At 45.6% G+C, this 72,089-nt stretch overlaps 1 protein-coding gene across 1 annotated transcript; it reads right to left on the reverse strand.

The window, feature by feature from the left end:
• Positions 1–3,566: 3,566 nt before the first annotated feature.
• Positions 3,567–47,498, reverse strand: LOC125727173 (NACHT, LRR and PYD domains-containing protein 3-like). Its single transcript, XM_049003883.1, has 11 exons — positions 47,493–47,498; positions 45,599–45,700; positions 32,026–32,139; positions 29,710–29,773; positions 29,317–29,545; positions 26,680–28,663; positions 19,046–19,219; positions 18,177–18,350; positions 10,271–10,444; positions 10,110–10,156; positions 3,567–4,432 (listed from the first exon to the last, which is right to left on the reverse strand). The coding sequence occupies exons 2-11, from the start codon at positions 45,658–45,660 to the stop codon at positions 3,915–3,917; spliced, it is 3,540 nt and encodes a 1,179-aa protein (XP_048859840.1). The 5' UTR covers positions 45,661–45,700; positions 47,493–47,498; the 3' UTR covers positions 3,567–3,914.
• Positions 47,499–72,089: the final 24,591 nt, after the last annotated feature.

The raw sequence follows: 72,089 nt of genomic DNA on the forward strand, positions 1-72,089 counted from the left end.
CGAATCAGGATTACATTTAATTACACTTTAGTCAGAGAGCAAACGTATAAAAAAACAATATTTTTCATGTTTATTCAGCTCACTGAACACAGTCATTTATTTTTTGTCAAACATACAGTCCTGTGCAAAGGTCTTAGTCAGTCCAAAGAAATGTTTAAAGCTGTTTATCTGGGTAGCAAGTGTACTTTGGCTTAGAACAAAATACACAATTTAACATTAGAACGTCTGCAAATTAAGAGTAACACAATAAAAACTAGTAATAATTTCTTCTGTTTCCTAAAAAGTTACTGATATCTGTCATGCCCGGCTCGTCCGCTCCTCCTGTGTGCCACGCCCCCTAATTACCCACGTGTGATTTCCTGATCCTGCCCAGTCGTGTCTTGTTTCCTGCTGCCTTGTTCCGTGTATTTAAGTCCTGGTCTCCCCGGTTTGCTTTGTCTGTCATTGATGTTAGTTGGCGTTCCATGTCTCCTGCTCCCCGTTCCCCGATTAAACCCCCGTTTTCCCGTATCCCGCTTGTCTGCTTGCTTCTTCCGCACGATCGCCGTTCTCTGCTCGCGATCGTTGCCCTCGACCCGTGACAGAATGACAGACCAAACAAAGAAAAGGAGACGCAGGGGAAGGCGAATCCCGGAAGCGCCGCCTCTTTATCTGGGCGCCTGCTCGCTCTCCAGCCCCGGGCTCCCTCAGGAGGAAGAGGAGCTCGTCCTAGGTCCCGACCTGGGACTGTACGGTCTGGGTCCCTGCTCCTTGGCCAGGCTCTGGGCTCCAAGTGAGGATGAAGAGGACGAGTCCTTCGTCTTCCCAGACCTGGAGCCCCTCCCCACGGAACTGCTGCCGCCCCTCGAGCGGTGTGATTACCGGCCCGAGCGGCTGGGTAACCGAGGTGTCAGAGCGATGAGGGACGTTATTCCCCGGGTACCCCGCGCTCTGATAAGGGCTACTTCTGCCCTACCCACGCCGGACGTCTCAGTTCCACCTCCCGCAGTAACCACCCCGGAGGCGCTACCCGCGCCTCACCCAGGGAAGCCGGTGAACTGCGCCTCCCAGTTCTTTGCCCTTCAGGGGTTGTTCTGGAGGATCTGGGGGGAACTGGTCCCTCCAGTAAGTCCGGAGGTAGGGGAGCTAACGGAGCGACTCCAGAGGAGCTTTGCAGCGTTTACTCCCGCTTCCGACCCCGAGCAGCTGGAGAGTATGACAGAGGACGTGCGGCAGCTCCTACTGCTCCAGAGGGCTGCAGACTCCGCTCCCGTGCAGCCGCCATTGCCGGCGGACCCCGCTCCCGTGCAGCCGCCATTGCCGGCGGACCCCGCGCCCGTGCAGCCGCCATTGCCGGCGGACCCCGCGCCCGTGCAGCCGCCATTGCCGGCGGACCCCGCTCCCGTGCAGCCGCCATTGCCGCCTTCGCCGCTGCCGCCGCCTGCGCAGCCGCCGCCTGCGCAGCCGCCTTCGCTGCCTGCTGCAGCTCCCGGGCAGGCGCCCCCACTGCAGCCGCCTGCAGCAGCTCCCGGGCAGGCGCCCCCACTGCAGCCGCCTGCAGCAGCTCCCGGGCAGGCGCCCCCACTGCAGCCGCCTGCAGCAGCTCCCGGGCAGGCGCCCCCACTGCAGCCGCCTGCTGCAGCTCCCGGGCAGGCGCCCCCACTGCAGCCAGCTCCCGTTCCTGACCGCGCTCCAGTTCCTGCAGAGGCGCCCCCTCTGCAGCCGCCTGCTGCAGCTCCCGGGCAGGCGCCCCCACTGCAGCCACCTGCTGCAGCTCCCGGGCAGGCGCCCCCACTGCAGCCACCTCCTGTTCCTGACCGCGCTCCAGTTCCTGACCGCGCTCCAGTTCCTGACCGCGCTCCAGTTCCTGACCGCGCTCCAGTTCCTGTAGAGGCGCCCCCTCTGCAGCCGCCTGCTGCAGCTCCCGGGCAGGCGCCCCCACTGCAGCCAGCTCCTGTTCCTGACCGCGCTCCTGTTCCTGACCGCGCTCCAGTTCCTGCAGAGGCACCCCCTCTGCAGCCACCTGCTGCAGCTCCCGGGCAGGCGCCCCCACTGCAGCCAGCTCCTGTTCCTGACCGCGCTCCTGTTCCTGACCGCGCTCCTGTTCCTGACCGCGCTCCTGTTCCTGACCGCGCTCCTGTCCCTGCAGAGGCGCCCCCACTGCAGCCACCTGCTGCAGCTCCCGGGCAGGCGCCCCCACTGCAGTCACCTGCAGCTCCTGTCAGCGCTCCAGTTCCTGACCGCGCTGCAGCAGCTCCCGAGGCGCCCCCTGTGACAGTTTCTCCCTCGCCCCGGCGAACTCGACCCCAACCTGGGGTCATGTCTGTGTCCCGTAAAGGGAGGGGACACAGACGCAGGGCTGGGGTCCCGCCCGCCCTGCCCCCTGGCTCGCCCTGCCTCGCCTGCGCTGGGGCTCGGTTGGCGCCTGCGGGTCCTGGCCCTCCGGGTCGGCTGTCGCCTGCGGGTCCCTCTCCGGTGCCTCGTCGCCCTGCCTCGCTCCCCTCTCCGGGTCCTGGTCGGTCGCCTGGGGGTTCGCCGACGGCGGCTCCTCGGTCGCCTGCGGGGCCCCTACCTCCGGCCCTCCCCCGGACATCGCCGCCTGCTGCGGCTCCCCCCTCCTCCGTGCCTTCGCCCTGGCCCCTTCCAGCTCCCTCGTCCCCTTCCCTGGTGCTCCCTCCTGCTCCCTCCCTGGCCCCTCCGCGGGTCCCTCGCCCTGTCTCCTCTGCCCCTCCGTGGTCCCCTCCGGCTCCGGCCTCCCGGCCGCCTGCGGCCCCTCTGGCTGCCGCCCGTCGCCCGCTGGGGCTCCCACGGGCTCCCCTTTGTTCCCCCGCCTTCTCTCCCTTCTCTCCTGCCCTGGTCCCTCCTTTGTTTGCTCCTCCTCCTGTCTTTCCTCCTTTCTCCGTTCCTCGTTCCTTTGTTCCTCCCGTCTCTGCTCCTCGTGTTCCTCCTTCTCCCTCTGGGTTCCCTCCGTTCACTCCCAGTCCTTTTGTTCCGCCCGTTCCTTCTGTGTCTCCCTTCCTGGTTTGCCTGTCTGCCTTCCCGACCCTCTGTCAGGTTTTGTCTTTTGTCTTGTCCCTCGCTCTGTTTTGTACCTCGGTCCTGTTCCCTGTCCTGCGTTAATTCTGTTCTTGTTTTCCAGGTCCAGTTCTGCCTCGTCCCGTCCGTCGCCCCCTTCCTAGGCGCGCCCGGTGTAGCGCGCCTTTGGGGGGGGGTTCTGTCATGCCCGGCTCGTCCGCTCCTCCTGTGTGCCACGCCCCCTAATTACCCACGTGTGATTTCCTGATCCTGCCCAGTCGTGTCTTGTTTCCTGCTGCCTTGTTCAGTGTATTTAAGTCCTGGTCTCCCCAGTTTGCTTTGTCTGTCATTGATGTTAGTTGGCGTTCCATGTCTCCTGCTCCCCGTTCCCCGATTAAACCCCCGTTTTCCCGTATCCCGCTTGTCTGCTTGCTTCTTCCGCACGATCGCCGTTCTCTGCTCGCGATCGTTGCCCTCGACCCGTGACAGATATCTAGTTGGATGGCTAGATGAACACCGCTTCAGTTCCCAAACTTCTCCTCAGGGGCACCTCAGCCGTTCCATGATTGTTAAATTTCACCAACAGCTCAATTAAATAATGAAATATATCACTTTAAAAAGTCAGTGAGAGATTGACTAGCTGTATGAGGTCTGCTAGTGGCCAAGTCAAAAAATACATGGCTGCACTGGACGGTCACTGCAAATACTAGGATGATTTTAGCAGAGGTTCTGAAATGGCGAAGCTGACACACTTTGACAGGCATCATATCATAGTTTTACACCAACAGGAGGATAATCTAAACATCATTTTCTTTGCCTGCCTAAGACTTTTGCACAGTTCTGTACATTTCAGAGTAAAAAGTATTATAAAGGTTAAAAAGCAGAGATTTTACGTTTTTGCCAGCAGAACCAGCAACATGTCACAGTGACACTGAGGAGTTTCTATAAACCCAAAACCCTGGATAGAGGGACTCAGTGAATGAGGAGGTGAATCTGTGCAGGGGGGTCAGTCCATCAGAGGAGACTCTGTAGAAGGACAGAGCACCAGCCCCCCAGTCCAGATACACTCCTACTCTGCGGGAGCCTGAGGGCTTTATGGGTATGAGAGTCTTTTTCTTATTGTGCCGGACGTAGTATCTGTCAGTATCACAGCACAGCATCCATGACTTGTCATTGGCTCCAAGCCCACAGTCCCTCCCTCCTTTCCTCCTGATCCCTTTATAAGTGACTCCTATCCAGGCTCCATCTCCATCCCACTCAGCCTCCCAGTAACAGCGACCAGTCAGACTCTCTCTGCACAGAACTTGGCTCCAGCTGTCAAATCTCTCTGGATGATCAGGATATGGCTGCTCTGCCCCCCCTGTCACCTTCCTGTTCCCCCCTGACAGAGACAGGAATCTGTTTGCTGTGTTGGGATCCAGCATCAGCTGGCAGGAGTCTGTAGGCAGGAGGAAGAATTATTAATCCCATCAGGCTGCCTGTACTTTATGTTTCTGTACGATATAAAAACAGCACAGCTTCCCCTAACGAAGCGGGAACTGAAGTTTATGAAACATAAAGTGGGCGCGCGGCGGCGGCGGGAAGAGCCGCCAAAATGGGGCGCGAGCTAAACTAACAGCTTAATTAATTTAATTAAAAAATGACAAAGCAGCGACATTCATCAGACATATTCATCACAAGCATATTTACCACAAAACGGCACCAGAGATCAATGCTAAAGTCAGTGTCTTTCCTTCAAACCGCTAATTCCGGCGCGTCCGGCTCGAAAATGGCCATCAATAACAGAATATTTAAGTAATATTATTACACGTTTAAAGTGATATTTAATAAACATTTGGATCTGGATTCTGATATAAACGATAATTCCGGCACAGATCGTGCGCGCATCATAAAAAACAGGAAGGTTTTCATTAATTCAGAAAAATATTGCTCTGAAAAACGGGATTATTATCTCATTAATTCGGAAAAACAGAATTAATTTTTCCCAGATGAATGCAATACGCTTCCATAGAGAACCGCTTACCGCGCGCGTGACTGTAGTTGCTGCGCCGCTGCCGCGAGGCGTGAGCCCCGCATCTCGCGCACGCACGCGGCCGCTCTAATCTGTTAACATGGACGCCGAAATGAAATTTGATATTTTCCGCCGCACATCCAGTGTGTCCCGGGCGCTAATTTCTTTTAGCACCGTGGATCAGGAGAACTTTTTAATATTCATGAGTGAAGCCCTACACGATTGGCTGGCTGATTAACACTAGAACTGCCAAATCTACGCAAATTTGCGTAAATTCCCTGGGCCTAACACCTACTAGCATCCCTGCTGAGAGTTTCTTGGGCCATTGTCCTCCTGCTTTTGTTGTGCAAACACACCCATTACCTGTGAGGCCTGGCACATTTGCATTTTTTTACTCAGAGCAGCTAAAATCCAAGGCAGGCTAAACCTCTGTGTGTGACATGGAAACCTTCACAAAAGTCTGCCATATCTATACCAAATATCCCACACGCTGACTGACCTACAAATATGAAAGACACACATTCACAAAATATATGGAAGCACAAGTCTGTTTTATTTATAAAAAAAATTGAGTGTTTCAAACTTTGCAGTGTTTGCAGACCCAGTGACCATCATCCCTGCATTTGGCGCAAGTGAATTTGTAACACTTTGCACTGGTAAACCTGCTGCGGTTTCTGTTGCAGTTCTCCTGTACCTGACACTGAGTTGTCCATACAAGTCCTGGCACAGCAGCAGCCTTCCTCTGTCCCCATAGCCTTTTGTGGCATAAATTGGCAATGGAGTTCCTTGGCTAGATGACTCAAAAATAATCTTCTTTTGCCTTCCCACCCTGTACATGCCTTGTACAGAACGTAGGAATTTGCCACCACCAGGTCCAGCATGTTGTAAAATACAGCTACTGGCCACCTGCATGTTGCTGCTCTTACGGAATACATGCGCGCCATTTGGTCCAACACATTTACACCACACGATAACAGCAGAGAGAGAGAGAGTCATGAGTGTATTTGCTTTTTTTCTACCTTCTTTCTATATAGGCCTGTATAGTACATATCAGAAAACATTGTAGCACTGATGTAAAATTATACACACATTCACATACCTTCATGTGATTATAGTCTGTTATCGTGTTGGGTTTCCTCTTTCTGCCTTCACAGATCGCCACATCTTGGTCCAAAGAACTCAGAACACACACAATCTTGTTTTTTTAGGTGCATAAATTGTCAAGGAGACACTGCCACTTCTAAGCACTGACGCGGAAAATTCCTCTTGCTGTGCAGTGTCCTTTGAAATTGGAGGAAGTTCATACCAAACTTTATTCCCTGTGCTCAGTAGTGTTGTTTTGCGCTGAAGCAGTCTGTGTGACAGTGCCAGTGAGGTGAAGAAATTGTCCGTTGTGACATTTCTCCCGTCATCCAGAAATGGCTCCATCAGACTCATGACCATGTTCTCTGCCAGCCTCTCCCTTTTCTGGTGACTGGGGTCCTTTCCCAAGTTAGGGGACACGTTGCAGACGTATTTGGTCTCCAAATCCGTGGCCATCCAGAACTTGATCCCAAATTTGTCCGGCTTGGATGCGATATACCAAGTGACATGGAATGGATCCATATCTACTCTACGTTGTCTTTCCACCGGTGTCCCTCAGGGCTCGGTTCTTGGCCCTCTCCTATTCTCCCTCTACACTAAATCTCTTGGCGAAGTTATATCCTCACATGGCTTCTCCTACCACTGCTATGCCGATGACACTCAACTCATCCTCTCCTTCCCTCCCTCAGACACTCATGTCTCCACTAAGATCTCTACATGCTTGGCAGACATCTCATCTTGGATGACCACTCACCAGCTAAAACTCAACACTAGTAAAACTGAGTTGCTTTACATCCCGGCTGACTCATCCCCCCTCCAGGACCTTGCGATCTCCTTTGACAATTCCCTGATCCGTCCTTCGGTTTCTGCTAGAAACCTTGGAGTTACCATAGATGATCGGTTGTCATTTTCCTCACATATCGCCAGTCTTTCTCGCTCTTGTCGGTTTCTCCTCTTTAACATCAGGAGGATACGTCCATTTCTTTCCACCCAGGCTACCCAGATACTCGTCCAGTCCCTCGTCATCTCACGCCTTGACTACTGCAACTCGCTTCTAGCGGGTTTACCACTGAGCGCCATCCGTCCCCTCCAACTGATTCAGAATGCAGCTGCTCGTCTTGTTTTCAACCTTCCCAAGTTCTCCCACACCACTCCTTTGCTGCGCTCCCTCCACTGGCTTCCTGTAGCTGCACGCATCAGATTCAAAACACTGATGCTCGCATACAAAGCCAAAAATTCTCTGGCACCATCCTACCTAAAGGACCTCATCACACCCCGCTCTGCACCACGATCTCTCCAATCCTCCAGCACTGCTCGACTGGTCCCACCTCCCCTCAAGGCACAAGGAAGACACGCGTCTCGGCTCTTCTCTGTCCTGGCACCTAATTGGTGGAATGAACTCCCCCTAGATGTCCGAACAGCTGAATCCTTGAATGTCTTCAAGCGACGACTCAAAACTTTTCTTTTTCAGAAATACCTGACGTAGAACTTCTATATTCTTACTCGACTCTTTTTCTGGTGTGTGTTTTAAAAAAATAAAATAAAATAAAAATTCTGCACTAAGTTTGCATGTTCTCCCCATGTCGTCGTGGGGTTTCCTCCGGGTACTCCGGTTTCCCCCCACAGTCCAAAAACGTGCTGAGGCTAATTGGAGTCGCTAAATTGCCCATAGGTGTGCATGTGTGAGTGACTGGTGTGTGAGTGTGCCCTGCGATGGGCTGGCCCCCCATCCTGGGTTGTTCCCTGCCTCGTGCCCATTGATTCCGGGATAGGCTCCGGACCCCCCGCGACCCAATAGGATAAGCGGTTTGGATAATGGATGGATGGATGGATTCTGCACTACTCAATGGCGTTCTCAGAGATAGTATTCGTAGCTGGGGTCCTTATTGAGCTAGCATCGGAAATTCATTGCAGAGTCTCAAAGCACTTATGTAAGTCGCTCTGGCTAAGGGCGTCTGCCAAATCCTGTAAATGTAAATGTAAATATACTGCATGGACAATGAACCTTGGTCGAGAACAGCTGTACATCTATGTTCATGTGTTCTCCTGGAGTGAAACTTTCAGCACAGTTCTTGGTGAAGGCTGGCAGAGAACGTGGTCATGAGTCTGATGGAGTCATTTCTGGATGACGGGAGAAATGTCACAATGGACAATTTCTTCACCTCACTGTCACTGTCACACAGACTGCTTCACTTTACTGGGCATGGTGAATAACGTTTGCCGTGAACTTCCTCCATTGGCAAAGGACACTGCACAGGGAGAGGAATTCTCCACGTCAGTGTTTAGAATGGCGCGCATGTATTCAGTACGAGCAGCAACAAGCAAGTGGCCAGTAGCTGTGTTTTACAACATGCTGGACTTGGTGGCCGTGAATGCCTACGTTCTGTACAAAGCATCTACAGGGTGGAAAGGAAAAAGAAGATTGTTTCCGATTCTTCTAGCCAAGGAACTCCATTGCCAAATACAGGGATGATGGTCACTGGGTTTTCAAACGCTGCAAACACAGACTTTGAAAGATAGACAGACTGTGTGGGACAGTAACCACTGAGACAAAAGGCAGAAAGATGACGAAGAGATGAACCTGGAACTGAGGCACGGATACATAAATTTTTACATGAACAGCCAAACATGCAAAGCTGGAGAGATCACACAAAAACAAAATTCACTTTTGGTGTTATAATTCAGTGATGGCCAATGAAAATGAAATGACATTTTATTCTGTATGTGTATGAGCCATGGACCATGACTTCACTCAGCTTATGACATTTATATACAAACATGCATTGGAGACTGAAGTGTTAGAATGAAATGAATAAAATGAAAACATGCTATTAGCAACTTTTCATTCTATTTTCACTCAATTTGTTTTATAAATAACACAGACTTGTGTTTCCATATATTTTGTGAATGTGCGTCTTTCATATTTGCAGGTCAGTCAGCGTGTGGGATATTTGGTATAGATATGGCAGACTTTTGTGAAGGTTTCCATGTCACACACAGAGGTTTAGCCTGCCTTGGATTTGAGCTACTCTGAGTAAAAAATGCAAATGCGCCAGGCCTCACAGGTAATGGGTGTGTTTGCACAACAAAAGCAGGAGGAGGATGGGGCTGAAGACCTGTGAAAATCACAGCAGGGGTGACAAACACCTTGGGACTCTCAGCAGAGAATAAAAACTCGGTAAATCTAGTGTTAATATTTATGAGAGGGGCACTACCTCATTGGCCAGTTAACATCGACTTGTGCTGCCTGTTTCTTCTACCTAAGGCAGGGGTGTCCAAATCCAGTCCTGGGGGGCCGGTGCCCTGTGTAGCAAAGTTCTTTCCCTGTTCCACCATAAATAATTCAGCTCAAGAGCTGTGTGGTTATTAGCACAAGGAGATGAATCAGGTGTGTTAAATGAGGGGAAACCCAAAAATGTGCAGGACTCTGGCCCTCCAGGACTGGATTTGGGCTCCCCTGGTTTAAGGGATTCAGTGACCAATCAGTAATATTCTCTCATGAATTTTAAGGAATGTTCCAGAACCACCCTGTAAAAATGCAAATTCACATTTTGCACTTGAGGAGAGAGTCCGGTCTCACTGCCTACAGGTGCCTCCTTAGGACAATACTAACGAATCTCACACAGAAAACACATACACTCACGGCATGCGCAAAAAGAACAAATGCAAAGGATTCTTTTTTTGTGAAATTAAATATGTATAACTAATTCAGAATATATTTAACCATCCTACACTCCCACACAAACACGAAGATAATACAAGCAGCTTTGCAAATAAAGCATTTGCAAAAAATATTTTAAAAACCGATTAAATTAATTGATAGTGTTTTGGTGATGATTTTGATTTTAAGTTTCGCGTTTGGATGTTTGTCTAAAATGACATGAAACTCACCTAAACACAAACATGGAAATCCATCTACACACAGTGCAAAAAGCCACTCATCACAACAATTGTGTGAATACAACCAAAACATACAGTAGTATTCATGGTATTATTAATAAAAACATGCAAAGACACTTACATTTCTGTAAGCCTGGTCCGGTCCTGCACTCTCCACCGTGATCCACACTATAGGAGAAGCAGAATGACATAGTACTGCTGTATCCATTTATTTATTGGTGCCTCTTCTTCACATACATGCATAAGTATCTGTAGCGTGTCAGACACACACTCTGTACTCACTTCAGCTTCTCCAGTTTACAGCTGGGATCCTCCAGTACAGCAGAGAGCAGCTTCACTCCTGAGTCTCCTGGGTGATTGTAGCTCAGATCCAGCTCTCTCAGGTGTGAGGGGTTTGACCTCAGAGCTGAAGCCAGGGAAGAACAGCCTTCTTCTGTGACTCTACAGCCTGACAGTCTGCAGAAAGATGGGAAAAAAATCTACAATAAATAAGATCACCTGACCATTACAAGCATTACTTTTAAGCAAAAGTGACTCCTCTAATAAATATTTCAATAATCACGCAAAATTAACATCTTTTGAACATCTTTTGAACATAAGAACCTATACTTCTCAGAACCAGATCCAGTTGATATAGAATCATTTAAAAATAATCTAGACTTACCCATATTAACCAATGAAACAGCAGATGCCCTTGATGCCAGAGGTGGAGATTTCAGGTCCAGAGTACAAATCCAGACCAAGATTTTGTTTCAACCAACCTGATGAATATAAAGAGTCACAGTCACAGAGACTCAACTGGTTTGTTGAAACAAAATCTTGGTCTGGATTTGTACTCCCTGGACCTGAAATCTCCACCTCTGCTTGATGCACCATTAACATCAGAAGAACTCCATAAGGTCCTCAACCAAATGCCTAACAACCAATCGCCAGACCGGATGGTTACCCTGCAGAAATCTATAGGCCATTACAGTGTTATTGAAACCTGATAAAGACCAAACACAGCCCTCCAGTTACCGGCCATTACAGTGTTATTGAGACCTGATAAAGACCCAACACAGCCCTCCAGTTACCCGCCACTCTCATTAATGAATAACTTGATGAAATCTGTCTGATCAGGATGGATTATAGTAGGAATGACTGTCTGTAACTGAGTGGCGAGAGCTTTTGTAATGATTTTCAAGACAAGACATGCCTCGGACAACATCTATAGATTATTTAATTTAGTCTAGACTGCTCAGCATACCCATACTAAAACCATGATTACATCATTAGATGCAGAAACGGCATCTGACAGTCAGGTGGACATTCCTCTTTAATACATTGCATAGATTTGGCTTCGGAGAGTCGTTCACCCACTCAGTTAAAATACTGTACACCTCAGCCAAAGCTACAGTGTCACAGATGGGATCACATCACCTGCATTCACACTTCGACGGGGAAGACGGCCTGCATGCCCACTCTCTCCTTCACTGTTAGCCATCTTCATAGAAACAATTGTGGCAGCAATACGACAGAACAGTGAAATAAATGGAATTCATACTAATAACAACACAAAATTAATCTCTATACAGATGATATCTTGCTGTTTTTATGAAACCCTCAAAATATGAAATTTTTATTTTATTAATACCTTTTCAAATCTATCAAACTACACAATAAACTGGAAAAAAACACATAATATTCTCACTGTCTGACGATGCCTGGGATTCAGCTGATCAGGATGGTCCATTTCACACTGGAAATATCCGGTACTTGGGTATCTACATCTCCCACAGGCTGTCTGACTTGGTTACCCTCAACTATGCCCCCTTATTCAAAACAATAGATGAGTCTCCCACTTAAATCAATAAAAATCAAATTACTCGTCCAGAATAAATTCAGAAAAATTCTTTCAAACTCATTAATGTCACATTTTTGCTGGAAAAACAAAAACTCAAAATCAAACATTCCACATTACAGAAAAATAAATCTCAAGTTGGATTACAAGCTCATTTTTCTTAATTATTACTTAGCAAATCAACTGCAAGACTTAACTAAATGGTCACACTACAGCAGAAACAGCAGCTCATGGTTACAGCAGGAGCAGCTGTACTGTAAAAATCTCAGACATGCAGACTTACTCAAAATGTCATTAAAGAAACAAAACTGCTTTAACAACACAGTGCTGCCATTTCCAGAGCACTGACAGCCCAGTGGAAAGCCATTAAAATCACTAACTGTACTCTCAGACCCTGTAAATACACGCCAATCTGGAATAATCTGGACTTCCTACTTCACAATATCACTATTCACTATCACTCACGGGGACAGAAAGGGATTACACATCTCCACCTCCTTTTCAGTAACAGTCATTTCATGACATTCGAAGACTTAATCCATAAATACGAGTTGAGAATAAGCAATTTTTCTAATATTCACTAACTGAATCCAGCATCAAAACCAAAATGAACCTCACACATAATACACTGAATCCTCCTCAGATGAGACAACATTCTGCAACTTAAAAATAAAAAGAAACCTCTAGAATATATAATCCTCCATCTGCGACAGACACATTGATATTTGTACCAAAAATTAATTGGAATAAGGACCTTATCTTTTCCCCCAGCTCTGATTTCTGGATGGACGTCTGCAACAACATATTCACAGTGACAAATACTGGCCTTCAGTTCAGTACAAAGTAATTCACATAAAACATGTGACTCAATATAAAAAGTAGTCAGTACTGATACCTGCTCACAGTGTACAAGGGGTGTCACAGATAATTATCTGCATACTCTGTGGGCCTGTATACCTGTTCACAGTGCACTATAGGTGTCACAGATAATTATCTGCATGCTCTGTGGGACTGTATACCAGCTCACAGTGCACCATGGGTGTCACAGGTAATTATCTGCATGCTCTGTTGGCCTGTATACCTGCTCACAGTGTACAGTGGGTGTCACAGGTAATTATCTGCATGCTCTGTTGGCCTGTATACCTGCTCACAGTGCACCATGGGTGTCACAGGTAATTACTGTATGTTCTCTATAGGTGAAAGATCTGGACTGCAGGCAGGCCAATTCAGCACCCGGACTCTTCTCTGACGAAGCCATGCTGTTGTAATATCTGCAGTATGTAGTTTTACATTGTCCTGCTGAAATACACAAGGCCTTCCCTCAAACAGACATCCTCTGGAGGGGAGCATGTGTTATTCTAAAACCTTTATATACCTTTCCGCATTCATAGTTCCTTCCAAAACATGCAAGCTGCCCATACCGTATGCACTTATGCACCCCCATACCATCAGAGATGCTGGCTTTTGAACTGAACGCTGATAACACGCTGGAAGGTCTCCCTCCTCTTTAGCCCGGAGGACATGGCGCCCTTGATTACCAACAAGAATGTCACATTTGGGCTCGTCTGACCATAGAACACTTTCCCTCTTTGAAACAGTCCATTTCAAATGAGTCTTGGCCCACAGGACACGACGGCGCTTCTGGACCATGTTCAGATATGGCTTCCTTTTTGCATGATAGAGCTTTAGCTGGCATCTGCAGATGGCACGGCGGATTGTGTTTACCGACTGTGCTTTATGGAAGTATTCCTGGGCCCATTTAGCAATGTCATTGACACAATCATGCCGATGAGTGATGCAGAGTCGTCTGAGGGCCCGAAGACCACGGGCAACCAATACAGGTCTTCGGCCTTTGAACATTTGTAATATTATCTATGTTCTGTTGTGAATAAAATATAGGCTCATGTGACTTGAAAGTGTTTAATTTGTTATTTCATTCAAATATAAAGAACTTTTCTAGAATTCTGGTTGTTTATATGTTTGCTGGGAGTGGCAAGGTGGTGCAGTGGTTAGCACTATTGCCTCACACCTCTGGGACCCGGGTTCAAGTCTCCGCCTGGGTCACATGTGTGTGGAGTTTGCATGTTCTCCCCATGTCGTCGTGGGATTTTCTCCGGGTACTCCGGTTTCCCCCACAGTCCAAAAACATGCTGAGGCTAATTGGAGTTGCTAAATTGCCCGACTGGTATGTGAATGTGCCCTGTGATGGGTTGGCCCCCCATCCTGGGTTGTTCCCTGCCTATTGCTTCCGGGATAGGCTCCGGACCCCCAGCGACCCAGTAGGATAAGCGGTTTGGAAAATGGATGGATGGATGTATGTTTGCTGATGTTTGCAGCAAACTATTTTGTGAATAAAAGCTACATCAACGCCCACCGCCCCCTTACTTTTTTGCTGTTATTTTTATTAATTATTATTATTACTGTTTGATTCATGTATTGTATGTTGCAATCATTACAGATATGTATGAAAGTGTGTCTGTGTATGTATGGACATTCATATCTATGTATTAATATACACTGCTCAAAAAAATTGAAGGAACACTTTTTAATCAGAGTATAGCATCAAGTCTATTAAACTTCTGGGATATTGATCAGGTCAGTTAAGTAGCGGAGGGGGTTGTTAATCAGTTTCAGCCGCTTTAGTGTTAATGAAATTATCAACAGGTGAACTAGAGGGGCAACGATGAGACGACCCCCAAAACAGGAATGGTTTAACAGGTGGAGGCCACTGGCATTTTTCCCTCCTCATCTTTTCTGACAGTTTTTTCACTAGTTTTGCATTTGGTGACAGTCAGTGTCACTACTGGTAGCATGAGGCGATACCTGGACCCTACAGAGGTTGCACAGGTAGTCCAACTCCTCCAGGATGGCGCATCAATACGTGCCATTGCCAGAAGGTTTGCTGTGTCTCCCAGCACAATCTCAAGGGCATGGAGGAGATTCCAGGAGACAGGCAGTTATTCAAGGAGAGCTGAACAGGGCCATAGAAGGTCCTTAACCCATCAGCAGGACTGGTATCTGCTCCTTTGTGCAAGGAGGAACAGGATGAACATTGCTGGAGCCCTACAAAATGACCTCCAGCAGGCCACTGGTGTGAATTTTTCTGATTGTGTTCTCAGAGACAGACTTCATGAGGGTGCCCTGAGGACCCAATGTCCTCTAGTGGGCCCTGTGCTCACTGCCCAGCACCATGGAGCTCGATTGGCATTTGCCATAGAATACCAGAATTTGCAGGTCGGCCACTGGCACCCTGTGCTTTTCACAGATGAGAGCAGGTTCACCATGAGCACATGTGACAGACATGAAAGGGTCTGGAGAAGCCATGGAGAACGTTATGCTGCCTGCAGCATTGTTCAGCATGACTGGTTTGGTGGTGGGTCAGTGATTGTCTGGGGAGGCATATCCATGGAGGGACGCACAGTCCTCTACAGACTAGACAACGGCACCTTGACTGCCATTAGATATCAGGATGAAATTCTTGAACCCATTGTCAGACCCTATGCTGGTGCAGTGAGTCCTGGGTTCCTCCTGGTGCACGACAATGCCCGGCCTCATGTGGCAAGAGCATGTAGGCAGTTCCTGGAGGATGAAGGAATTGATAGCGTTGACTGCCCCGCACGGTCGCCTGACCTAAATCCAATAGAACACTTCTGGGACACTCTCACACGCGTACCCTGCGGCAGACACTCTCACACACACGTACCCTGCGGCAGACAATCTCACACACGCGTACCCTGTCACAGACACTCTCACACACACGTACCCTGTCACACACTCTCACACACACGTACCCTGTCACACACTCTCACACACGCGTACCCTGTCACACACTCTCACACACGCGTACCCTGTCGCAGACACTCTCACACACACGTATTCTGCCTCAGACACTCTCTCACACACGTATCCTGCCGCAGAGACTCTCACACACACGTATCCGGTCACAGACACGCTCACACACACGTACCCTGTCGCAGACACTCTCACACACGCGAACCCTGTCACAGACACTCTCTCACACACGTATTCTGCCGCAGACACTCTCACAGACGCGAACCATGTCACAGACACTCTCACACACACGTATTCTGCCTCAGACACTCTCACACACACGTATCCTGCCGCAGACACGCTCACACACACGTACCCTGCGGCAGACAATCTCACACACGCGTACCCTGTCACAGACCCTCTCACACACACGTATCCTGCCTCGGACACTCTCACACACGCGTACCCTGTCACAGACACTCTCACACACACGTACCCTGTCGCAGACACTCTCACACACACGTACCCTGCCACAGACACTCTCACACACACGTACCCTGTCGCAGACACTCTCACACACGCGTACCCTGTCACAGACACTCTCACACACGCGTACCCTGTCGCAGACACTCTCACACACACGTACCCTGTCACAGACACTCTCACACACGCGTACCCTGCCACAGACACTCTCACACACGCGTACCCTGCCACAGACACTCTCACACACGCGTACCCTGTCACAGACACTCATACACACACGTACCCTGTCGCAGACACTCTCACACACACGTACCCTGCCACAGACACTCTCACACACGCGTACCCTGTCACAGACACTCTCACACACGCGTACCCTGCCACAGACACTCTCACACACGCGTACCCTGTCACAGACACTCTCACACACACGTACACTGTCACAGACACTCTCACACACACTCCATTATATGCGAGTCCGCTATATCCGATGCTTTATCTGCATGTTATTAAAGGTGCACAACCGGCAGTCCTCGTTTGTTATAGACGATATTCCGTTATAAGCGAGTTCATTATAACAGGATTATGATGCACCTTCGACTCCACCTAGCAGACATACTTATGAGGGGATTGAGGTATGGACGCTTTGAAAGGTATGACAGAAAGAAGCTTTTTCTGTCAGTTACTTAAAATGTTAGTGCCAGGAGTTTTCAAAACATTATACAACTTTGACTGGAATCAAATTCAACTATCTGATGAAACAAAAATGCTTTTTGGCAATAAACATTCAAGGGGGGTTTGGTGTAAAAAGAAGGATGGTTAGAATGAAATTAACCTTATCCCAACTGTAAAATATGGTGGAGGTTCTGTGATGTTGTGGAGCTGTTTTTCCTCCAAAAACCCTGGAAACCTCGTTAGGGTACATGGCACTATGGGGTCCATGAAATACCAGGACATTTTATATCAAAATTTGGCTGCTGCTGCCAGGAAACAAAAACTGGGGCTTCATTGGATCTTCCAGCAGGATGGTGATCCTAAGCACATGTCCAAATCAACATTAAATTGGTCAGCTGACCGCAGAATCAAGCTTCTGCCATGGCCATCTCAGTCCCCTGACCTGAACCCCACTGAAAACCTGTGGGCTGAGCTGAAGAGGAGACGCACAAGAGAGGGCCGAGGACCCTGGGTGATCTGGGGAGATTCTGTAAAGAGGAATGGTCTCAGATGCCCTGCTCTGTATTCTCCAACCTTATAAAATGTCATAGGAGACTCAGTGCTGTTATACTGGCAAAAGGAGGCTGTACAGAGTATTAAAAGCAGGGCTGCCAATAATCGTGGCACATGTGTTTTTGTTGAAAATAATAATTTCTTGATGAAGGATTTGTTTTTCTTTGAATAAATTTATTTCAATGAAAGGTTGGATTTTTCTATTTTTTTTCAGTGTGAGATGAAGCTGCTTCGCCAAAAGGTGGATTTTTTTCTAACCCTTTTTACAAATCTTTAAAAGGGGGCCAATAATTGTGGAGGGACTGTATATTGTTTATATACGACACTGTATTTGAACTAAATGGTGGTAAGTTAATCATGTCCTCTACTGTGAACACCCGTGTAAAATAATCATTAAACTCATTTACTATATAAATTTTCATTTTCAATTATAAGGCCCTTACTATCCTGCAGATGAGTGATTTCAGCTTTTGCAGCTCTTTTGGAGTTAAAATATTGGAAGAAACTTTTAATTTTATCCTTAACCTCCAATGCAATCTTCCTTTCGATATTCCACTTACTGTAGCGAGTCTAATGCTATTTTTTAAGTCAACCTGCAGACTTTGATACTCCTGCTTTATTTTGAAATCACTAGCTATGTTCCGCCTTTTTATCTCCAGCGTACAGTGTGAAATACCCAGTAATACTCACCTCACTACCCACAGTTTACAGTGTGGAATACCCAGTAAGACTGACCTCAGTAACTCCAGTTTACAGTGTGGAATACCCAGTAAGACTGACCTCAGTAACTCCAGTTTACAATGTGGAATACCCAGTCAGACTGACCTCAGTATCTTCAGTTTACAGTTTGAAATACCCAGTCAGACTGACCTCAGTATCTCCAGTTTACAGTGTAAGTCCTCCAGTCCAACAGAGAGCAGCTTCACTCCTGAGTCCTGCAGGTCATTGTTACTCAGGTCCAGCTCTCTCAGGGGTAAGGAGTTTGATCTGAGAGCTGAAGCCAGTGCCTCACAGCATTTCTCTGTGAGTTCACACCGGCCCACCCTTAAAAAGATTAAACACTTTTAAATCCACTTTTTACACTGCAGCACTGTATTCAAATGAGGAGAATAGGGACCATGACATAATGGATTTTCAGAAAAGAATTAAATTATTAAAAATCATTTTAACAATCATTCCGATTCTGTTTGGTGTCCATTATTTTTTTGTCCATAACACGTTAAAGTCAACATGTTTATCTGTAACAGTGCCGTTAAGTTTGCTAACCAACACAAATGTTTTGCATGGATTATATGGTTGAATGGATGTTTCCTGCTTCCCTGCTTAATTATTTCTAGCATGGATCGAGGGCTGATAAGATTGTGGGATATAAGGAAGTAGGAGAAGAAAACAGAAGCGGTTTGTGTTTGTTTACTATGTAACTGCTGAAAGGCATTGTGGGTTTTCTTGCTGTCCAGTTACTTTTGTGCAAAATGCATATTCTGTACTCACTGCAGCTTCTCCAGTTTACAGCTGAGATCCTACAGTACAGCAGAGAGCAGCCACCACACAATACTGACCTCAGTATCCCCAGTTTACAGTGTAGAATATCCAGTAATACTGGCCTCAGTATCCCCAGTTTACAGTGTGGAATATCTAGTAGTACTGACCTCAGTATCTCTAGTTTACAGTGTGGAATACCCAGCAGTACTGGCCTCAGTATCTCCAGTTTAGAGTGTAGAATACCCAGTAATACTGACCTCAATATCTCCAGTTTACAGTGTAAATCTTCCAGTGCAGCAGAGAGCAGCTTCATTCCTGAATCTTTCAGGTTATTATCACTCAGGTCAAGCTCTCTCAGGGGGGGAGAGTTTGATCTTAGGGCTGAAGACAGCACTTCACAGTGTTTATCTATGAGATCACAGCTGTTCAGCCTGAAACAGAAAACACTTTAAGAGACAGACATATACACATCCTACACATTAGTAAAATACAAAGCAGTACAATAAGCATTTGTTTTCAGTATAATTAGCAGCACAGCTTACACTTCAAAATGAATTATAGTCTGCAGAGTGTTCTGTGCGTCCTGACAATCTGCTGCAGTCACATGATCACTAATTGTGAGTCAGTGCACCTTTGCTCAAAACTAGAGGTAAAAACATTAAGTACAAGCTATAGGAATACATAGGAACACATCAACAGCAAGATGGACGTGAACCTCCCATAACAGTCAGACCAGTGCTTCCAGTGCAGTCCTTAGTCATCTTTCTGCCAGGTGTCCCTACACTCGACACGTATCACTGAAAGGAGGAGATGTGAACATTCCCAGCAGCTAATGCAGCAGCAACTGGCACTTGGATTCCTGATCCCATGAGTAAAATCCTTTTTCTCCCTGTATTGTTATACCTGGGAACATGTCAAATCACCAATTACATCTGGGTGATATGACGATATTATCAGTAATGAGCGTAATCAGACAAGTATCCCGGTGTCGATATCTGACAGTGACTAACCGGCGATTATCGTCTTTGCTGGGGAAACGAGCTTAGGCTACATACAAAGCAAGATAACAGAAAGATTCATGATTTGCTTTCAGTTCAGCTTTATAACCTAAGATTCTGAGGCAGTTAAAAAGAAACATTGCACAGAATTTCACAAGCATTGTCCCCTGCAGTAACCATGCGTTCGCCATTCTTGTAAGTTCAGTATTGTCACATCACCAACTTCTATCTCTGAGTCAGCAGCCAGAATGTCAGCCATTCAAGTGCATCTTTCTGGTGGGAATTTTGAGCTTCCCATTTTTTGCCTAGTTTAGAAAGTACTGAGACATTCAGTAGCTCTCAGGTTTTCTGGGAGAGAGTTCCAGAGTTTGGCACCATAGTGACTAAAAGCTGCCCCCTCCCTCCCCAGCCGGGTTTTAGGAATAATCAGTAAATTACTGCCGGATGATCTGCCTGATCTGCCTGGGACATACCTTACAGTCATGTTACTGAGGCAGGACAGAGCTAAACCCTGTAAATATTTAAAATTAGCAAATGACCTTTAAAATCATAGATTATCATAGATTAAATCATAGATTAAAATTCGTAGTAGATGTGAAACAGACAATCTATTCTACTAGAAACAAAAGCAGGTATTATTTTTCGCCAGCCAGCATATAACAGCAGACCCCATAACTTATGTGGAGGGATGAACAAGACAAGCACTTACGAATGTTAATTTCTGTACAAAGTAAGAAAATTGCAGACAGCCTTGATAATCCAGCTATGAATCCCAGCCCGAGTTAAAATATAAAAAACCATTAACAGTTTTTAAATGAACTCAGCCTGACTATTAATTAGCTTTAAAAGCTTGTCCGTTGTCTGTTCCTACCCCTGAGCTCGGCAAAATATATTATAGGTCACCCCCCCCTTTGGCAAGTTTCATAGTGAAGGAACCGACATTACACCCCAACACCTACTTAGACACCTACTGCTTCAGGTCCAAAGTACAGTATCAGACGTTCCATTGCCTCATTAACTACAACAGTGTTTCTCAACCAACTTCCACAGTCCTTCACCCTTACATCTGAAGCCCTGTGTGAAAATGAACTTGAACGGGTAACTGTGCACATGGAGAAATCGCTTCACAGCACCTAGATCTTGTATCTCCGCTTAAGAAGATAAAGCATAGAGATAAGAAACCTGTCCCCTGGTGCTCTGATCATACGCGTAACTTAAACAGGCTTCACACAAGCTAGAGCGCAAATGGGGCTTAACTAAACTAGAAGTTTTCAGATCTACCTGGAAGGAGCCTCTCTAAGTACAGACTGCGAGGTCTGTGTACCTCTCCAGACTCATTGAAGAGAACAAAAATAATCCTAAATTCCTGTTTGAATCTCTGTCTAGGTTAACACAGAATTCTTCAACATTAAACTCACAAGTCTCACAAGCTTTTATGAGTGATGACTTTATTACATTTGTAATGGTAAAATAAAGATTAGACAGACCATCCAGTGCACGTCTGTAGCTACATACAGCTGCCAGCCTCCTGCTAGTCCTATGCCTACTGATAATGACACCTTTGAATCTTTCCTTCTTATGAAACAATCAGAACTTTTGAGCTTAGTTTCCTCCTGAAAATCCTCTACTAGCCTCGTAGACCAAATTCCTACAAAATTCCTGAAGGAGATTCGACCACTGATTAGCACCACCCTGTTAAATGTGTTAGACTCGTCTCTTAGGCTTGGATATGATCCAAAACCTTTTAACTAGCTGTTATTAGACCTGAACTAAAGAAACCAAATCTTGAACCTAGTGATTTAGGAAATTATAGGTTAATCTCCATTCATTTCAAAGATCCTGGAAAAGCTGTTGCTCACCAGCTGTCTTCTTTCCTACAGAGAAATAATGCGAATGAATTATATCAGTCTGGCTTTAGACCAAACCACAGCACAGAAACAGCCAAAGTCAAAGTAGTGAATGATTTGCTTATGGCTTCTGACAGTGGCTGTATATCTGTGTTGGTATTACTAGACTTAACTGCAGCATTCGATACTGTGGACCATAATATCCTCTTGGAGTGGCTAGAATCTGTGGTTGGCATTAAGGACACAGCCCTCTCTTGGTTTGGCTCCTGTTTAACTGATCATTATAAGTTTGTCCACATGAACAATGAATCTTCCAAGATCACTAAAGTCAAATAAGGTGTAGTATCACACACACACATACGACAGGGCTGAGATTCCAGGCTGCCTGAGACAAGGCCTAGTCTGGTATGAGAGGTGTTCGCTGGCCTGGGCACAAAAGGGGGGTCAGTGACCCCACACACACACACACACACACTCACACATACTCACACATACACACACACAGATAACAAGGGAGGCCAGCATTCCATCTTTTATGGCCCAAAGATTTAGGGACCTACGGACAGCAGAGTGGACCTCAAGGATAGAGGCCCCTCAACTTGGCACGCAACCCCCTCCCCATACATCCTGCCTTACATACCACTCACCCAACACCCTAAAGAAAGTTTCTATTGAAGGTTCAGCCTTTAGTGTTTAGCTACCCCTGCATACATGCTCTCATGATTATCCCAGAGGAATCTTGAAACTTAAATAATGTAACCAGGTGTCTTAGTGTGGCTCCTAACTATCAGAGGTTCTTTCTGTCTTTGTTTAACAACCCCCCCTTTTCCACATTCCTCTGTGGCCCTTATCTGATCTTTGTGGTCCGTTAGCACTTCTTTGTCCTCTACTATTCTGCATTAAAAGACTGAATTAATGTGCATATTATCAGTTCTGGAGAGTATATAATTAGAATAAGCCACACCAACCAAAATATGTTATTCCCAGATGTGCAATTTAAATTGGTATGACCACAAACTAACGGGCACGTCTATCTAAGGGTAAGATGTGCTATTTAAATGTGAATATGTAATGTAATGTCCGTACAAATGATCCAAAGTAGCAACCTCTGTTTATGTATATGGATGGGATTTATTAACATACATAATATCAGAAATTGTTAATTAATTAATACAGATGGTATGAGGTGTGACCCCCCCCAGGCTGGTATGGCATGTTTGGTATTAATCTGATGGAAAATCACTCCTGATTCCAAATCTGGTCAGTGGTTACCATGCAACTGTATGTATCAAAAGTTACACCAGTTTAATGAAAATCATCGGTAAAGTGGTACCAATCTAGTCATAAATCCCAAAAGGACTGACACAGACACCCCTCCGAAAGCCTGCCAAATACTGTACATGATCAGCCATTGCTTCAGGTGTTGAAATCCTGCTCATCCCTATTCATGAACTTTAGACCATAAAACATGGCACCTCAGAACAGAGCAGGGGGAAGAAGAGAGAGGAGCAGAGGAGAACATCAGCCCTGCAGAGTGAGGAGAAGTGAAGCCCCGGGGGAAGAGCAGCCCGTGAGAAGCCCTCCTGAAGCCTGCCGGTGAAGGCCTGCTACCCAACAGAGAACTGCAACCAAGACAGAGCCTTTCACCTTAAAGCTTCACAAGGAGAGAGAATCCAAGGGGCTCCACTCCAACAACCGCTGCAGACGCCGCGCCTCCTTGGGTGCTACCATTCCCTCAGCTCATCACCTCTGCGACCTACTGCCAAGACCCCCTCACTCTGCAAACAAGTAAACCAGCTTCCTGTCTTTCTAACAACATAAGCAGTTCTGTTAACCTGCTTTATGACTTTAGGGTCATGTTTCCGCAAACTGTGCTTGCTTTGCAGAACAGTATTTCCCTTTTAAGGTTACTCATTTAAATCTGGTCACTGCATTTTCATGTTACATTCTGTTTGGTTCTATTCCGTTATTTTGTGTTTCTTATTGTTTGTGTTAAGCGTAATGTCTGTCTTATGTTAGTTGTAGTGTTAGTTAGGAATAAATGCATGTCTTTTACACCACTTCAGCCTCCGTTCATTGAGTGCTCACAATAGTCCCTGCCTCTGTGCGATCTGGCTACTAAGCTCTGAAACCTCAAACTCGCCTGAAATATCGCGAGACTCTCTCTCATTGGCCATGAGGGGAGCTTCATTACCGATCGTTTACATTACCTGCTGATGCAGCTCGCTGGACGAACCTTCTAACCCAGGCTACTAAGCGATACTGGTAACTAGTGAATCCCATGTAAGTCTCACATTAAGCGACTCACAGGGATTCGCAATGGAGTTTGGAGGAACCAACCATTCGGCATAACAATTAGTTAATAAACATCATTAAAGAATAATTAATTCAAATGTAATTAATTTCAAAACATATTGGTGGAGATATTAACATTTACCTGAGCTAAATATTCCTACAATGGTGTCCCACAGGGATCAGTGATGGGCCGCTTCTGTACACTGTATATATTGGTCACATTATCAGAAATCATGGTGTTGGGTTTCATTGTTTTGCTGATGATACACAGTTATATCTATCTGTTAAGCCGGATGATGCATCACAGCTCTCGGTTAGAAGACTGTCGACTAGATATCCGGTGCTGGATGGCAAATAATTTCTTTATGTTAAACACAGAAAAACAGAAGTACTGTAATCTGGTCCGAAGGCGACTCAAAATAAGTCTGACAACCTCAACCTTGGTGGTCTTCCTACCCAACCTGACACAGTGGTCAGAGATCTTGGTCTTCTGGTTGATTCAGATTTATGTTTCGATGCTCATATAAAAAGCATCACTAAAGCTGTGTTCTATCCTGTACGGAACCTCGCCAAGCTTCGGAAGATGCTCTCCTTTCATGAAGCGGAAACACTAACACCTTTATAACTTCCAGGCTGGATACTGTAATGCCTTCCTTTCTGGGTGCCCATCTGGATCCTCACATAAACTTCAGCTGGAACAAAATGCAGCAGCCAGAGTTCTTACAAACACTAATAAATGTGATTATATTAGCCCTGTTCTATGCTCCCTTCACTGGCTTCCAGTTAAGTCTCGGATTAACTACAAAATACTGCTATTGACTTATAAAACACTGAATAGCCTTGCACCAGAATACCTTAGTAACCTGCTGGCCTTATACAACCCTCCTGGCTTTCTTCCATCATAAAGAGCAGGATATCTGTTAGTACCCAGGGTAGAAAGAGCTACGGCAGGCTGCAGAGCTTTTTCTTATTGAGCTCTTCAGCTGTGGAATGGTCTTCCAGCGGATGTGCGGGATTCAGGCTGACTCTCAATATTCAAGTCTAGACTAAAAACACTCCTGTTTAGTTTAGCTTATAGGGACACTAGTTCTAGCTCTAGCTAACTGCTCACTCCCAGTCAGACCTATAGTGTGAGGTGTAGAGCTGGGTGGGGATCGGTGCCATTGGCTTTGGATAAACTGAACTGTCAGTCTGTCACTTTAGCTTCACACCCCCTTGTGGAACTGGAGTGCTGACATTCAGGGACTCCCCATGCCTGCGTTCCCACCTGCCTCTCCCTCCTACTTATGCTGCCATAGTCATATCTGCCGGAGCTTACATACTGCACTCACCTAACTGTTTGCACTGCCTCTAGTCTCCCCTACTTTGGCTAACTGCACATTTTATTTCCCCTAAAACCCCTGGGCTATGCTGCCTGGAGACCCCACATTTTCAAGATATCCTGCCTACCCTGCTGCCTGCGACGTCTCCACTACCTGTGAGTCCTTCCGGCCTGCTCACCCTTCTGCCTGTGACATCTTCCCTGTTTACCCTGCTGCCGTACTACTGTTCGCCCCCCCATCTGAAGCAGCTCCAGCGCTTGTTATCACCTCCCTGCCCCCCGCTTTGTGACTGACATGTTAAGATTGGGATAATGTGAATTAGGACTTTGCCATCTTGATTATTTGACTTCCTCTGCTGCCCCCTGGAGGATGGGCTCCCCCTTTCAGTCTGGTTAGGGTTAGGGCTTCCTCTGCTGCCCCCTGGAGGATGGGCTCCTCCTCTGAGTCTGGTTCCTCCCAAGCTTTCGTCTTTCTAGGGAGTTTTTCCTTGCCACTATCCCCTCTGACTTGCTCACTGGGGGCTTTGGGCAGGGATGCTGTAAAGTGCTTTGAGATGATGTAATGTTGTGAAAACACACTATACAAATAAAACTGAACTGAACTGAAATTGCATTCATTGTTTTGTGGGGGAGGGGGGGGGCTCAAAATGAGATCTGAACCAGCAACCTTCTGCTCATGGACACAGAGTCTGAACCCAAAGAGTCACGCACATCCAGAACTGAAACGAATATGAGTGGTTTTCCCACTATTAATGAAAACTGTACCATTCTGTATGATGCTGTATCTTTGGTTATTTGTTACACAAAGGATGGTCGTGGAAATCTTGTCTTTTTTGTTTTTACTACATCACTACCTTCAGTTAATATAAACTAGATTAAAAAGGAACCTTGTTGATAAAAGAGGGGAAATAAATTACATGTATACATATTAATTTTATATTTTAAACAATGTTGATCTATGTCTGCTGGACTAGATGTGTCGTCACATCCTCAGCCAGGTGCAGCTGAGGCCAGCAGAGGGCGCCAGTGAGCAGCCAGACACAGCAGTCATACAGAAGCTCCCAGCTCTGGGCTCCATCACATGAACACGCCTGCTGACAATAACACTCACATACCACTTATACACCCTGTGGATAAAGAGCCCTCACTGTTTCTATAGCAGGTTAGGATGCTGTGCTGTGATCAGAAGGCAGACTGGATGGGAATGGAAACGTAGTAACAAACAAAAAGTGACATCACTACCTTCAGTCATTATAAAGGCTGTGGTCAAGATTAGCTACTGCTACACAAACAGCTATAGCTGTGATTATCAAAATAAAACCCACTTATTAATCCATGAGGAGAAATATATAATATATATTACACATTTCAAACAATATTCATGTATTACTGCCAGACCAGACATGATTTCCCATCCCCACGTCACTTACAGAGCCGTCCTGGAGTTCTTGACCACAGGCAGCAGCCTGCAGTGCTGTTTATCCGATCTGATGTATTTCTTCAGGTCAAACACATCCAGCTCCTCATCTGACATCAGCATCACAAAGGCCAGAGCTGAGTACTGTGCAGGTGAGAGGTCATCTGCTGAAATGTTTCCTGAATTCAGGTATCTTTGTACTTCCTCTACTAGAGAATTGTCACCCAGCTCAGTCAGACAGTGGAACAGGTTGATGGTCCTTTCTGGAGATAAATTCTCCTTTATTTTCTCCTTGATGTATTGGGCGGCTGTGATGGGCTGGCCCCCCGTCCTGGGTTGTTCCCTGCCTTGTGCCCATGGCTTCCGGAATAGGCTCTGGACCTGCTGCGACCCTGATGGATAAGAGGTTTGGAAATTGCATGGATGGATGTATTGGGCGGCTGTGATGGGCTGGCCCCCCATCCTGTGTTGTTCCCTGCCTTGTGCCCATGGCTTCCGGAATAGGCTCTGGACCTCCTGCGACCCTGATGGATAAGTGGTTTGGAAAATGGATGGATGGATGTATTGGTCTGTTTCCTTAATGGTATGTGAGCTGGTTTCTGTCGGCCCCAGTAGCCTTTGTAACAGAGTCTTACTGGAGTCTGTTGAGAGGCCCAGGAGGAAGCGGAGGTAGAGGTCCAAGTGTCCATTCTTGCTCTCTAATGCCTGATCCACTGCAGTCTTCAGGAGGTCAGCTGATGAGTTTGACAGAAACATATATAAAGCAGCGAAATACTCCTGGATGCTCAGATGCACAAAGCAGTACACCTTCTCCTGGTACAACCCATACTCCTCTTTAAAGACTTCTGTGCAGACTCCAGAGTAAACTGAAGTTTCAGTGACATCAATGCCATTCCTTGTCAGATCTTGCTCATAAAATATGAGATGGCCTTTCTCAAGATTGTCAAAAGCAAGTTTACCAAGTTTTAAAAGGAATTCCTTGCTGTATTCCATAATCTTAGTTTCATGGTTTTTCATATACTTGTCATTTTTTAAACTTGTCTGAAAGATCAGGAAGTGTGTGTACATTTCAGTCAGAGTCCTTGGAATTTCTCCCCTATCAGTCTCACTAAAAAGCCTCTTAAGCACAGTGGCTGAAATCCAGCAGAACACAGGTATGTGGCACATGATGAAGAGGCTCCTTGATGATTTCACATGTGTGGTAATCCTGCTGGCCAAGCTCTGATCACTAAATCTCTTCCTGAAATACTCCTCCTTCTGGGCATCACTGAACCCTCGTATCTCTGTCACCTGATGGACACACTTAGCAGGTATCTGATTGGCTGCTGCTGGCCGGGAGGTTATCCAGAGGAGAGTGGATGGGAGCAGATTCCCCTTAATGAGGTTAGTCAACAGCACATCCAGTGACGTTTTCTTTGTTGCATCAAACCAGCTCTCATTGTTCTGAAAATCCAGAGGAAGGCGACACTCATCAAGACCATCAAAGATGAACAAGACTTTGTACCTAAACAGCTCAGTGGATTGAAATGATTTCAGTTCTGGGACAAAGTGGTGAAGCAGTTCAATCAGACTGTATTCACCCTTAATCAAATTCAGGTCCCGGAAAGGAAGAGCAAATATGAAGTGAACATCCTGGTTTGCTTTTCCTTCTGCCCAGTCGAGAATAAATTTCTGCACAGAGACTGTTTTTCCGATACCTGCCACCCCTTTAGTGAGTACAGTTCTGATAGGTGTCACACGCTCACATAAGGGTTTAAATATATCATTGCACTTGACTGTAGTATCTTCTGTTCGCCTTTTCTTGGATGCTATTTCAATCTGTCTTACTTCGTGTTCCTCATTTACTGCTCCAGTCCCACCTTCAGTTATGTAGAGTTCTGTGTAAATCTCACTGAGAAGTGTTGGCTGTCCTTCCTTAGCTTTCCCTTCAAATACACACTCAAATTGCTTCTTAAGTTTACATTTGATTTCCTGCTGATGTTGCAGCATGAGCTGTCCTGAAAAGGAATGAGAGGAAAATGCATTAATTCTGACCGAGATCCTGACCAGTATGAGAGGAAGAATATTTTCCAAAAACACACTTTTTCACACATACATATCCAGATATTTCCATGTGACCGTGAATGTGAAATTTACTATTTTTACGTATTTACGTATTTTACTGGAACACCACATACAGGACCGTGAATAAGCCTTAGGCAGCCAAAGGAAATGTTTAAAGCCATTTATCTGGGTAGTATGTGTATATCTGCTCAGAACCAAAAAAAAACACAAAACCCCTTTTCATTTCCCAAACCTCTCCTCAGGGGCACCACAGCCAGTCCATGTGTTTGTTAAATTTCACCACCGGCTCACTTAATTAATTAATTTAATTAAATAATTAAATAAATTTAAAAAAACTTAAAAATGAGATATTGATCAGCCACATGAGGTGTGTTAGTGGTCAAGTAAAAAAATACGTGGATATACTGCACGATTTCTGCAAATATTGGGGTGATTTTGGGAGAGGTTCTGAAATGGCAAACACACATTGACATACATAATATAGTAGTTCTACACCAACATGAAGACCATTTAAACATCCTTTTCTCTGCCTGCCTAAGATTTTTTCACAATATTGTACACGTACATAATGTTATAAAGCTCTTACTCTTCTCCAGCATGTCAGCAAGATCATTTTGCTTCATGGTCCTCAGGATGTACAGTGTGATCTTCAGAGCTCCCTCTCTACCACAGGTCTTCTGCATCTGACCATCACAGTCCAGGTCATTGTCCTCCTCCAGCTGAGGCCCAGAGGATTCTGGGTAATTCTGATCTAGGTACCTCATGATCTTCTTCAGCTCATCCTTCAGGAACCTCACAGCATTTTCCTCTAGTGACTAAAATTCACAGTCACAGTTAACTACTGCTCGTTTCACCAAACCTTTTCATAGTTTCATTTGAGAATTGTAGGTTTGAATTAGTTTCCTCTTGTACAGCCGTATAAAATGTAAGCCAATTCACACGATACTTAAGAAAATATATATCAGCAATAAATACAAACCTTCAATATGAATGATAAACCCAGTTTATCCTGTAGATCTGATCTGCATTCAGCCATTTGGTCTCTGTCAATGAGGCAGAAAAATACTAAAACCTCAAATCATCTATACGAATATAACAGAAAGTCTGTAATGGTCCCCATTAAAAGTGCCCTTGCTGCCGACAAAGAAGAGAACCAGTGACATCCTGTTGTGATCGGCGATAGCAGGTAAGGAGCACGGACAGGGCGACGGGCAGAGAAGCAAGCAATCAGGCATAAGCAGGGAAAACAGGGATTTATTTGGGTTATGGGGATTGGGAAACATCTCACGCAGACTAACATCAATGACAGACAAAGGCATCAGGCAAGACGTGGACTTAAAAAGACAGAACTGGTTGAAAATAATCAGACACAGCTGGGCACGATCGGGAAAGCACACGTGGATAATCAGGGGGCGTGGCACACACGAGGATCGGACGAGCTGGGCGTGACACATCCTGCTCCATCATGGAGAGACACACAGCAGGCAGGACAGACAGTTTACTATTCAGCCCTTTTGACCAAGTGACATTTAGACAGTTTAACTTAATTTTGAAACAGATTTCAGCTTAATTAGCAGAGCTAACTAACAGCATTTGATTCACTATCCATAGTTAAACTCTGTAAACAGCCTAAGAATTTATGATGGTCTTTGACAGGAAGCTCAACATCAGCATTTTCACAAACACATTTTGACACTGAGGTACACACCAGCCTTGAGGATCAGAGCAATGACAATAGACCTTAAAAAGGTGCTAAATATGTCTCATTTCCACCAACAGGGAGTCGATGCTTAGACCAGTGCTGGGCTGGTTCTGGCTTGGTGCTTTATGAGAACCTGCCAGTGTTTCCAGGAGTTTCAGTTTTATCCTGTTTTATTATTATTATTATTATTATTATTTACCTTTAAATATGTAGGTTAAACCTCTGTGTGCTGGGAACAGGCAGAACACAAATGTAAGCACATTTTTTGATGGCCTCCTAACGTGGGTATGCTGGGGGGGCGAGACGCTTCAGGTGGTGAAAAGCAAAGTTAAAAACAGAAAAAATAATCAAGTTCATTGACGCAAGACAGTCTAATTAAGAAATCAGAACGAGTTACATATTTATAAACAATGTAAAATGTGACTGCAAAGCACTGCATAAATAATGTCCGTTATTGACATCGTCTGTAGCTTCTAAATGCTGGTAATCTATTGTAAGTAAATACTGCAGGACATTATGGTCAAATGCATCTGCCCCCCCTAACAGAACAACTGGCACTAGTCTTGCCCCCGGTCTAGAACTGCCACTGTCATTATCTCTTCGCCACTCAAGCAGCACAATATTTTATGTATTAGACCTGAAAAATGTTTATAATTCCTTATTAAATCTGGCCAGCAGATCCATCTTTTGTTTATCACATGTAATGCTGATAAACAAATAATAAGCTGACAGCATGTATCACTGCTGCTGTTGTGCACAACTCCGGCTCTGCTGATGTTAGACAAAACTATACCAGTTATGGGCTGAATGTTCTGGGAAGGCTGCAGGTTTGGACATGATAGTCTGCCCCACTTTCACTGATATTACGGGTCCAAATTCGGAACCAATTCTGGATCAGTAAAAAGTTCGGAACCGGCACCACGTTGGTGGAAAGGAGACAATAGTGTTTATCTTCTGTCCATAGTTCAATTATGGATTCAATGTAAAAATATTCCAATTAAAAACTCAGGTAACTGATTAAAACAGCATGTTTGAGTTTGCCCAGCATATTGACTAACTGTAGTAATCACATCTAAATGAGAAGGAAATACTGTACTATAAAAATCAACTGGCACAACTGAAATCAGTCTCCAATGATTAATGAGTGTAATATTAATTATACAGATATGTCAGGACCATGTGTAACTGTCACACGTAAACAACTATACTGAACATCTAACAACTAAAACAGAAACACCCCTCCCCCCCAGAAGAAGATGATTTATTGTCCAGTCTTTCTTAATGGAAATCCAGCAGTGTGCAGGTCAGCATGATTTTTTAAGCTTTATAGTGAGAATTTAAATTTTTAATCCAATTTTTAATTATTGAACTTCCGATCCTGGCTCACAGGAAGTCAATCTTTACAGTAATCCTCTTCCTTTTACCTCTGATGTAATTTATATACTGTATAGAATACAGACTAAGCTTACATTCTCAAAGATGATAGGATTTGTAAAAGTTAAAATTATTTTTATCACAGCTTGAATGTGCCTCTGTGCCTTTTAAGTGAGAGTCTGGGTGTTTTAAACAGTGTTTGTTTAAATGCACTTTTACCTTTGATCTGAAGGTAAAGGTCCCTCTCTGAAGTTGAGTGGGGGGGGCATTGACCTGTCACTCTTCATGGAAACACAGCTGGGTACAGGGGAGTCTGCTCTCTCCATCAGGACACTGTGGGCAGCGAGAGGAAACAAACCCTCATGGTATAAATATGATTCATATACTGTGAGCAGCATCACATTAAATCTTCAGTTGATCAGTCTTCAGCTTAACCTGCCATGAAGCTCTTCATGCAAACAGGCTTGTTTTCAGTTAGATTTCATGTGAAATAAACTATGTGACCTAAAAATAAGTTTCCTATATGAAAGGTTTGGTTATCACTGTTACAGCAAACAACACTTTTACACTGAACTAGACGCTGTTGGAATGACAACAATGTATTTCCTGCCTCATTTCTGCCATAGAATTGTCTGAAACTTTATGTGTACATGTGGCAGGTCTAGCAGAATAAGACCAAGCTGGAATGGGAGACATATTATTTGTAAGCAAAACTTTTGTGTGCTGGGAACAGGCAGAAAACACATGTAAGCACATGTTTTTGATGGCCTCTTAACGTGGGTATGCTGGGGGGGGGGGAGACGCTTCAGGTGGTGAAAAGCAAAGTTAAAAACAGAAAAAATAATCAAGTTCATTGACGCAAAACAGTCTAAGAAATCAGAATGAGTTACATATTTATTAACAACGTACAATGTGACTGCGAAGCACTGCATAAATAACGTCCGTTATTGACATCGTCTGTAGCTTCTAAATGCTGGTAATCTAGTGTAAGTAAATACTGCAGGACATTATGGTCAAATGCATCTGTCGCCCCAACAGGACAGCTGGCACTAACCTGGCCCTCCGTGTAGAACTGGCACTAACCTGGCGCTCCGTGTAGAACTGGCACTAACCTGGCGCTCCGTGTAGAACTGGCACTAACCTGGCCCTCCGTGTAGAACTGGCACTAACCTGGCCCTCCGTGTAGAACTGGCACTAACCTGGCCCTCCGTGTAGAACTGGCACTAACCTGGCGCTCCGTGTAGAACTGGCACTAACCTGGCCCTCCGTGTAGAACTGGCACTAACCTGGCGCTCCGTGTAGAACTGGCACTAACCTGGCGCTCCGTGTAGAACTGGCACTAACCTGGCCCTCCGTGTAGAACTGGCACTAACCTGGCCCTCCGTGTAGAACTGGCACTAACCTGGCGCTCCGTGTAGAACTGGCACTAACCTGGCCCTCCGTGTAGAACTGGCACTAACCTGGCGCTCCGTGTAGAACTGGCACTAACCTGGCGCTCCGTGTAGAACTGGCACTAACCTGGCCCTCCGTGTAGAACTGGCACTAACCTGGCGCTCCGTGTAGAACTGGCACTAACCTGGCCCTCCGTGTAGAACTACCACTGTCATTATCTCTTCATCACGCAACAGCTACAATATTTTATTTATTAGACCTGCAACATTTATAATTAAGAGGCCAAAGCACATAGAGATTTATAAAATCAAACTGGTACAACTAAAATCAGCCTCCAAGGACAGTTTATGGGTGTAATATTAATTATACAAATATGTCAGGACCATGTGTAACTGTCACACGTAAACAACTATACTGAACAACCAACAACTAAAATAGAAACACCCCCCCCCAGAAGAAGATGATTTATTGTCCAGTCTTTCTTAATGGACACCCAGCAGTGTGCAGGTCAGCCTGATTTTTTGAGGTTTATACTGAGAATTTAAATTTTTAATCGAACTTCCAATTATCGAACTTCCAATTCCTGCTCATAGGAAGTCAGTCTTTACAGTAATCCTCTTCCTTTTACCTCTGATGTAATTTATATACTGTATAGAATACAGACTAACCTTAAATTCTCAAAGATGATAGGATTTCTAAAAGTTAAAATTATTTTTATCATAGCTTGAATGTGCCTCTGTGCCTTTTAAGTGAGAGTCTGGGTGTTTTAAACAATGTTTGTTAAAATGCACATTTACCTTTGATCTGAAGGTAAAGCTCCCTCTCTGAATTTGATTGGTTGCTCCATTGACCTGTCACTCTTCATGGAAACACAGCTGGGTACAGGGGAGTCTGCTCTCTCCATCAGGACACTGTGGGCAGCGAGAGGAAACAAACCCTCATGGTATAAATATGATTCATATACTGTGAGCAGCATCACATTAAATCATCAGTTGATCAGTCTTCAGCTTAACCTGCCATGAAGCTCTTCATGCAAACAGGCTTGTTTTCAGTTAGATTTCATGTGAAATAAACTATGTGACCTAAAAATAAGTTTCCTATATGAAAGGTTTGGTTATCACTGTTACAGCAAACAACACTTTTACACTGAACTAGATGCTGTTGGAATGACAACAATGTATTTCCTGCCTCATTTCTGCCATAGAATTGTCTGAAACTTTATGTGTACATGTGGCAGGTCTAGCAGAATAAGACCAAGCTGGAATGGGAGACATATTATATGTAAGCAAAACCTCTGTGTGCTGGGAACAGGCAGAACACAAATGTAAGCACATTTTTTGATGGCCTCTTAACGTGGGTATGCTGGGGGGGGGGAGACGCTTCAGGTGGTGAAAAGCAAAGTTAAAAACAGAAAAAATAATCAAGTTCATTGACGCAAGACAGTCTAATTAAGAAATCAGAACGAGTTACATATTTATAAACAATGTAAAATGTGACTGCAAAGCACTGCATAAATAATGTCCGTTATTGACATCGTCTGTAGCTTCTAAATGCTGGTAATCTATTGTAAGTAAATACTGCAGGACATTATGGTCAAATGCATCTGCCCCCCCTAACAGAACAACTGGCACTAGTCTGGCCCCCGGTCTAGAACTGCCACTGTCATTATCTCTTCGCCACTCAAGCAGCACAATATTTTATGTATTAGACCTGAAAAATGTTTATAATTCCTTATTAAATCTGGCCAGCAGATCCATCTTTTGTTTATCACATGTAATGCTGATAAACAAATAATAAGCTGACAGCATGTATCACTGCTGCTGTTGTGCACAACTCCGGCTCTGCTGATGTTAGACAAAACTATACCAGTTATGGGCTGAATGTTCTGGGAAGGCTGCAGGTTTGGACATGATAGTCTGCCCCACTTTCACTGATATTACGGGTCCAAATTCGGAACCAATTCTGGATCAGTAAAAAGTTCGGAACCGGCACCACGTTGGTGGAAAGGAGACAATAGTGTTTATCTTCTGTCCATAGTTCAATTATGGATTCAATGTAAAAATATTCCAATTAAAAACTCAGGTAACTGATTAAAACAGCATGTTTGAGTTTGCCCAGCATATTGACTAACTGTAGTAATCACATCTAAATGAGAAGGAAATACTGTACTATAAAAATCAACTGGCACAACTGAAATCAGTCTCCAATGATTAATGAGTGTAATATTAATTATACAGATATGTCAGGACCATGTGTAACTGTCACACGTAAACAACTATACTGAACATCTAACAACTAAAACAGAAACACCCCTCCCCCCCAGAAGAAGATGATTTATTGTCCAGTCTTTCTTAATGGAAATCCAGCAGTGTGCAGGTCAGCATGATTTTTTAAGCTTTATAGTGAGAATTTAAATTTTTAATCCAATTTTTAATTATTGAACTTCCGATCCTGGCTCACAGGAAGTCAATCTTTACAGTAATCCTCTTCCTTTTACCTCTGATGTACTTTATATACTGTATAGAATACAGACTAAGCTTACATTCTCAAAGATGATAGGATTTGTAAAAGTTAAAATTATTTTTATCACAGCTTGAATGTGCCTCTGTGCCTTTTAAGTGAGAGTCTGGGTGTTTTAAACAGTGTTTGTTTAAATGCACTTTTACCTTTGATCTGAAGGTAAAGGTCCCTCTCTGAAGTTGAGTGGGGGGGGCATTGACCTGTCACTCTTCATGGAAACACAGCTGGGTACAGGGGAGTCTGCTCTCTCCATCAGGACACTGTGGGCAGCGAGAGGAAACAAACCCTCATGGTATAAATATGATTCATATACTGTGAGCAGCATCACATTAAATCTTCAGTTGATCAGTCTTCAGCTTAACCTGCCATGAAGCTCTTCATGCAAACAGGCTTGTTTTCAGTTAGATTTCATGTGAAATAAACTATGTGACCTAAAAATAAGTTTCCTATATGAAAGGTTTGGTTATCACTGTTACAGCAAACAACACTTTTACACTGAACTAGACGCTGTTGGAATGACAACAATGTATTTCCTGCCTCATTTCTGCCATAGAATTGTCTGAAACTTTATGTGTACATGTGGCAGGTCTAGCAGAATAAGACCAAGCTGGAATGGGAGACATATTATATGTAAGCAAAACTTTTGTGTGCTGGGAACAGGCAGAAAACACATGTAAGCACATGTTTTTGATGGCCTCTTAACGTGGGTATGCTGGGGGGGCGAGACGCTTCAGGTGGTGAAAAGCAAAGTTAAAAACAGACAAAATATTCAAGTTCATTGAAGCAAAACAGTCTAAGAAATCAGAATGAGTTACATATTTATTAACAACGTACAATGTGACTGCGAAGCACTGCATAAATAACGTCCGTTATTGACATCGTCTGTAGCTTCTAAATGCTGGTAATCTAGTGTAAGTAAATACTGCAGGACATTATGGTCAAATGCATCTGTCGCCCCAACAGGACAGCTGGCACTAACCTGGCCCTCCGTGTAGAACTGGCACTAACCTGGCGCTCCGTGTAGAACTGGCACTAACCTGGCGCTCCGTGTAGAACTGGCACTAACCTGGCCCTCCGTGTAGAACTGGCACTAACCTGGCCCTCCGTGTAGAACTGGCACTAACCTGGCCCTCCGTGTAGAACTGGCACTAACCTGGCCCTCCGTGTAGAACTGGCACTAACCTGGCGCTCCTTGTAGAACTGGCACTAACCTGGCCCTCCGTGTAGAACTGGCACTAACCTGGCGCTCCGTGTAGAACTGGCACTAACCTGGCGCTCCGTGTAGAACTGGCACTAACCTGGTCCTCCGTGTAGAACTGGCACTAACCTGGCCCTCCGTGTAGAACTGGCACTAACCTGGCGCTCCGTGTAGAACTGGCACTAACCTGGCCCTCCGTGTAGAACTACCACTGTCATTATCTCTTCATCACGCAACAGCTACAATATTTTATTTATTAGACCTGCAACATTTATAATTAAGAGGCCAAAGCACATAGAGATTTATAAAATCAAACTGGTACAACTAAAATCAGCCTCCAAGGACAGTTTATGGGTGTAATATTAATTATACAAATATGTCAGGACCATGTGTAACTGTCACACGTAAACAACTATACTGAACAACCAACAACTAAAATAGAAACCCCCCCCCCCCCCCAGAAGAAGATGATTTATTGTCCAGTCTTTCTTAATGGACACCCAGCAGTGTGCAGGTCAGCCTGATTTTTTGAGGTTTATACTGAGAATTTAAATTTTTAATCGAACTTCCAATTATCGAACTTCCAATTCCTGCTCATAGGAAGTCAGTCTTTACAGTAATCCTCTTCCTTTTACCTCTGATGTAATTTATATACTGTATAGAATACAGACTAACCTTAAATTCTCAAAGATGATAGGATTTCTAAAAGTTAAAATTATTTTTATCATAGCTTGAATGTGCCTCTGTGCCTTTTAAGTGAGAGTCTGGGTGTTTTAAACAATGTTTGTTAAAATGCACATTTACCTTTGATCTGAAGGTAAAGCTCCCTCTCTGAATTTGATTGGTTGCTCCATTGACCTGTCACTCTTCATGGAAACACAGCTGGGTACAGGGGAGTCTGCTCTCTCCATCAGGACACTGTGGGCAGCGAGAGGAAACAAACCCTCATGGTATAAATATGATTCATATACTGTGAGCAGCATCACATTAAATCATCAGTTGATCAGTCTTCAGCTTAACCTGCCATGAAGCTCTTCATGCAAACAGGCTTGTTTTCAGTTAGATTTCATGTGAAATAAACTATGTGACCTAAAAATAAGTTTCCTATATGAAAGGTTTGGTTATCACTGTTACAGCAAACAACACTTTTACACTGAACTAGATGCTGTTGGAATGACAACAATGTATTTCCTGCCTCATTTCTGCCATAGAATTGTCTGAAACTTTATGTGTACATGTGGCAGGTCTAGCAGAATAAGACCAAGTTGGAATGGGAGACATATTATTTGTAAGCAAAACTTTTGTGTGCTGGGAACAGGCAGAACACAAATGTAAGCACATTTTTTGATGGCCTCTTAACGTGGGTATGCTGGGGGGGGGGAGACGCTTCAGGTGGTGAAAAGCAAAGTTAAAAACAGAAAAAATAATCAAGTTCATTGACGCAAGACAGTCTAATTAAGAAATCAGAACGAGTTACATATTTATAAACAACGTAAAATGTGACTGCAAAGCACTGCATAAATAACCTCGGTTATTGAGATCATCTTTTTCTTCTAAATGCTGGTAATCTATTGTAAGTAAATACTGCAGGACATTATGGTCAAATGCATCTGCCCCCCCTAACAGAACAGCTGGCACTAACCTGGCCCTCCGGGTAGAACTGGCACTAACCTGGCCCTCCGTGTAGAACTGGCACTAACCTAGCCCTCCGTGTAGAACTACCACTGTCATTATCTCTTCATCACGCAACTGATACAATATTTTATTTATTAGCCTTGCAACATTTATAATTAAGAGTCCAAAGCACATAGAGATTTATAAAATCAAACTGGTACAACTAAAATCAGCCTCCAAGGACAGTTTATGGGTGTAATATTAATTATACAGATACGTCAGGACCATGTGTAACTGTCACACGTAAACAACTATACTGAACATCTAACAACTAAAATAGAAACACCTCCCCCTCAGAAGAAGAGGATTTATTGTCCTGTCTTTAGTAATGGATACCCAGCACTGTGCAGGTCAGCCTGATTTTTTAAGCTTTATACTGAGAATTAAAATTTTCACTTCCAATTCCGGCTCACAGGAAATCAGTCCCAATCCGGAACCCGGCAGGGTTCACCCCGGACATCACCGTCACTGCGCTCCTGCAGGTGCCCAAAGCCCGCATCGCCCTCAGAACTGCCGCCGCTAGCAGCTTACCACTTCCGGGAGGTACGTCTGGCTAATTAGGGGGCCAGGGCAGTATGGGATACTATCCTGCAGGTGCCCAAAGCCGGCATCGCCCTCACAGAGCTGCTGCCGCTAGCAGCTTACCACTTCCGGGAGGCAGGCCTGGTTAATTAGGGGGCCAGGGCAGTATGGGATACTATCCTGCAGGTGCCCAAAGCCGGCATCGCCCTCACAGAGCTGCTGCCGCTAGCAGCTTACCACTTCCGGGAGGCAGGGCTGGCAAATAAGGGGGCCAGGGCAGTATGGGATACTATCCTGCAGGTGCCCAAAGCCGGCATCGCCCTCACAGAGCTGCTGCCGCTAGCAGCTTACCACTTCCGGGAGGCAGGGCTGGCAAATAAGGGGGCCAGGGCAGTATGGGATACTATCCTGCAGGTGCCCAATGTCCGCATCGCCCTCACAGAGCTGCCGCCGCTAGCAGCTTACCACTTCCGGGAGGCAGGGCTGGCAAATAAGGGGGCCAGGGCAGTATGGGATACTATCCTGCAGGTGCCCAATGTCCGCATCGCCCTCACAGAGCTGCCGCCGCTAGCAGCTTACCACTTCCGGGAGGCAGGCCTGGCTAATTGGGGGGCCAGGGCAGTATGGGATACTATCCTGCAGGTGCCCAATGTCCGCATCGCCCTCACAGAGCTGCCGCCGCTAGCAGCTTACCACTTCCAGGAGGCAGGTCTGGTTAATTAGGGGGCCAGGGCAGTATGGGATACTATCCTGCAGGTGCCCAAAGCCGGCATCGCCCTCACAGAGCTGCCGCCGCTAGCAGCTTACCACTTCCGGGAGGCAGGCCTGGCTAATTAGGGGGCCAGGGCAGTATGGGATACTATCCTGCAGGTGCCCAATGTCCGCATCGCCCTCACAGAGCTGCCGCCGCTAGCAGCTTACCACTTCCGGGAGGCAGGCCTGGCTAATTAGGGGGCCAGGGCAGTATGGGATACTATCCTGCAGGTGCCCAAAGCCTGCATCGCCCTCAGAGCTGCCGCCGCTAGCAGCTTACCACTTCCGGGAGGCAGGCCTGGCTAATTAGGGGGCCAGGGCAGTATGGGACACTATCCTGCAGGTGCCCAATGTCCGCATCGCCCTCACAGAGCTGCCGCCGCTAGCAGCTTACCACTTCCGGGAGGCAGGCCTGGCTAATTAGGGGGCCAGGGCAGTATGGGGTACTATCCTGCAGGTGTCCAAAGCCTGCATCGCCCTCACAGAGCTGCCGCCGCTAGCAGCTTACCACTTCCGGGAGGCAGGCCTGGCTAATTAGGGGGCCAGGGCAGTATGGGATACTATCCTGCAGGTGCCCAAAGCCCGCATCGCCCTCAGAACTGCCGCCGCTAGCAGCTTACCACTTCCGGGAGGCAGGCCTGGCTAATTAGGGGACCGGGGCAGTATGGGATACTATCCTGCAGGTGTCCAAAGCCCACATCGCCGTCACAGAGCTGCCGCCGCTAGCAGCTTACCACTTCCGGGAGGCAGGTGTGGCTAATTAGGGGGCCAGGGCAGTATGGGATACTATCCTGCAGGTGTCCAAAGCCCACATCGCCGTCACAGAGCTGCCGCCGCTAGCAGCTTACCACTTCCGGGAGGCAGGTGTGGCTAATTAGGGGGCCAGGGCAGTATGGGATACTATCCTGCAGGTGCCCAAAGCCTGCATCGCCCTCACAGAGCTGCTGCCGCTAGCAGCTTACCACTTCCGGGAGGCAGGCCTGGTTAATTAGGGGGCCAGGGCAGTATGGGATACTATCCTGCAGGTGCCCAAAGCCCACATCGCCCTCACAGAGCTGCCGCCGCTAGCAGCTTACCACTTCCGGGAGGCAGGCCTGGCTAATTAGGGGGCCAGGGCAGTATGGGATACTATCCTGCAGGTGCCCAAAGCCTGCATCCACCTCACAGAGCTGCCGCCGCTAGCAGCTTACCACTTCCGGGAGGCAGGCCTGGCTAATTAGGGGGCCAGGGCAGTATGGGATACTATCCTGCAGGTGCCCAAAGCCTGCATCGCCCTCACAGAGCTGCTGCCGCTAGCAGCTTACCACTTCCGGGAGGCAAGTTTGGCTAATTATGGGGCCAGGGCAGTATGGGATACTATCCTGCAGGTGCCCAATGCCCGCATCGCCCTCACAGAGCTGCCGCCGCTAGCAGCTTACCACTTCTGGGAGGCAGGCCTGGCTAATTAGGGGGCCAGGGCAGTATGGGATACTATCCTGCAGGTGCCCAATGCCCGCATCGCCCTCACAGAGCTGCCGCCGCTAGCAGCTTACTACTTCCGGGAGGTACGTCTGGCTAATTAGGGGGCCAGGGCAGTATGGGATACTATCCTGCAGGTGCCCAAAGCCCACATCGCCCTCACAGAGCTGCCGCCGCTAGCAGCTTACCACTTCCGGGAGGTACGTCTGGCTAATTAGGGGGCCAGGGCAGTATGGGATACTATCCTGCAGGTGCCCAAAGTCCGCATCGCCCTCAGAGCTGCCGCCGCTAGCAGCTTACCACTTCCGGGAGGCAGGCCTGGATAATTAGGGGGCCAGGGCAGTATGGGATACTATCCTGCAGGTGCCCAAAGTCCGCATCGCCCTCAGAGCTGCCGCCGCTAGCAGCTTACCACTTCCGGGAGGCAGGGCTGGCTAATTAGGGGGCCAGGGCAGTATGGGATACTATCCTGCAGGTGCCCAAAGCCTGCATCGCCCTCAGAGCTGCCGCCGCTAGCAGCTTACCACTTCCGGGAGGCAGGCCTGGCTAATTAGGGGGCCGGGGCAGTATGGGATACTATCCTGCGTGTCCCGATGGCTCTAAAAGGGGCAGCACCTACTCTTACGGTGCCAACTCTGGAGGCAATAGTTGATGTCCCAGCACAACAAGTTTTCCAGTGTTTAATTAACACTGCATGGTGTTTATATCATTCTCACCAAATCAGTGTTATATTTAACATTTTACAGAGTGGAATGAGTGTTGTTGTATAGTGTTAAGTTTTATTAGCTCTTATAGTGTTCAATTGACACCATAGAGTGTCAATTTAACACTGGCAAATTTTCTGTGTGACTTGCCTGTTCAATCCGTTCCTGACCTGCCTGTCCTACCAGTTTCTAAAGTTCCTGACCTGCTAGGCCTGGCGGCTAACACACCACCCAGTGAGGCTCCAACCCCGGCAGCTTAAGCGCCGCCCCAACGGAGTTCCAGTCACAGCTGCTGCAACGGTACTCTCAGAGGCCCATGCTGCGCCATCCGACGGAGTTCCAGTCCTGGTGGCCGACGTTCTGCCCCCCGCGGTTCCTAGCCTGCCTGACCTGCCCACAGAGGCTCCAGTCCCAGCAGCTCATGCCCCGCCCACAGAGGCTCCGGCCTCGCTGGCTGACACGCCTCCCACCGAAGCTCCGGCCCCGGCAGCTGATACGCCTCCCACAGAGGCTCCGGCCCCGCCTACTGACACGCCTCCCACAGAGGCTCCGGCCCCGCCTGCTGACACGCCTCCCACAGAGGCTCCAGCCCACCTGCTGACACGCCTCCCACAGAGGCTCCGGCCCCTCCGGCTGACACGCCGCCCACAGAGGCTCCGGCCCCGCCTGCTGACACGCCTCCCACAGAGGCTCCGGCCCCGGCGGCTGACACGCCTCCCACAGAGGCTCCGGCCCCGCCTGCTGACACGCCTCCCACAGAGGCTCCGGCCCAAGTAGCTGACACGCCTCCCATAGAGGCTCCGGCCCCAGTAGCTGACACGCCTCCCACAGAGGCTCCGGCCCCGGTAGCTGACACGCCTCCCACAGAGGCTCCGGCCCCGCCTACTGACACGCCTCCCACAGAGGCTCCGGCCCGCCTGCTGACACGCCTCCCATAGAGGCTCTGGCCCCAGTAGCTGACGTCCTTGCTCCACTCGTGCCTGATCCACCCATTGTACCTCCTGCTCCAGTCTCCCCAGTTCCTGACCCAGCTCCGGCACCACCAGCTCCTAGGACTCCAGTCCCTGTCCCCAAAGAGGTCCCAGGCTGCCTGACCATTGCTCCTTCTTCCTTGATGGAGGGAGAGGAGGAGCTCGAATGGAACCGCTTGGGGATTTTCTTGATGGCCCCAATGAACCCCTCCAGGGGAACGACTCCTTCACCATCACCCCAGCACGGTGGATCCCGGCCAGTTCTCCATCTTTTAGTGTCCCGAAAGGGAAGAGGACACGCCCACCCTGCCCCTGACTCGCCCTCACTCGTCTTGTCTGGGGCTCAGGCGGCGTCAACGGGTGCTCTGGTTCCTGTTTAGCGGTCGCCTGCGGGTCTCCCTCCAAAGACTTGTCGGCAGCCTTTGGTTCCGCCTTCGAACCTTGTTGGTCGCCGGTGGGTTCCCCTGCATCGACTCCTCGGTCGCCTGTGGTTCCCACCACTCCAGCTCGTTGGTGGATGGCGCCTTCGCCTCCTTGCCTGCCCCGTGGTCCCCTCTATCTCCCTCCTCGCCTCCCCTGGTGCCCCACTCTGACTTCCTCCTCACCTTTCCGCCTGTCCCTTCGCCTATCTCCTCTCCCCTTGCAGGGTCCCCTTCGGCTCCGGCCTTATGGTCGCCTGCGGCCCCTTCGGCTACAAACCCTCGCCCGCTGCTGTTCCCTTGGACTCCCCATTTTCCCCCATCCTCTGCCGTCCTGCCTCCTTGTTTTGTGCCTCCTGTGTCTGTTCCTCATCCTCTTGTGTCTCCGGTGTTCCCCCTTGGTCCCTGGGTTCCTCTGGTCAGTGTTTCCCTGGTGTGTCCTTTTATCGTGCGCTTGTGTCAGGTATTATCCTGACTTCTGCCGTTGTGTCTGTTCTTTGTGTCCGTCCTGTTTCCAGTGTCTCGTTGATAGTTTTGCTTTTGTTTTCCAGGTCCCGTATCCCTGGCCCCGTCTCGTCCGTCACTTGGGGGGGGTTCTGTCATGACCTGCTCGTTCGATCCTCTCATGTGCCACGCCCCCTCATTAACCTCGTGTGAATTCCTAATTGTTATCAGTTGTCTCCTGTTATTTCGACTTGTCCTGTGTATAAGTTCACGTCAGAGTCTGTATCCCCAGTTCCGTCATTGAAGTCTTCACCATGTTTTATTTTGTCTGCCTGTTTGTCCTGAATAAACCCCGTTTCCTGCACCTCTGCTGCCTAATCCTGACTCCTTGCTCACTCGCCCAGAACACAGATGTGACAATTACAGCCTCTGTTACTATACTTGGCTGCTGTTGCTTTTTTCCAGTTTTTTTGTTTGTATATTTTAGGGCTATCAATAGATTACAATATTTAATCGTGATTAATTGCACAACTGTCCATAGATAATCACAAATTAATCACAAATTAATCACAAATTAAATCATGAACATTTACCGTAAAGGGATTTTTTCAGGTGTTAATATTCTTATCAATATTATAGTTGGTAAGGCATGATTGCGTTATGCAAATGTATGCATGTATTACTGGAAATCAATTACCAACAATAAGCAACAACAAAATTGGCCAAAGGTCATCAGAGACACTTCATCACTTAAGAAAAACCCAACAACAGATCGGCACATTGACCTAGTAAATATTACATATTACTTAGTCATATAACTAAGTATAGATCAGAGATAGCAAGCTTTTTAAAGCAAAAAGCCATTTTATCCTAAATGTCTGACCAAAGATTGACCCTCAGCCAAGTTGGTTTGGCTCTGCAGTTGTCTGCCTTTCACTCTCCACTTCCCTACTTATAACTGTGCTGACTGAACAATGCAAAATGTCCTCAGCACTCCGAATGCGATTTACTACAAAAAGTATATTATTAGGAAGAATTAGGAATCCCAATAAACTTAATAAGCCTACATCCAATCTTGGACACTGAGGAAAACTCTGGAAACCACATCATTTGACCAGAGACATTCTCTCGTGGAGAATGACTTTGAGGAAGATGAATTAGGCAGTTAAGACATCACAGAAGCGCGCGACGGAGCGCCTCACTCATATATAGCTAAATAAATACCTAAATAAAAAATAACATTAACCCATAAATAAATTACTTATATTTATGAAAGTATTATCATAATATAGTAAGACATGAAAATGCATCTATCGTTCTGAGAAGAGCCGCAACCTGGTATGGTATTTAAGACCAGATGTACTTTGGTGGTAACTCATTTCACATCTACAGTGACTGCAAATAACTTTGGTCTTGTCGATGGACCCATCTGACATAGTTTTGAAGCTGAACCTGCCATTCAAAATACCTTTTTCTCTCTTCATTATTTTTCCCGAGCTGCCATCTGACTCAACACGCGTTAATGGCATCAAAAAAGTTAGTCACGTTATAATGAATTCGCGTTGACGCGCTATTTGTTCTCTACCACCTTACAATATGTGGTTGTTTTGGGCGGGAGGGATGATGTGATGGTTGCCTCTAGAATAGAAGAACTGGCTGATGTTGGAGGAAAGGGAAACTATGGCCTGACTATAGACCCACAGAGCCATGCATGCTAATGGGCTGTAACACTGCTACCTCTCAGTCCCCTTTGTTTTACGCTCCATAGAGGGGCTCATTTCCGAAGCAGGTTCCTCCATTTTGTTGCTGATCCAGAGCAGATGATTCTTGCCGAGGTCTCTATGAACATGAAAGGTAAATAAACACATAAAAATACAATATACAATAATCAACACTTTTACATAGACCTAGACGCTGTTGGAATGACAATAGTGTATTTCCCGCCTCATTTCTGCTACAGAATTGTCTGAAACGTTATGTGTACATGTGGCAGGTCTAGTAGAATAAGACAAAGATGAAATGGGAGACATATTATGCATTATCTGCGACAGGCTGGCCCCCCATCCTGGGTTGTTCCCTGCCTCGTGCCCATTGCTTCCAGGATAGGCTCCGGACCCCCCCCCCCCCACGACCCAGTAGGATAAGCGGGTTGGAAAATGGATGGATGGTATGGATTGATTATGCATTATTATACAGATATTGGCTCAGTAGTATGTACAGGTAGTTAATTATCATGCACAAAATATAGGTTTGCTTGACCATAACCTCGTCCTTGGTTCTCGTCCTTTTTTTTGGAGGGGGTGGGTCGGGCGGGCGGGATTTTTTTAAAATTATTTTTTATTTTTTTACAAATTTTGATTGACTGTTTGGACTTTCAAATATGTAAGAAAATACATATTTGAAAATACATACCGAAGAGAGCAGACCTACTTAGTACGCCTCCTCAGTTCTTCGTTTGTTGCATTTCAAATATATTAAATGTAAGAAAATACAAGAATGTAATTATACAGATATTGGCTCAGTAGTATGTACAGGTAGTTAATTATCATGCACAAAATATAGGTTTTATTGACTATAACCCCATCTTTCCACCATGGAGCTGAATGCAGCTTTGTGTGGCTACTTGCAGGGGAGTTTCTAGCTACTGAAAAAATCAGGGGCTAAGTCAAGTTTACTGGGGCTTGAGTGTTTTTGTTTTTGAAGGAATATCGACATTGAGGCTAAAATACTCTGTGTTCAGCTTAAAATACTATATGCCTGAGTGATCGGACCTAACAACGCCCACGGCACATTGTCAGATATGAAAGAGCATTTTCAGGTTTGAATATAACATATATTATGCTTTATTACAGAGATTTGAGCAAATAAATTTATTACTGCAAAACCCTAGTATTCACACACATGCAAACTCATTCCGACAGCATCTTACGGAGCCCTGTACCACAGACCCTGTGCCACAAACCCTGTGCCACAGACAGTCACAGACAGGGTTTGTTTTTCATGCACACGATGTACTACATCATACACTCAATTTAATGTATCATGCCCAGGAAATACTAAATCAAGCATGGTTTACTTTTCCTCACTGTTCGTGCCCCCTACAGGCTCCGTAGCATCTAGTTATCTGACCTGCTACTACGTAAATGACTGATTAAATACAGAGCCCAGCCTGGGATTTAAAACGGCGATCTTTCAGTCACAGGTACTGACCTGCTACTACGTAAATGACTGATTAAATACAGAGCCCAACCTGGGATTTAAAACGGCGATCTTTCGGTCACAGGTACTGACCTGCTACTACGTAAATGACTGATTAAATACAGAGCCCAACCTGGGATTTAAAACGGCGATCTTTCGGTCACAGGCACTGACCTGCTACTACGTAAATGACTGATTAAATACAGAGCCCAGCCTGGGATTTAAAACGGCGATCTTTCGGTCACAGGTACTGACCTGCTACTACGTAAATGACTGATTAAATACAGAGACCCGCCTTGGATTTAAAACGGCAATCTTTCGGTCACAGGCACTGACCTGCTACTACGTAAATGACTGATTAAATACAGAGACCCACCTGGGATTTAAAACGGCGATCTTACGGTCACAGGTACTGACCTGTTGAGTCACACACCTCACACAAACCAGCCACTCTAAAGGTCTCCAGCTCCAGTCCCAGAGAGCTACTATCCGATAGGTTTCTGTCTTACTTGGCTTCTGATGAGCCACAAGTTCTCAGGTACATTCCAGGAACAGGTATTTCAGGTATAACAGGTTTGGTGGAATTTACCTGAGAATAGTCACAGCAAGGCATTGCATGGTCACGTCATTAAATAATGCTTTTGTGGCATATAATGTATTTTGTGCATGAAAATGAGCACTTCACACTTGGTGCCCCATACAAGAGAAGCAAGAATTTCATTGCATTACATTCCAATGTGAAAATAAGACTCGATTAGATGAATTCTGCCAATTATATGGTGTCTGTGTGTATCTGAAGTCCTTAGAGATGCATACAAATTTATAGCAAATGATCTTATTCCAGGAAGGTAAATAGGCGTAACTTGTGTGGAAAAGTCACCCTATGGGACTTTAGGGCTCCTTACCGTAAAGTTTCGAAATACTGTCTAGTTTATTCCCATAGTGTCCCACGCTCCATGTTTAGGTAACATTGTATTTAAGACGAACTCATTTACTCCATGCAATCACTTACAGTGTATCGAATTATAATAAGCGTCTAATTCTGCTGTTATATCCCAGTATGTGTGTTAAACAGGGGCGGATTTAAGAGGCCACCACCCCACATTAAAATAATAAAAAAAAACTGTATTTTATTTTCAAAGCGGAAGCACAGAACAGACACGGTGAGGCGCGGCCGCCCCCATAAATATAACTGGCCCCTGATGGCCACCCAATCAAAATTTTCGCCAGAGCCGCAGGTTAAACATACTTATTTTATTAGTTGAATCTGTTGATTATATTCTTACCTTGCAATGCAAATGCCTTTGTATTATTCCAGAATCTTATTCGTGTTTCTTGGTGAATCTGGCTTTAAATCCCTTTCACTTTCATTTACAGAAAAGGAATTATCAGCTTCGTCCTGTGGCGGGGGGTGTGGAGAATACCTGCCCTCCGGTAACTGACTATAGCTGCACTTGGTGGGGGCGGGGGAATGTCTACTGAGTATCTCAGGATCTCAGTATCTCAGGGACGGGGTGCCTGACCGGCGCGCAGTAAGAAGTGCGGCTGTTTAACACAGCGACCCCTTTTTCACTGGCTGCCGATTCGAGGTGGGGGTCGCAGTGTGGCTGTCGCCGATATTGGTTCGGCCGCCGGTACAGACAGCGAGGAGGGATGGGGGGGGGTAAATGTGTAGGGAAGATGGGGCTCCGTGTTTTCGGTAGTACTGGCAGCGGGGCGGGTCGAGCTTTGACGCCGGGACTTTTGGTCGGTGTGTCACAGCGGGGCGGATCCTCTCCCGGGGAGGCTGGTGTTACTTCATTCCAGGGCAAGTTAACGTCCTTTAAAAAGCCGAACTTCATGTGAATGTGTATGTGGCTGTGTGTTGATGAGGTTTTTAGGCTGCGGCAGTACGTGTTTTGAGGGCGAGGAAGGATAGTTACGTGGGGGGTAACTTTTTACAGAAGTCTGTAGAGGACATGCATTTTTTTTTCTTTTCATTATCTCGAAATCACAACTTATTTTTTTTCTTGTGATCTCGACATAACCCGTGTCACTTTCCCATGATCTTGAGGTTCAGTATTATCATCATGGAGGAATGGATCAGATTTTACTTAGATCGTGGACTGTCCCAATCAGAATCATAATCATTAGACTTTATTAATCCCGGAGGAAATTGCTCACATTGCGACTGCACAATCACATATAAACACGCAGACAAGAACAATACAATATAAGTATAAAAATAGGAATTAAGTATAAAACAAATCACTGCACTGCTAAACATTAGAATAATTAAATTATTAATTTTTTTTATAAAATAAGATATAAAATCTCTGAGGGGCAGCATGGTGGTGCAGTGGTTAGCACTGTTGCCTCACACCTCTGGGACCCGCCTGGGGTCACATGTGTGTGGAGTTTGCATGTTCTCCCCTTGTCGTCGTGGGGTTTCCTCCGGGTACTCCGGTTTCCCCCCACAGTCCAGAAACATGCTGAGGCTAATTGGAGTTGCTAAATTGCCATAGGTGTGCATGTGTGAGTGCATGGTGTGTGAGTGTGCCCTGCGATGGGCTGGCCCCAAATCCTGGGTTGTTTCCAGCCTCGTGCCCATTGCTTCCGGGATAGCCTCCGGACAAAATCTCTGGATAAAATCTCTGCACAGGAATCTAAAGTGCCTTTGTCCAAAGGTTACAGGAAAAGTGTATATTGCCCAGTAAAGTAAAAGCATTTTGCACTTGTTTGTAAAACCAAGTTAGACTTCAAACTGTGGGAAATATCGAGGTATATTGCACCAAATCATGGACACGAGGAAATAACACTGTCTGTCGGTGCTAGAAAAATGTCATATTAGGCTACTAACTAATTGGGCTGTAACACTGCTACCTCTCAGTCCCCTTTGTTTTACGCTCCATAGAGGGGCTCATTTCCGAAGCAGGTTCCTCCATTTTGTTGCTGATCCAGAGCAGATGATTCTTGCCGAGGTCTCTGTGAACATGAAAGGTAAATAAACACATAAAAATACAATATACAATAATCAACACTTTTACATAGACCTAGACGCTGTTGGAATGACAATAGTGTATTTCCCGCCTCATTTCTGCTACAGAATTGTCTGAAACGTTATGTGTACATGTGGCAGGTCTAGTAGAATAAGACAAAGATGAAATGGGAGACATATTATGCATTATCTGCGACAGGCTGGCCCCCCATCCTGGGTTGTTCCCTGCTTCGTGCCCATTGCTTCCAGGATAGGCTCCGGACCCCCCCCCCCCACGACCCAGTAGGATAAGCGGGTTGGAAAATGGATGGATGGTATGGATTGATTATGCATTATTATTAGGGATGTCCCGATCAGGTTTTTTTGCCCTTGAGTCCGAGTCCGAGTCATTTGATTTTGAGTATCTACCGATACCGAGTCTCGATCCGATACTTCTATAATACATAAAAAAAAAAATAAAGAAGAGCGAAGAAACAGATCCAGGATGCTCCTTATTTTTTATTTAATTCACCTTATTTTAACATTCAACAACTCTGTTAACAAACAGAGCACTTCTGTAATGTAGCTTGAACAATCAAGTAATAAATAACATAAATTCTTCACTTTTGGACTAGTGCAACAGTAAATATAAAAAAAGTCTAATATAAAAACAAATAGCACCTCAACTCAAAATTCCTGGCAGGCATGTAAACAAATAAAAAAAATAAGTGCCACAGTGTTTGCAAAGACAGTAATGTGCTTTTAGGAACTGCACTCCTAACTCTTACTGTCATCACAGTAGTAAGTTTCACAGAAAGAAATGTATGTTTTTCTTAATGAAAACTAACATCTCTACCTTGTTAGGTTTGAGCCTGTTCCTGTTCTCATCAAGGACGTTTGCAACGGCACTAAAAAGTCTCTCACTGTCCACAGAGCTGCAGGGGGCACTGAGATACTGGGTTGCAACAGCAGCCATAGAGGGAAACTGATTAGCATGTTCTTTCCAGTACTGAAGTGGGTCGCTTTTCTTAGGGGTGTTTTTTTCTGAGAGGTAGGTCTGCACTTGAGTTTCTGCTGATGTGGTACTCACAGACCATCCCTGTGACTGCCTCTCTTGTACGATTTCCTCAAAGGCGATGTCCAGGCTGCTACATGCTTCATGATGTGGTGCCTTGCTCACTGGCTCTGCTGCAGCCTCATTTTCCTCTGGCACTGCACTGACAGCCCTCCTTCCCTCTGTCTTTGCCACCTCCTGGATAAGGTGTTCCTTTGCAAGCAACAGGTTGGCTGACGTTGTGAAAAAGCTAGAAACAGATAAAAGTAACACACAATTCAAAACAATAAGACAAGAGACACCACATAGCACAGCTCTTCAGTTAGGCAACTGCCTACACATGTACTCAGTTAATAAACAATAAAAAAAAATCTAACCTTAGAACTAAATTACCCAAAACTAAATTAAATAAATTGGCTTAATACTGGTGTCTGGTGATGACTTGACTTTATATAAACATGATGTACAAAAGGTGCATTTTAATTTGACTATACTTGCCCATCTTTGTATCTGGGATCTAGAAGAGTGGCTCAGTTTCAACATCAGCCAAGCGCTGAAGCACGGCCTCCAGCAGAGTCCTCTTCATTGTTTTTATTCCCTGGTCATCATCATCCTCCCGAGACAGAACACGTCTGAGGACTAATGAGTGAATGAATGACTTAATGAATGCATGGGATTATAGTTTGTTTTAAACAACATCAATAAATGTTACAGTATAAAGTAATACATAAAAATACAAACTACCTGTTATGGCAGGGATCACATCAGCTGCAGTTGCAGTCTCCCTGCTCACACTCTGATCAGCTCTTCAAAGGGGGATAGCAGATCAGCAGTCTTATTCATCAGCTCCCACTGGTGAACTGTCAGTGTTGCTGGTAGAGTGCACTCAGCTGCAAAGACACTAAGAGCACGTTTTTGTTGCAGTAGGCTCTGCAGCATGTAGGGTAACAGCATGTAGGGTAACATCATCTGCACATAAGAGAACATGATTCACTTTATTTTTGTGCAAATTAGGTGCAGAGCACATAATGTATTAGTGGCTTACTAAATCAAGTGTATGGGAAACAATAATAAAATAGAAATACATTAAAGAAAGTTACGAGAGGAATCTCACCTGTACATCTAGCTGTAGGTGCTTGATATCCATATTTAGGTCCATCTGTATGTCTGCTAGTCGAGAGTAGGCCAACGGGGAGTGTTTAAAATGGCCCACAATCTTCCTTGCGTTAGCCAGGGTCTCCGTCACGCTGCGCTGAGACAGCAGGCCCTGATGCACACAGAGTTGACAGGAATGGGCGACACAGCCCACACTCGGCACCCCCATATCCCTCATAGCTTTCTTCATATTTGCCGCGTTGTCACGCAAAATTACGTGGACCCGTTGCTTGTCAATTCCCCAGTTGTTCATCATCTTTTCCACCGATTTCTGGATGCGCTCTGCGGTGTGCGATCCGCGAAATTCCTGGACATGTAGGATCGCATGGCGTAAAACAAAACTTGAGCCAATCCACTGTGCGGTAAGGCTTAGTAGAGACATGGGAGCTACGGATGAACTCCAGATGTCTGTGGTGAACGAAACATAGGGTACATCTGATAACAGGACAAGTAGTTTGTCAGAAATCTTCTTCTAAAGGGCTGGCAGAGCTTTCTCGGTGAAATAGTGGCGAGACGGCATTTCAAATCGAGGTTCTACGTGCTCCATAAGCATAAGAAATCCAGGGTTCTCTACAAAGGCGAATGGCAGGTCACTCATTGCGATCATTTGGGCTATCTTGGCTGTGATGTCCTGTGCCTTCGCGCTGTCACGGGGCATTTTTTCTCTCCTCTTCAAACTCTCCTGCAGCGTGAGCTGACTCGTCTTCGGCTGGGTTGCCTGGGTAAACTCGCTGTATTGTGTCGGGTGTTTGTTTTTGAGGTGCCGTATTAGGTTTGTTGTGTTAAATGTAGCCTTTTCCTTTGCACAATCCCAAGTTTACATATCTCACAGTTTGCTATGGCAATGTTGTTGTCATCAACTTTATAATACCTCCAGACCGCAGACATACTCGCGCTTTCCGCTTCAAGCTGCTTCTGTGTTCTTCTTTGCCGGCATTTAACCAATAGCGTCTCTGCAACAAAGTGATGTCATGCCGCACGCGTTGCTGTTTCTGTGTGGAGTCAAGAGGTCTAACTCTGGGCCACCGCATAACTATAGATGTGTTAAAAAATAATGAGAATATATATACATATATATCCGAATCCTGATCGGGAGGTAACGTCCGATTCCGATCGAGTCTGAAACCACGTGATCGGGCCCGATTTCCGATCACGTGATCGGATCGGGACATCCCTAGAAATGAGGTCGGGAGGGGCGATGCAGGACAAGAGCATCATGGGAAAGTTTAAAGGATATTGTACCCATCAGGTTAGACAGAAAAAGGAAAACAGAATCTTGTATAATTATAAATTAAAAGTAAAATAACAACCTGTTACACATGTCACCTACACTTCAGACTTCATCCTCAAAATCAAAGCAGTATTAACACAAGCAACATGTTCCATTTCTTAAATCCAATCCAACTTTTAAAAATAAAGTCTGTTTCAACTGGACTTTTATCTAAGAAAAACAAACATTTTATGTTCGAGTTTTTATAAAACTACTGAAACGAATAATTGGCTACACTGCAGTTCCGCTGTTTTGTTTGGCACCCTAAATTATGTCCTGCATTCTGTGGAAACAAATGAAGGCTGAGGAATGTTACGTAACACAGCTAGAATGCAAAAACTCTATCTGGTGTAATTCAGTGCATAAAACCAATGGTCTTAAGTGTGGTGTCTTCTTCATAACACTCCCTGACTTTTGTATCCATGACCATGAGATAGGGTGGGCTGCTTTTCTTCCTTCCTTTGACTAGTATTCCTCCCTTTCCTCCCAGCCTTGGTTGGTGGGTCAGGCAGCATCACCTTCTTTTAATAGACCCAGGTGTCATTTATCTTGAAATTAGGTTCAAGTGCAGAAAATGATCTAGCAGAAGTCTTAGACAATCTCTGAATTACAGAGAAATCTGATTTATTCTGAAACTGTGAGAAATTGTTCATCTGTATTTTGCTGCATTGCTAATTGTTTTTTTTTGTGACCAAATTTTTATTAGAGATTTTTTATAACAAAGAACAAAATGGAACAAAACAGAACATACTCCACCCACACCCCCAATACACCCTGAGACAGCAGTTCAATTTAAAGAAACAGAAAACCAGCAAATGTCACCGGCACACTCAGCCACGGAGAGCACAGCTAAAAACTGAGGATAAAAGAAATAACACACCTATACCACTGAAAAATGTCAGAATTAGGAAAGTAAAAATCAAAACAAAAAACAAGGAATATGGCCTCAGGACATGACCTGCAACCAATCCTTGACCAGCTGCACGTCATGGACCCAGCTCTGGATTGTAGAACCAGACAAGTTGTTAATCCGGGCTGCAGAGAGTTGCAGCAGAAGCAGATCAAGAAAGGTGGACTTCCAAACAGAGGGAATGGTACGATCAGGAGACTTCCAACGAGAGGCTAATAACAACTTGGCTACTAAGGAGGCAGACATCAGAAGCCTCTGCTGGAAGCGAGAGAGAGAGAAGTCCAGGAGAAGAAGGACCACGGGAGACAGGGGGATGGGAGAGGAAAGAACTGAAGAGAGAGATCTGGCCACGTAATCCCAAAGAGCAGCCACTGGAGAACAGTCCCAGAACATATGGAGAAAGGTACCAGGGACCTGGAGGGGACAAAGATGACACAAGGGGTCAGGCTCTAAGCCCATGAGATGGTGTGGAATTAAAATTGGACATCGGTAGGCCCGGGAGGTTGGCATATTGGGTCTGTGTGTGTCTTAGGCCTTAGGCAAGAAAAGATTGTTTTGAATACTGTGTGACCTCACTTCGAGATAGCTGCCTGCAGTAAGTTCCGCAGACCCTGAGGAAAGCTCGGACCTTGGAGAGGCAGACAGCGGCACAAAAGGGGGGGGAGAAACCACCTGCAGGAAGAGATTCAAAGCTGCCCCGACTGGTGCACAGCGAGTTATAGCTTTATAGAATAGTTGTGGCAGACAATATATAGCAAGCTATGCGGTAGTGCAAATGTATAAGTAATTGTTAATCATACTAATCATATGTTAACCATGTATTGGCAGTGATTCAATGACAATACGTCAATACGTTAATCATTAATCAATGGACAACCAAGTATTTACAGTGATTCAATGTCATGTAATCAATATCTATATTCATATCTCCAGCAGGAGCCTAGCAGTCGAGACATGTTCTGGTAAACTGAGCAGAATGGGTGGATTTTACCTTGCCACCAAGGTGAACCAATAGAATTCGAGAATTGTGTTTGTTATACGTTTGAGCTTGGTTCATTGGTGTTTTGTGACCAATCAGGATTTAGACACCCTTACTGTGGAGTGGGAGTTATGGTTTATCAACTGGTTGCTCGGGGAACTCCGGAGGATTTGGTACCGAATGCCAGAGTGTGACGGGAGGCTTTGCTGAGTTGCTGGAATAAAAGAGATTTCCTTTACCTCATCAGACTGAGAGGTCCGACTTTTATTCTGAGTGTTATATTTTACATTTTTCTACCACACCAGAGGTCCAGATCTTTCAGCCATTGAGAACATTTGGTGCATCATAAAAGGAAAAATATGACACAGAAGATCTAGGACAGTTGATCAACTAGAATCCTGTATCAGACAAGAATGGGACAACATTCCTCTCCCAAAACTCAAACAACAGATCTCCTCAGTCCTCAGACATTTACAGACTGTTGTTAAAAGAAGAGGAGATGCCACACAGTGGTAAACATGGCCTTGTCCCAACTTTTGTGAGATGTGTTGTTGCTCTGACATTCAAAATTTTTCCTTACAATGATGCATTTTCTCAGTTTAAACATTTGATATGTTTTCTGTGTTCTGTTATGAATAAAATACAGGTTTATCAGATTTCCATATCACTGCCTTCTGTTTTTATTTACAATTTGCAGAACGTCCAACCTTTTTGAAATTGGGGTTGTAGTTTGGAAAGATGTATCTGCCATGTTAAGCTTTATTCACTGGGGCGGCTTCCTAATTTTCTCATGACAGCAGAAGAGAACCAGTGACATCAGGCTCCAGCACACAGAGACACAGCAGGCAGGAAGGACAGTTTTCTATGCAGCCCTTTGTACCCAGTGACATTTAGAGTCATTCACTTGATTAGCAGAGCTAAATACCAGCATCTGATTCACAATCCTCAGTCAAGAAACTGGTTAAATAGTTTGTTGGCTAAATTCAGCACCTACAGGACTAATGGGCCGAATCTGTCCTTCAGCACCTACAGGGTTACCTCTGTAACGGCTCTGTATATTTACCTTTGTTCTGTAGGAAAAGGTCCCTCTCTGAAGGCGAGTGGTTGATGCATTGACCTGTCACTCTTCATGGAAACACAGCTGGGTACAGGGGAGTCTGCTCTCTCCATCAGGACACTGTGGGCAGCGAGAGGAAACAAACCCTCATGGTATAAATATAATTCATACAATGCGGACGGCATCACACTGCTGTTTAGCCTTCTGCTCTGCCTTCATGTACTTTGATATGCTGTGAAGCTCTTGATGTAAACAGACTTATTTATAGGCAGCTTTTAAGGAAATTGTCTTATCTAAAATTTAGATATTATATGAAATTTTTAGCATCACTATTAAAAACCTCCACAACTAGACTTGGCTGTTTATATATGTTTTTGTTTGTTTGTTTGACTTTGTTATGTGGCCATTTTGTATAGGAGGGATGGTCTGTTACTCGCCTCTAGTATAAAAGAACTGGCTGATTGTGGAAGAAGACGGTGAAGACAGAAGATGGCGAGGTCTTTTTATTAAGCTACACATATTAAAGTGCTGCCCACTGACCAGCCCTAGCTAGGAGCCCAGTTTACTTTTATGTTCTGGCCTGACTATAGACCCAGGGAGACATGCATGCTAGTGGGCTGTAACACTGTTGCCTCTCAGGCCTCTTTCTGTTACACCCCACAGGGGGGCGCAATTCAGAAGCAGCTCTTAGTTTTCCTCTCTCCTTCTCCATTACTGCAGTTGATTCCTGCTGGGGCCTCTGTGAACATGAAGAGTTAATAGATACATCTTACGTATAATATTTAAATTGTATTTCGTAATACCATTGTGATTCGCATTAGTCATTATTATGGAATATTATTTCACATAATGCAAATGTGACTACTTGAATAATTCCAACTGTCCTGCACAATAAAGTATAACTTTCCACACTGATATTATATTGCCAAATTAAATATTTACCGGTGTTCGGTCGAACAACACAATCATCAGTGTGCATTACAGTACCACATTTCGACAAGGGAGCAGAACCCGTCAGAACATCGGATCCTGCTCTTCCACTCCCACCTTGTCTGCACTCCATGTGCGCATCTATCTAATAATGTTCTTGTAGCGATCATGTGTAACTTATCATGGAATTTACCCCGAAAATACAGATGCTGTTTTCTGATTGGCTGGTAGGTGGCTATTAACTCACATCAGTTATTTCATCAAAAATATTGATAAGTAAATTCAGACATTTTAAAAATATATTACAGGCCAATTTGTTGAAATAAAAAATATATATATAATAATATAAGGTCACATGAAAAAATTAGGACACCCCATTAAATATTTAGTTCTTTATTAAGAAATATAAACATATCAGTATGAAAACTTCTTTCAAGCTATATCTGTAGATAAAGGTGATGTAATTACATCATCTATGCAAAAACAAGAAACAAATTCACTTATTTACGACAAGAAATTGACTAAGATGCTAATTTCCACTGAGGAAAAAGTGAGGACCCCTCACATTCATCACTATTTAAAATGCCTAGAGGTAGATTCAGGTGGACCCATATCAGGAGAAGATGGTTAGAACATCATTACGGAGCTTTTTGGTGGAGCCTGTCTTATTTAAACCACAGACATTTAGTCTGGTCTGCCCTTGATTGTGGAAATGAGTGATATCACCATGTGAGATCCAAAGAGCTCTCTGAGGCCTTCAGGAAGAAGCCTGTAGATGCATATGAGTCTGGGAAGGATATAAAAAGATCTTAAGAGAGTTTGGAATCAGCCATTCCACTGTCCGGGAAATAATTTACACAATAATTCACATTTAAAACAACTGCCAGCATGGCCAGGGCAGGCTGTCCCAGCAAGTTCAGCCCAAGAGCAGCTGGCAAGATGCTGAAAGACATCTCCAAAAGCCCTAAAAGGTCATCACGAGTCATACAGGAAACTCCTGCCACAGCTGATGTCAAGGTACATGCATCTAGCATCAGAAAGAGACACAGAAGTTTGATTTACATGGGAGCTGTGCAAGGAGGAAACCCTGCTGTCAAAAACACATCTGAGCAACACTGACGTTTGCCAGAGACCATCAAGACACAGACTGGGGCTTAATGAACAATGTGCTTTGGAAAGATGGATCTGAAATTAGTAAAAGCAGTAACAGAAGACATGTTTGGCATAAACCAAAGGCAGCTTTTGAGCAAAAGAACCTCATAGCAGCTGTGAAGCTTGGGGGTGGAAATGTCATGGTTTGGGGCTGCTTTGCTGCAGCAGAACCTGGCCAGCTCACCATCATAGAATCCACTATGAAGTCTTCATCATATCAGAGGGTGCATGTGCCAAGGAATGGCTTACAAGAAAGAAATGGAGAGTTCTGGAATGGTCAAGTCAAAGCCCGGATCTGAATCCTACTGAGATGCTGTGGGGTGATTTGAAGCAGAAGTGCATGCAGGACACCCTTCAAACATCACACAGCTTAAGGGATTCTGCATTGGAGAGCGGGGAGAACTTTCTGCCAGTCGAGTCAGAGATTGATAGATGGTTATAGGAAACGTCTCACTGAGGTTATTTCTGCCAAAGGAGGAAATACTAGCTAACTTTTTCCTTGGTAGGAATTGGCATCTTAGTAAATTTCCTCTGTTAAATAAGTGAATTTGTTTTTTATGTTTTTGCATACGAGATGCAATTATATCACCTTTATCTACAAATTTGAAAGAAGATTTAATCTTGATATTTCTTAATAAAGAATAAAATATTTCATGGGGTGTCCTAATTTTTTCACACGACTGTACTTATCCACACCTGGAAAACACCAAAATCAAACTTCCTACTTTTCCGTACTGCATAGAAACCCTGTAAGTACATTAATCTATCTAATTTCATACCATTTAAAAAAAAAATTTTATGCTAAACAACGCATCGTCCTACCTAATCCGTCCGGCGCTAAGCCTGTCTTTGCGTAAAAATACCAAACTGTTTATGAACTAAGAAAAAAAATACAGCAATGCCGTGGTTTAGCCTTGTTTCATAAAATATTAAGCCTTGAGTTTAACCCGGGTTCTTCTGCAGTTATCCCCAACATCTTAAAACAAGCTTAATATAACTTCAAAGTATTATAATCTAGCCCCATGTACATGTTTAAGCGACGCTGTATATCAGGCGAAATCAGGATTGAGCGTAAATAATTAAATATTATTATTATTGTTATTAAATTCGCTTTACATTAGAAAATTCAAAATATTCTGTGACACCTTTATACTTACCATGTAATGCACGGAGGTATATTTAACAACTAATTACGTTGAGAACTATTAAATAGTATATTTTACTATTAGTTTAATCTGTTGAGTATAATCTTACCTGGCAATAAAAATATCTTTTTATTTTTCCAGAATCATACTCATACAAAATGGCGACTCCAGGTTTAAATCGCTTTCACTTTCATTTACAGACAGGAAGTCGTTATATCAGCAAACGCGGAAGATGTCAAAGCAGAAATGGACGTGGATTCCATGTCGCGCCGTAGGATCTTAGCCCCGCTGCACGCAACATCTGAATGAGCCCCCCCCCCCCCCCCCCCACCCCGTGGGAGATCCGATCTGGATGTGGAGGCCGTCACCCTTAATCTCCCACTGCATGATTCTTCTTTCATCTTCTGCACACGCCCCCCCCCCCCCCCCCCCCCCCAAGAGCCAGTGACAAGCTGCTCACACAAATATTATGTTTTATGTTTCCCCATGACTGTCTGCTGTTTCACATGGAGTGTAGAACTGTGGAGCAAACGGCAGCCAACAAAAGAAAAGGCCCATTGATTCCCAGGGGAATCATTAGTTTGATTCTGCGTGTTTTGTATTTCCAATAGAAATCGTTAGTTATTGAGTTCAGTTTCTCTGCAATTCTAAATGACATCATAATCACGTTATGTTGCTGTTGACAGACACACAGACAAAACCAACAAAAAGCATCATTAATACAGAGTAATTTCGAATAGGAGCAGATGGGCCAAATTAATTTTCCAATAAAGAAGAATAATAACTGAAAAATTTGATTTTATATAAAAAAACGTAATAATTCAGAAATCATTTGGTTTTGGGTGAAATGTAAACATCAGTTTTGTTATAATATTAATAAGAAAAGAGTTTTTAATGATTCATATTTATCAGAAAAAGTCACACACCTAAATTTGCACTCACTCAGGATCAGTTATATGTGATGCAGCTTTTCATTAGGAAAGAATCTGTTGATATTAATCAAATCTCAAAGATTTTTCCCAAAGCCGTTATTCCTGCGATGGCCTATTAGACCAGGCGGCAAACGCAGAGATTAAAACATTACAGCTTCATAGGTATCGACTGTGGAATAAATTTCTTGAAGTCGGATGTTTAAGTGTTTGACAATCTTTATTATCCGATGAGCAAAAAGGGAACAGACACTCAGCAATCATGCGTCTCGTGTTCTGCTACCTGAACAACAAGTGCCTCTAATAGCCAAAAATGCACCAGTCATCTGACAAATTAAGAAAAGATCAGACAGTTGAAGAAAAGATCAGACAGTTCAAGGAAAGGTCGGATATCTGGAGACACCAGTTACTTCTGCTTGTAGGCCCACCTATCATCTCAGAACAAGTCCATCTATTCGGGAACTTTCCTTTTACAATATCATTCTGAGTCGAGTTAATTATATCCACTTACTTTATCTCACTTCCCATATGTGCCCCTTGTTCTCTTTTTCTACATTACTCCTTATCCAATACCATGCATGCATTTTATAATATCTTCTGCAACAGCTTACTTCTCAGGTCATGCCTTCGCCTTGACCCGGGCCCCTTGCTGAACAAGCTGGATTTTGGCCTTCATAGAAAACAGAAATCCCTTACTTAAGCAAATTTGCATTATTGTTTGATACGTTCAAATCATTCAAGTAGGATTATATTGTTTCAACTATTATGTGTAAATCAACAGCACCATTATACACTCAATTGTTAATTACTGATTAGGTATGCATTTTGCATAATCATCTATATTCCATTATTGATTACTGATTAGCATCCATTCATCCATCCATTGTCCAAACCGCTTATCCTACTGGGTCGCGGGGGGTCCGGAGCCTATCCCGGAAGCAATGGGCACGAGGCTACTGATTAGCATCCATCCATCCATTGTCCAAACCGCTTATCCTACTGGGTCGCGGGGGGTCCGGAGCCTATCCCAGAAGCAATGGGCACGAGGCTACTGATTAGCATCCATCCATCCATTGTCCAAACCGCTTATCCTACTGGGTCGCGGGGGGTCCAGAGCCTATCCCAGAAGCAATGGGCACGAGGCTACTGATTAGCATAATCATGAATTTTCTATCACATGACTCTTCAGTCACCGAGAGGCATGACGCAGCGGCGCCTGAGCTCACGGTCCAGGATTCCGGGAAACCGCAGTCTGTGCACGTCGGACCCGGCCGAAAGCTTCACAGCGGACGCTGGCGAGCAGCGGAGGGAGGGAAAAGCGAAACGGTCCCTGCGAGTAGAGGAAGTGAAGTTAATCAGGCCTCAAATGGCTTTTTGATTTCCCTTCGCCCGTGACCAACAACATTCCTTGGCAGTCAGGACAAACCTCGGAGAGGCTAAACAGAGGCCGACCTCGCAAAACTGTCAAAAAACACACTGCGGAAGGGTCATCGGGGGCTATTTCAGCGACAGAGCCTCACGGTACAGTCCTGCCCCCCAACATCCGCCATGTAGATCTTTGAGTCAGGACTCACATGCCCAGGGGATGCCTTCTTCACCTTGTTCGCTGTGTCAGAACAGCAGCTTTTCCACCATGATCTGCATCCATGGTGCTACGTAGATCCACCAGGACGGCATGGTGGTATTTATGCTTCCATCCGTCTGTATTTCAGGCAGATATTCAGACGAATCACACGTCTATCAAGTCTGTTTTTTGTTGGACAGGAGGCAACATGTGGACTCAGCATGGGGAGAACATGCAAACTCCACACACATGTGACCCAGGCGGAGACTCGAACCCGGGTCCCAGAGGTGTGAGTCAACAGTGCTGACCACTGCACCACCATGCCGCCCTGGTGGAATATATTTTTATTACAATTCCACAGCACTTTCCACAGCACAATTTGCCCTTATTTTGTGACTGTGTGTGTAGACTTCTGGGGTAGGTTTTTCTGGGGTCGATTCTGCAATCCAACCCAATCCGAGCTCAGCTGGCCCAGACAAAATATTGGGTCTTGGACCAGGTCTGGGTCAGTCATTTACGGTCACCTTTGGCTTCGGGTTCAGGTTAGTTATTATTATTATTTTAATGTGCAAATCACTTTTTGTGCTTGCTGAGGCTTTTGCTCGTTATAACTTTCCATGCCCCCCCCAACACACATCCCCCCACTTCCCCCCCTTTCTCTCTCGCCCACCAGCTACATGGCTAGTATCCCACTAGCAATGGAGGAAATACAGCAAAAGCTCACAATTGTCTCCATATAAGCATATGACTAATATTTCCAAAATTTCAGGTTCCGGTCTGATTCGGGTTTTAGACTTCCTAGTATTACTGGGGCCAGATCAGCTTTGGTCTCAAGGCCTCGGGTACGAGTCGCCTTGAGCTTTAATTTCAGGCCCGGACAGGATTCTCTTAGGCTCTATGGTTCACTGAGATCCTGTACTGGGTAAATAACATGGACACTGGCTGGGCCCAGTGCTGGTTGTGCTAGGGTGTGGCAACCTAGCAAACTCTACTGCCCAGTTTCATTTGGTCTTGGGTAAGGGGGGGAGGAGGGAGGGGCCAGTTTGCTAAGTCTGCACCTCTTCAAAGGATAACACCCCAAGCGACCGCATGTGTCGTCTGCAGGGTTGACCAGACCTGGATGGATGGATGAAGGCTTTCCATTTGAAATATAATACTGATCAGCCATGGGGTAATACACATTGTAATGATTTCAGGGGTAGTTTTTAACCAAATTAACCAACACAAATAACAATCTGATGTTTATATATCGGGTGTTGATGGCATCCAGCATCACGGTACTTCAACCGGGTCCCTCAAATCTCCGCAGTGCCCCCGCCGGCCTCCAGGGCGGAGACACAGGGGTGTCGGTATCGTGCCGACGCGTTTCCTCACCGCTGCCTTGGCAGCTCAGTCGCATCTGGAGAAGTGTGTGAAAATGAAGCTGTTTTATTTATTTTTGTCCTTGGGCTATTAAGCCTCTCATTGACAGAGGTGCGCGGTGTCCAGTGTCCAGTGTCCGCTCCGCTCTTACTTAACTCCCGCCCAAATGTGGAAAATCAATCTCTCTTTCACAGGGCTTTACCTAAGCGAGAAGCATGGAGGAGAGGACCACTGCTAAGCCAGATGCTCTCAGCACTGAGTGATTAATGGTGTTGGAGGAAAGGGCCACGTTCCTGCTCTCACCTCCCTGTCAGGCACATTATCCAGGGCTTTACCTAAGTGAGAAGTATGGAGGAGAGGACCACTGCTAAGCCAGATGCTCTCAGCACTGAGTGATTAATGGTGTTGGAGGAAAGGACCGCGTTCCTGCTCTTACCTTCCTGTCAGGCACATTATCCAGGGCTTTACCTAAGCGAGAAGTATGGAGGAGAGGACCACTGCCAAGCCAGATGCTCTCAGCACTGAGTGATTAATGGTGTTGGAGGAAAGGACCGCGTTCCTGCTCTTACCTTCCTGTCAGGCACATTATCCAGGGCTTTACCTAAGTGAGAAGTATGGAGGAGAGGACCACTGCCAAGCCAGATGCTCTCAGCACTGAGTGATTAATGGTGTTGGAGGAAAGGACCGCGTTCCTGCTCTTACCTTCCTGTCAGGCACATTATCCAGGGCTTTACCTAAGTGAGAAGTATGGAGGAGAGGACCACTGCCAAGCCAGATGCTCTCAGCACTGAGTGATTAATGGTGTTGGAGGAAAGGACCACGTTCCTGCTCTTACCTTCCTGTCAGGCACATTATCCAGGGCTTTACCTAAGTGAGAAGTATGGAGGAGAGGACCACTGCTAAGCCAGATGCTCTCAGTACTGAGTGATTAATGGTGTTGGTGTAAAGGGCCGCGTTCCTGCTCTCACCTCCCTGTCAGGCACATTATCCAGGGCTTTACCTAAGCGAGAAGCATGGAGGAGAGGACCACTGCTAAGCCAGATGCTCTCAGTACTGAGTGATTAATGGTGTTGGAGGAAAGGACCGCGTTCCTGCTCTTACCTCCCTGTCAGGCACATTATCCAGGGCTTTACCTAAGTGAGAAGTATGGAGGAGAGGACCACTGCTAAGCCAGATGCTCTCAGCACTGAGTGATTAATGGTGTTGGAGGAAAGGACCATGTTCCTGCTCTTACCTTCCTGTCAGGCCCATTTCCTGGGCTCCTTGGCTGCGGTTTCCATGGCAGCCTGGTTCTGTGGCACACGGTACCAGTGCTTACATGTTACCCACTGTTCTGGGTGATTCCAGGGTGTTTTTAAGAAGGGGGGCACGAGGGGGGCTATAATTCATGCAGCGGCCCCCCACTTTATCATTAGCCAGTAATATGTTTAGAATTGGTGAGCGACAGGAGAGGAGGTGCTGTAGAGGCCAATCAGCTGGGGCTGATGTCCCTCTGGCCCCGCCACTGTACACACCCCTGCTGCTGCTGTTTGCCACTCAGATCACTGGACCCCCCCGCCCCCCCATCCCAGTGGACATTTTAGCCTGGCATCATGGCCCTACTGGGCTCTCCTGCACCCTTCCATTCTCCCAAAAATTTCAATACAGGCCCAGTCCAAAGAAGACCAGCTTTTTATGATTGAAGTGACACATTTGAGGGCCATGGGGGAGGACAGCGGCACAGAATTAATGGAGGATGGGATTGTTAAAATGTAAATATAAATAAACATGAGCATTAATGAGCAGGAACGAGTGTCCTGGCAGCTCTGCACGCATCCCGCGTCTAGACAGGGATCTCATGCCCCCCTGTCAGTGAAAGGTGGCTGAAGTGGGGTCCCGCTCCCCACATATTAGGGAGCTTTTTGGCAGGCCTGTTTTTTGGCTGCTGTGTCCCTGCTGACACCCCCCCCCCACCAAGGTTCCCCTGCCTTTTCAGGCTGCTGGCTCTGGGTCAGGTCCTCACCTGCTACCTGCCCCCCACTGGCTTTCTGATGTTTCCAGCGTGCACTAAAATGTTTTGTGAGCCCAGATGATGTATATCTATCATTGCTGTACCCTCCTCCCCCCACCCATTTAAGCTAAATGTGGGGGGAGCATTTTCCCCACATGTCTCCGTCAAGTCAGGTTCAGTGGACTTTAATGGATCTGTTTAAAGGCAAATGTTTAATTATGTTAAGTATGTTTTTTTGCAATACAAACTATTTCAATACAGTGCACTTCCTGTAGGCACCTATAATGATCTGAGGGCATCTACAGCTTTCTAACATGACAGAGACAAAAACTACAGGTTTTATTCCTTTCCCCTCTGAATACATCACATTCATGATTCATGAATATATCAGAGGAGGCAAAAGCGGGGCTGCAGGGCAGGTGCGCTGGAGCAGCTACATAAACTGCCGCTTCCCAGCATTTTTCTTACCGATGCAGGATCTCTTGTTAATAAGATGGATGAACTAAGGCTACAGGTTGCAACCAACAACATGGTGAAGGACAGCTGCATTCTACTCATCACATAGACCTGGCTCCGTTCATCCATTCCGGATACAGCTGTTGAGCTAGCAGGCTACACAGTACATCATCATGACAGAACGAGAGACTTGGGTATGAGCAGAGGAGGGAGGTTATGCGTTTGTGTCATTAGCAGCTGGTGCAAAAACACTGTGACAGTAAGCAGCCTTTGCTCTACGGACCTGGAGCTTGTGACTGTTAAATGCAGAGCCTTTTACCTACCTCAGGGTTTACGATTGTCATGGTGACTGCTGTGTATATTCCACCGGACGCCATTGGTAACTTGGCTCTTGGACATTTGCATGACATTATTAGCGGCCAACAGAACAGATACCCTGCGGTGGTGCATGTTGTATCAGGGGATTTTAACCAGACTGACCTAAAGACAATGCTTCCTGAATTCTGTCAGCATGTGACGTGCGACACTAGGGGAGTAAACACACTGGATAAGGTCTATTCAAACATTAAACTGGGCTTCAGGGTTAAACCGCTATCACACCTGAGCCAGTCAGAACATTTGTCCTTGCTTCTAATACCAGCTCACACCCCCCTCAGGAAAAGTGCTACAGTCACATCCACAGCTCTTAAAACATGGTCAGCAGATGCCTGGTCTGCTTTGAGGTGACAGACTGAGAGGTCTTTGAACATCATGACCTAGAGCAGTATGCAGCAGCGGTCCCGGGTTACATCAGACACTGCAGCAGTCCCGGGCTACATCAGACACTGCAACGGTCCTCGGCTACATCAGACACTGCAGCAGTCCCGGGTTACATCAGACACTGCAACGGTCCTGGGCTACATCAGACACTGCTGCGGTCCCGGGTTACATCAGACACTGCAGCGGTCCCAGGCTACATCAGACACTGCAGCGGTCCTGGGCTACATCAGACACTGCAGCGGTCCCAGGCTACATCAGACACTGCAGCGGTCCTGGGCTACATCAGACACTGCAGCGGTCCCAGGCTACATCAGACAATGCAGTGGTCCTGGGCTACATCAGACACTGCAGCAGTCCCGGGTTACATCAGACACTGCAACGGTCCTGGGCTACATCAGACACTGCTGCGGTCCCGGGGTACATCAGACACTGCAGCGGTCCCGGGTTACATCAGACACTGCAGCGGTCCTGGGCTACATCAGACACTGCAGCGGTCCCAGGCTACATCAGACAATGCAGCGGTCCTGGGCTACATCAGACACTGCAGCGGTCCCGGGGTACATCAGACACTGCAGCGGTCCTGGGCTACATCAGACAATGCAGCGGTCCCAGGTTACATCAGACACTGCAGCGGTCCTGGGCTACATCAGACACTGCAGCGGTCCCAGGCTACATCAGACACTGCAGCGGTCCTGGGCTACATCAGACACTGCAGCGGTCCCAGGCTACATCAGACAATGCAGTGGTCCTGGGCTACATCAGACACTGCAGCGGTCCCGGGGTACATCAGACACTGCAGCGGTCCTGGGCTACATCAGACACTGCAGTGGTCCTGGGCTACATCAGACACTGCAGCGGTCCCAGGCTACATCAGACACTGCAGCGGTCCTGGGCTACATCAGACACTGCAGCGGTCCCAGGCTACATCAGACAATGCAGTGGTCCTGGGCTACATCAGACACTGCAGCGGTCCCGGGGTACATCAGACACTGCAGCGGTCCTGGGCTACATCAGACACTGCAGTGGTCCTGGGCTACATCAGACACTGCAGCGGTCCCAGGCTACATCAGACACTGCAGCGGTCCCAGGCTACATCAGACAATGCAGCGGTCCTGGGCTACATCAGACACTGCAGCGGTCCCAGGCTACATCAGACACTGCAGCGGTCCTGGGCTACATCAGACACTGCAGCGGTCCCAGGCTACATCAGACAATGCAGTGGTCCTGGGCTACATCAGACACTGCAGCGGTCCCGGGGTACATCAGACACTGCAGCGGTCCTGGGCTACATCAGACACTGCAGTGGTCCTGGGCTACATCAGACACTGCAGCGGTCCCAGGCTACATCAGACACTGCACAGACATGGTTACAAATGTAATGATATGAACAAATAATAACTTGACTGTTCTGTGTGGAGCTATGTGACTGGGAGTGAGATAGAACATGCGTGTGGGATCGGCGAAAAGCTCGATGAAAATACCGTGTTCTTCATGTAAGCTTGCTGTAATTGAAACTGACGGCTAAATATCACTTTCTTCAATTAATTCTAACTTGTGGTTATCAAAGAACCACATAACAAATTAAACATGGTGTCAGAAGCTGGACTTGAAGAGAGGGAGAGTTTTTAAAAGCTGCTTCGGAGGAATAGGCTCAGCTTCAGATGCTGTCGTGGTGAGCAGTCAGCTAACACGTTAGCGTCACTCGCAGAGAGGATCTGTCAGTTTCCGGAGAGAGAGAAGGGCATAATGAACGCAAGAAAATGAATATGCAAACGCTACAACCGCCACCCAACCTTCAGCTGACAGCAGGGCTGGACTGGGACAAAAAGGGCCCTGGCATTTTCGCTTAGACTGGCCCACCACAATCGGTCGGACACACCCAACAAGTACACCATTGTTGTGGTCCCTGTAGATATGCATATCTACTGTTCCATTCCCAAAAATTGACTATACATAAGGACAGAGAGAAATGATTGAATAATTAAAATAATCAAATAGCATCATCTAAGTTTTTCTAGAGAAGGGCTGTCGACGGCCGTTATGTGTTTTAAAGGGTTACCATTAGAATAGTCAGCAGAAGTTGCAATTGAATAAGTTAACTCTGCTAACCTAGCTACAAAAACAATGCAAAATAGCTTATGCTGTGTAATTGGACATTAGCTGACTGAGTCGCTAGTGCAGTAACAGACTGATAATATGACAGACTTTATAATAGTGACAACGATTAGTTTGTTTTATTATAATTAGGGGTGGGCATGGATTATTTTTTTAATCTAGATTAATTTAGAAATTAATCATTTGAATTCTGCCAAAGACATTCAGAATATCTGTGCTACCTAAATAATGATTAAAAGTAACTAGTGTTTCAGGGGGTCGTTAGAGAATGTTTTGTTTCACAGACGTACTTGGTGATTTTAATCCCTTCTGAATCTGCTATGTCTGTGTTTTTCTCTCACAACCTCTGTGATAATTTCCGAATGCGATGTCTTTGATATACTTTTTCATTCTTCCATCATAGCTTGCATAGTATAAGACCCAGCTCCCAACTTTGTGAATAGATTAACGGCAATATTTTTTTTATCGCGCAATGAGTCTTGCATTAACACAGCACGTTAACGCCGATAACGGCCCACCATTAATTATAATATTCATTAATTTAGGTAAATCATCATCTTCCTCGTGGCCCAGCCAGGCCCACACACGCTATCCTGCTGCATCCGCCCTGTTTAACACTCCCTCCCTGTTAAATCATGTAGCTACCATGCTTACCGTTTCAACTACACTCCTCCTGCTCACTCTGTCTCTGTCCCTCCTTGACTTCACTGTCAGACACCTGCTCCTCTGCCTGGGTGCCGCCATGACTAGTCACCTCTCCTCCATGTGCTATGTTCACCTGTTTAGTGTCGTCAGGTAACGTTACTGTTGGCTTGGAAACCGAAGCTACAGCACTAAACATGTCGGTTATTTTTGCACATGTTGAGGCATCAACCTCTAGATTTTTTTTTTTTTTTTTGGCCCGCAGCTTCTCTGCACCCCCCTTGCGCTTTTGCTTCTCCATCCTAAATCCACTGATTTCTGGCTCTGAGCCACTGACTGCATCTGACACAAGAAACAGAGGGGGAGGGGTGGAGCCTGTTAAGAGATGATTAGATCAGCCCAGTGTCAGTATAGAAAATGAACCAATGGGCCGATGTCCCTGCTTTATGGGCCGGTCGTTGGCCAATTAAAAAAAAAATTCATATTAAATCGACCAGCCCCCAAGTGCGTCGGCCCACCGGGCATTTGCCCGGTATGCCAGATTACCAGTCCAGCGCTGGCTGACAGGTAATGTGGCTGAGATCTGGAGAAAATGTAAGCTTCCAATTGTATTTAATGGCGATTGGTGCAGACGAGAAGAGTGATAACACCAAGGCGTAAGTGTTTTTGCATGTTGTGGGTGACGAAATGTTACAAGTCTATGAGCTTTCAGGTTCAAGCAGAAGACGACAAAATGAAGTTGGATATAATACTTGAGAAGTTTGAGGCTTACTGTATCCTAAACAGAAACGTGATTTTTGAGACACAGGTTTTTCACGTGTGTACAGAAATCGGGAGAGACTGTCGATCAATATGTGACGGAGCTGAGGAACAGAAGTAAGATGTGCGAATTTGGAGAACTGTCAGACTCATTGATTAAAGACAGACTTGTTTGCAAGATTCCAGATAATGTTCTACAAGAAAGGCTACTAAGGGAACAAGACTTGAACCTAGAAGAAGCGATTAGTATATGTAGAGCTGCAGAGACGGTGAGAATGCAAGCAAAAGAAATGTTCAGTGAGAGCTGCAATGCCGATGCAGTAAGAAAAGATGAACGCAGATCAGATAAAAAGAGCACTGCCACAGATATGAAGGATGGAAGGAAACCGGCACACAGAGATGTACTGGGGAAGACATGTGGTCGATGTGGCACACAGCATCCTCCCAGAAAATGTCCTGCGTATGGCAAGGTATGTCACAATCGCAACAAAAATCTCCGTTATACACGGCAGTGTAAGAATCACGCACAATGGAGCAAAGTGCATACAGTGAATGAGAGTGACTCCTAGGAATTCTATGTGGATGTGGTAACGGAGAAGAATACAGAAAAAAGACTGGATGCTGACACTGAAAGTGAATGATAAACACGTTGCAATGAAATTAAACACTGGAGCCCAGGCCAATGTGATCCCAGAGGCGGCGTTCAGCAGGATTAGACCCAGACCAAAATTACATGCAACAAAAGTGAAAGTGAGTGAATACTCAGGAGCAGCGATACCTGTTAGAGGAAACTGCACGGTAAAAGTGTCAGATAAGGATAGAGAGCATACACTAGTATTCATGGTGGTGCCTGTAAATGTGCAGCCCATATTAGGCTGCTTGCGAGAGACTGAACATAGTAAAGAGAGTGCTGGTAGTGGAAAACAATGAAGATACTGATTATGATGAATTGATGAAGGAGTACAATGATATTTCTCAGGGTCTTGGTTGTCTTCCTGGAGAACACAATCAAAGTGGATAAAAACGTGTCACCAATCACCAATCCATGTCGGAAAGTGACATTTGCTCTTCAGAAGCCACTGGAAGAGGAATTGGACAGGATGAGTTCGCTAGTGACTAAGAATAAAAATAATGGAAAGCCGCTGACTGTATTGTTTCAAAATCCACTCACTGACTGTCCACTGAGAATCCAAAGCGTGATGATTCGGCTGCAGCGCTACTCCTTGACAGAGCTGTCAATAGTGTTCACACTCATTACACATTCAGGTAGAAGTATAGATGCTAGGGTTTAATAAGACTTCTGTAGAAGTATCAAGTCAAGCTTTTTACTTAAGTAAAAGTGTAAAAGTACTGGATTTAAAACTACTTAAAGTATAAAAGTAATGTAAGAGGGTGTAGGAATTATTAGCTCAGGTAAATTTTAATATCTCCACCAATATGTTTTGAAATTAATTAATTTTAATTAATTATAATTTAATGCTGATTAGTAACCAATTGTTATGCCGAATGGTCGGCTCCTTCAAACTCAATTGGGTCACAAACGCAATTGCGAGTCTGTTAATGTGAGACTTAAATGGGATTCATTAATAACCAGTATCGCTTAATACCCTGGGTTAGTAGGCTCGTCCAGCGAGCTGCGTCACCAGATAATGTAAACGATCGGTAGCGAAGCTCTCCTCACGGCCAATGAGAGAGAGTCTCGCGATATTTCAGGCGAGTTTAGAGGTTTCAGAGCGTAGTAGCCAGATCGCACAGAGGCAGGGACTATTGTGAGCACTCAATGACGGAGGCTGAAGTTGTGTAAAAGACATGCATTTATTCCTACAACTAACATAAGACAGACATT

Source organism: Brienomyrus brachyistius, unplaced genomic scaffold, assembly GCF_023856365.1.
Source record: "Brienomyrus brachyistius isolate T26 unplaced genomic scaffold, BBRACH_0.4 scaffold90, whole genome shotgun sequence".
Classification (NCBI taxonomy): domain Eukaryota; kingdom Metazoa; phylum Chordata; class Actinopteri; order Osteoglossiformes; family Mormyridae; genus Brienomyrus; species Brienomyrus brachyistius.

Coding starts and splice junctions, on each gene's coding strand:
- LOC125727173 (XM_049003883.1), bottom strand. CDS start 45,660: ATGGAGGAACCTGCTTCGGAAATGAGCCCCTCTATGGAGCGTAAAACA. Junction 32,140..45,598: donor AAAACAAAGGGGACTGAGAG/GTAGCAGTGTTA, acceptor CGCTGCCCACAG/TGTCCTGATGGAGAGAGCAG. Junction 4,433..10,109: donor CGGACCAGGCTTACAGAAAT/GTAAGTGTCTTT, acceptor TCCTGCCTACAG/ACTCCTGCCAGCTGATGCTG.